Genomic DNA, 72,089 nt, shown 5'->3' on the forward strand with positions numbered 1-72,089 from the left:
CCCAGGCCCTATCCCCATCTATTTACCCTAGCTAGTCCCCCTGACATTAAGGGGAAATTTTAGCATGGCCAATCCACCTAATCCACTCATCTTTGGGAGGAAACCGGAGCATCCACAGGAAACCCACACAGACACAGGGAGAATGTGCAAACTCCATACAGACAGTGAATCAAGCCAGGAATTGAACCCGGGTCTCTAGCACTGTGGGGCAGCAATGCTAACCACTGTGCCAGCGTGCCACCATGGTAGGGATTCTATGATTCAATTCTAATGCAACACCAGCCTCTCTGGCAGCAAGGGGTCACTTCACTTGTCCTAACTTCTGCTGAAGTCTGAGTGAAACTATACTTAGGTACAAGGTTTTCTTCTTGAAAGCCGAAATAAGGTAAAACCTAATTACAAAACTGTTCTGGGTGATATGAGGATGTGAAGTGTTGCGTCAGTGGATTGCCCCCTTGCAGAGGAAATGGGGGACCGAACACCAGCCTCATTGCAAATTCCTTCTGCTCTTTTCCCAGCGCCTCTGCTCACCTTTTCTCCTCACTTTCTGGCAAGACGGAGAGTCTTAACTCGAGGTGGTTTCAACTTTGAGCGTTCCTGCACATTGAATAGTTCACCAGGTGGCTGGAGGTGCGAACGCAAAGAACCCATTGGTGCGCGTGATTTTAATAACTCAACTGCGCCTCAGGACAAATGGAAAATTGAAGAGTTGTACTTCAAAAAAGAATCTTCATCAATCATTTCGCTCTTGTTACTTCCTTCAGACGGATGCTCCAAGCTGCCTGGTTACCATGGAAACCTCAGTAGGCCACACCGTTTATCGAGTGCATGCCCACGAAAACAAAGAGCCCAGTGTTCAAAATAGAACAGAATTAGTTCCAAAAATAAAAGTGAGGTAGTTTTTCACTTAGGAAGATGGGTGACATGATGGCGCAGTGATTAGCACTGCTACCTCCCAGCGCTAGGGATCTAGATTCGATTCCTGGCTTGGGTCACTGTCTGGGTGGAGTTTGCACATTCTTCCCATGTCTGTGTGAGTTTCCTCTGGGTATTCCAGTTTCCTCCCACGATCCGAAAGACGCGCTGATTAGATGGATTGGCCATGCTAAAATGGCCCCTATTTGTGAGAGGGACTGGCTAGGGTAAATGCTTTGGGTTGTGGGGACAGGGCCGGAGTGGTGTTGTAGTTGGCACAGACTCGATGGGCTGAATGGCTCCTTCTGCACTGTAGGGATTCTATTCTATGTTTTATGAACACAGGCCTTCGGACAGGAGCAGGCCCTCCAAGCCTGCTCTGCCATTCAATAAGATTACAGCAGTGGTCTCAACTCCACTTTCCTGTCCGTCCCCCTTGGCTCCCTCATCCATCAAAACTCTGCCTAACTGTACCTTGGACAAAGTCAATGCCTTACTCGCGCTCTGAGGACGAGAATTCCACGACCCTCTGAAGGAAAACAATTCTGTTCATCTCATTTTAAGAATGACTCCTTACTCTTAAACTGTGTTCCCCTAGTTCTAGGCACCTCCTTAGAGGAGTGGAAACATTTCCCAAGTACTCACCCTATCAAGTCCCCTCAGGATTCTATATCTTCTATTAAATATACGCTTCTCACTCCCAAATTAAAGTCTACCATTCCCCTTTGTTGTTGGAAGATTATCAATCATCACCTTTTGAGTCAGAGGGTTGTAGTAAAAAATAAAAGCAAGTTACTGCTGGAATCTGAAACCAAAAGAGAAAATGCTGGAAAATCTTAGCAGGTCTGGCAGCATCTGTAAGGAAAGAAAAGAGCTGACGTTTCGAGTCCAGATGACCCTTTGTCAAAGCTAAGAGGCATAGAAAGTGGGAGATATTTATACTGTAGTGTGAGGGAATGAAAGATGAGTCCTGGCTACAGAAACCAGGGGGAAAAGTTAAGAGGTGCTAATGGCAGCTAATAGAGAGAATAAAAGGTGTGAACGGCCAAACAGTAGAGAAGCTGAAATCCGAGGGTAAGTTCCAGGGGCAGATGGGTGGGAGAGAGATAAAATTGAGAAAAAGGGGGGAAAAGGAAGCAAAGGGGGAGAAAAGGTGAGAAAAGAGGGGATAAAAAGGGGGGAACAGTGGAGGGGGAAAGGGTTGATGGAAAAGAGATTCATTGTCCCACACAAAATCTGGTCTATCTCTCCGCTGTAGACTACAACACTGGCAAAGGAGCTGTCATTCCAGTGATCGAGACCCTGCCTGCCCACTGCGTTGGAGGTTGATGCCACTCAGAGGAGCAGGGGAGTGTTCCCTTGTCTCTTGGCCACTGTTTCTTCCTCGCCCAGCATCATTAAAACAGATTAACTGGACTTTTATCTCACTGCTGTTTGTGGGACCTCGCTGGGTATAAATTAACTATCGCATTTACTTATATTGCAACTGAGACAATGGACCCGAACGGGGAGATTATTGGTCAACTACAAAGGTCATAGACAGAATACATAACGCACTGACAGTACTACTAGTAAAGAGTTAAATGATTCTTGAAACAAAGCTAATAAACTAATAAGACAAATGGTTTACACGTATAAATGTTGTAACAGAAACAAACAAGTAATTATTATTTTAAACTATTACTGATTTTTAAAATGTATTTGAAATATTGTATGAATCATTGTTCACTCCAGCAAAGAGCGGGTTACCGTAAGGGATGATGGTAAATGTGAAGAGTTCAGAGCCAAAGACCTGGGCAGAATTCTTACCAGAAGTTCCTGGTGAGGGGACATATTTTGCAACTTTATGAATAGGGACATTAATTGTCCAGACATAGAATAGATATGCACCTGGATGCAGGGGTGACATGTCTACTCCACTTGGCAGTGTGCTGGTGGGAATGTTCACTTTGACCTTTGTGATGAGTGTCTATAGTTGCTTAGCAACAAGGAAATGAATTCAGCCAAGGTAGGAGCTAATGTCCGGGCTGAATGGACAAATGAAATAGCATTATACTGAATGGTAAAATGCAATTAACTCAGGGATATGTCAGAGATTATTATTGATGTATGTGTACTGAATGTAATTTATTTTAAACCAATGTGAGGTGGGGATGATTGATAAGAAAATCTATAATTGATCGGTTTTGATTGTATATGTTAGATTCATCAGAGAGGTTCTGTCGCTCTATTCCAGAGCTACTCAACCCTTTTGGTTATCTTTGAGCAGTTGCTTGTTGTGTTTTTGTTTTAAATAAATGTTAGATCTTTATGCAGAGATATTTGCCTCATGAGTTTTGCATTGTTTAAAACATAATTGGCCATCTCAAATTACCCCTCCAATGGCATAGTTTTCTGAGTGGAGGTTGTTCACCATTGGCAACCAGTGGGATCTTCTTGTCCCATCAAAGTTCACAATGTTCACAAGAATCAACCAGTGGGGAACCTGACACGGGAGTGTGGTCACCGTTGGCAGGTCTGGAAGATCCTGCCAGTGGGAAGGGCTGGAAAATCCCACCCTATACTTCAAAAATTATATGGGCAAGAGTCTCCGGCTTCCCAGAGAATTCCCATTGACATCCTCCCACATCAGCGGGAAATCCACGGGCGGGGGTGCACTACCGCCAGGACTGGAGAATCCTGCCGGCGTGAATGACTGGAGAATTCTAGTCTACATCTTTGGCTGTAAATCACTTGAGGACATGCTGAGACTGTGAAAAGTACTATTCTTTCTACTCTCCAGAATTGTGTGTCCATTCTTTGGAAGCAGCGAATCTCAGTGTGCACAGCCCTCAATCCTGCCTAAAGCTTCCAGCTCCTCTTGTGTTTTCCTCTATCGCTCAGTGTTTTTATGTTGTGCTGTTTGTCACGGAATAATCCAAAAGTCTGAATGTGACAATGCTGCACTCCACCAGTGGTGCACACCCTGAGGTTCATAACATAGAACCCATACAGTGAAGAGAGATTATTCAAACCTGGACCGACAACCCTCCCACCCAGACTGTCTCCAGGTAACCCCACCTATTCACCCTGCTAACACCCTCTGAAATTATGGGGCAATTTTAAATTTTAGCATGGCCAATCAATCTAACCCACACATCTTTGGAGGAAACCGGAGCACCGAGAGGAAACCCACACAGACACGGGAAGAACATGTAGACACTGCACAGATAGTGGCACAAGCCAGGAATCGAACCTGGGACCCTGATGCTCTGCGGCAGCAGTGCTAACCACTATGCCAGTGAGCGTAGGACTGTTACCTGACTAGATACTTGGTGTGAGTTGGGACATGGGGAATAGAATTTTGGATGACAAGTTTACAGTGGGTACAATGTGGGACAGCAACCAAGAATGCGTTGGGCTAGTCAAGTGTAGAGGGAATAAAGGGCTCCAGCAGCAGATGAACTGAGACAGCAGCGATTCAGACATCGAGGTCTGGCAAAGATAAGCACAGATTTGGGAGGTGACAATATATTCAAGGACTTTGCAGAAGACAGGGGATTTGGAGGTGGAGCAATAGATGGCAAGGACAGTGGAACCAAGGTTATTTTACTGGGGAGAAGGTTGATGATGGCAGTGGTAAGAGAGAGATGGACAGCACCTGATGAGAGAACCATGAACAATATCAGCTGACACCAGGGAGGGAAGATGGGTTGTCAGCCGTTTAGTGTGAATATAATTGAGAGAGGAGGAGTCTCCTGATTGCAAAGAGGGTATGAGGCAAGAGAGGAGAGAAATTCAAGAAAGGTGCACATTCCGGGCTAGGGCAAAGAGGCGGAAGGGACATTTAGAGGAAGTTTGACCTAATTAACTAGGGAGGCAGTTAATTCCAATTTAAAATTCTCTTCCCACACTTCGTGATGCACTAAAGCAGACTTCTGTGTTTCCATAGCTAAAAATTCCCTCGAAACAGGTTACTGTTGCCAGGGGCGTATAGCTTGAGTGGCACAATTCCACATCAAACATGGCTAATCAGGAGTCTCTCCCAATCTTACTGCCAGTCATTAGCGTGTTTGGAAGGATTTTGAGGTTGACACTCAACCTGTTGGACCACATTATGAACGCAGCTTCCTTGGTCATCAAATCCTAGGGTGGGACTCAAACTTGGAGCTTTCAGCTTAGAGGCAGGGACACTAACTCACTGCGCCACAAAACTCCCTAGTTAATTGATTGAATGATATCAATCTTAGTGGCAAAGACATCCATAAAATCCTCGCACTTATTGTTGAAGGTGAGGGTGGAGGAGACAGAGGAGAAAGGTTTGAGAAGATGATAAAGGAACTTGAGTTTCTAAAGCTAGTGTTGGTACAAGGGCAAATTAGGTCCTAGGGGACTGGACAAATACAATTAAGATCTATCTCAAAACTACCTCATAGTAACGCTCAAACTGCACATTTTCAGGCATGGTCTCTGGAAATTGTTCCTTAAAGTGGTCACACTTACTTCTCTCAGTAAGATTGGACTTCAAGAATCATCCATCAGATAAAATATTAGCAATTCACATATTACAGGAACCAGTCATACCCTCAAGCAATTAGATTCTGGCTGATCTGTATCTTAGTTAGATCCATAATAAACTCCATCTGCCACCATTTTATCTGCCCATTTAATCTATTGATGTCCCTTTGCAACCTTCTATTCCCATTTAGATTATTTACTGTGCCAACTAAATTGATGCTGTCAGGAAACCTGGATATACAGCTCTCTGTTCCTTCATCACGCTGTTACCAACTGTTGATGACTTGAGAAATAGACGTAGGCATAAGGTTAATGGAATAAATTTATTTAAATGGAATAAGTTTATTTATTATTGTCACAAGCAGGCTTACATTAACACTGCAATGAAGTTACTGTGAAAATCCCCTAGTCGACACACTCCGGTGCCTGGTCGGGTACACTAAGGGAGAATTTAACATGGCCAATGCACCTAACCAGCACACCTTTCAGACTGTGGGAGGAAACCAGAGCACCCAGAGGAAACCCACACAGACATGGGGAGAATGTACAGACTCCGCACAGTGACCCAAGCCAGGAATTGAACCCGGGTCCCTGGCACGGTGAGGCAGTAGTGCTAACCATTGTGCCACCGTGCTGCCCACAGAGAGCAGCTAGGGGCTTTTTTTTAACATGGTGGGTTTTAAAATTGTGGATGCATTACTGGTGTAAAAGTCAACATTTATCAATAGGATAGGTGGTGGGAGTAAAAGAGGATAAAATGATATAGTAACAGAGTGGCTTATGGGATTAGGATTACTGCTCATGTGAAGTGTAACCACCAACACAGGCTGGGTGGGTTGAAAGGTCTTCTTCCGTGTTATACATTTCTTCTTTCTAACCAATATTTTGGAGAAACTCTGGATCATATTTCCTCCTGTTTTAACCACCTTAGAATAATTCCCCAGGTTTCCTCATTAATGCTCCTCCTGTAGACATTATGGGCCGAATTTTATGGCCTCATTTGTCCTAAAGCTGTAAAATCCCACCCAAGGTCAACAGATCACCCCATGTTTCACCCCTCGCCCGCTCCCATTCCCATGGTGGGAGGAGCAGTAAAATTCCAGCCAATGGGTAGACTTTAAGGATGGCGGATGATTGGCACTTGCCATTGTGAGAGCCTAACAAGCTACCATTGACCCTTGAAATCCCACTGCCATTTAATACCATCTTGACAGCTAGCGGGCAGGATTTCCATCCTTGGAATGAAGTCCTGCCTAGGAGAGCTGTCGACCAATAGACTGGGTACAGTGCTACAGTGGCCAGAAGTGGTACTGCAGCACTCTGCCTGGAACAAATTCCCGGAACTGTTGCAAAGCTAAGTCCTGGGGGAGGGAAGGCAGAGGACGCCTAGAGAAGGTCAGCCAGTCCAGAGCTCTAAGGTCCTGAGGGGAGGGCATCCTATCTCTAAAGGGGCCTTCACATTGAGGCCTGTCCCCAACCCACACGAGATGGAGAAAATAACTTTTGTCAGTTTTCCACCCTCCCCACCCGCTCAAGGATAAGCAGGAAAAGGCCCTTCCGTGGACATTAAGTGGCTACTTACAGGTCTTAATGGGTGGAAGGGTAGGTTTCCTGCCTGAGCCCCTGTCCGCCCAAGTGTGAAATTGCATCTGGGTTAAGCTGGGCAGTTTACATAGAAACTAGTAGCAAGAGTAGGCTATTCGGCCCTTCAAGCTGCTCCGCCATTCATTTTGATCATGGCTGATCATCAAATTCAATATCCCGATCCCCCCTTCCCCTCCTATCCCTTTAGCCCCAGGTTTCCAGATGAAAAAAACATCCATTCAATTCTATACTCACCTCTGGCACAGAAAGCACCTTGGGTGGAGCATAAAATTCTGGCATATATGTTAGGTGTCCTTTAGTGAAGGCAATCTGCCCTCTGCCTGGTCCACTTGTGACTCAAAAACCTGGGCCAATACAGCTGACACTTAACAAGCTCTCTGAAACTGTTTCTTAGTTGCGTCAAACCCTTAATTTTCAGTCTGAAGTCTGCTGTCCATGCAACAGAAATTCCATTAACTGGAAGTATTTACAGAGGCAAAATGAGTGACTTTATTATCTGGCAACAAAATAAGAAATGCGGATGGTGAATATGAATGCAAATCATTGAACATGTGCTAATTCAAAGATACTACGCAGGTTTAGTATTAAAGTAAGACAAGTTAGTCTCAGTGGCGGTGCGCAGTAAACCTTTGTCAGAGAGACCCATCTGGTTCACTAATTCGGGAAGGAAATCTGCCGTCCTTATCTGGTCTGGCCTTCATGTGACTCCAGAGCCACAGCAATGTGGTTGAATCTCAACTGCCCTCTGAAATGGCCTAGCAAGCCACTCAGTTGAAGCATAATTGGTTTAAAGTTTGAAGTTTATTTATTCGTATCACAAGTAGGCTTACAATAACACAGTAATGAAATTACTGTGAAAATAACCTAGTTTCCACACTCCGGTGCCTGTTTGGGTACACTGAGGGAGAATTTAGCACAGCCAACACACCTAACCAGCATGTCTTTCGACTGTGGGAGGAAACTGGAGCACCTGGAGGAAACCCACACAGGCACTGGGAGAATGTGCAGACTCCACACAGACAGTGACTCAAGTTGGGAATCGAACCCAGGTCTCTGGCGCTGTGAGGCAGCAGTGTTAACCACTGCGCTGCCTTAGTTAGGCATTGCCAGCAATGCCTGTTCCTCATGAAAGAATAAAAACAAACTCATTTAGTGTGAAAAACATTAGTATTAGAACGCAACTGGTGATAACATTGGATCTGTTGTAATGTGACCAATGGTAACAAGCTGTAAGGGTCAGCTGACCCAGTAAACCATGTAACCAGTGACAGAATGATGTGATGATCAGCTGAACAATTAGGTCCCCTTTTAAAAATCAGCCTCGGAGTGATGGTGATCATTGAAATTATTTTGGACTTTGCTTCTTGTTGTGACTCAGGAGAATGCAATGCTAAGTTTGTAAAAATTAAAGCTCAAATTGAGCTGCTTAGGAACTTGTTTTGTCCAAATTCTGTATCCAACAACTGGATGATTGAGACTGTAGAGGAAGAGGACAACTCACTTTCAATCTCTTGAGTTAAAGTTTCAGCTGTGTGGGGGGTGGGAAGGGATATAATCGAGAGTTTTAAATTTGATTAAGATATTCCAAATTAAGACTTATAAGACTAGGGATATGCAAATAGTGCACAGTTAGATGATCAAGACTTTTCTTCTCCAGATATTTGTAGAATCATACAGTGCAGAAGGAGACCATTCGCCCATCGATTCTGCACTGACCACAATTCCACCCAGGCCCTATCCCCATAACCCCATGCACTTACCCAAGTTGGTTCCCCTGACACTAAGGGGCAATTTAGCATGGCCAATCCATCTAACCTGCACATCTTTGGACAGTGGGTGGAAACCGGAGCACCCAGGGGAAACCCACACAGATATAGGGAGAATGTGCAAACTCCATGCAGAAAGTGAACTGAGCCAGGAAGTGAACCTGGGTCCCTGGCACTGTAAGGCAACAATGCTAACCACTGTGCCACCATGCCTCCCCAAATAAATCACTAGTGGTAACGCTAATATTCTTTAAAATTGAACTTATCATTTCTGGAGGGAACAGGACATTGCTGTTCAAATTGAATTGATCTAGAATGTTTGAATTGGTTTGTTTTGCTTGTAAATACATAACGATCATAGTTTCCTGATGCTGGTTCGATGTCTTAGGTTGTCAGTTGTGAATCTCCCAGCATTTTCTCCTGAAATTGGTTATAGAGCACTTTTCCCCCTCTCTGTTTGCTTGCCTCCCCTGGACACTGGGGTGCAAACAGTCAGTGAGGATGATGCATTCGTTCTGAGGACTGTGTGGTGCAGTGGCGGGTCCAGGAATCTTCTCATAACTGCATAACTTCACAACATCTTCAGGACAAGTGCTTTGGACAAACAATGAAACCAAATGGCGCAGGAGAGGTGAATCAACACAAATCGTTGAACTAAAATATGACCACATTGGTTTGATTATGGTATTTCAAATGACATTGATCCCTCACACACTCCGCAGAGCTCAGTAACTGGCTGCTACCCGGTGAAGTCACTTACAGTCCCCATTACAATAAAGAACAGCTGAACAAATTTAAGAATGATATTAAAGTGAATCCCAACTCTTTGGAATTTTTTGAAAAATTGATCTCAACAGCGAGACTCACAATTTGAAAGATGACTGAATAGTTAATAATTCTTCATTAACAAATTAGTGGTTAATTATTGTCATTTCAGAGAGCAGAGCCCTTTCCAGTGTCAGTTCCGTTGGGGGGAGGGCACACGTCGGGGAGCGGGAGATCAGTATGGATATGGTACAATTCCCAGCCTGTAAGAGATGATAGAAGAACTTGAGCAGGAGGAAGCCAGTCGATCCCTGAACCCAGATTCTCATTCAGCACTTGCCTTCTTATTGTACAAATTCAGGGTCAAAATGAAACATTCATTTTACTTTTTAAAAAATTTATCTTAATTTCTTCTATTCACGTTTGAACTTTTAAAATCTCATTTTACCTCTCTTTACCCCTATTACTGTCTCCTCTCTTCTTCACCCCATCCATTACATGCCTCAGATTGTCCTGTTCATTTTTGTTCTGCCATTCACACATTCTGGTCTCTTAATGGCTGCTATTGGTACCATTCTTAGCCATGATCACTACCATTTACTCTCCCTTTGTCTTTTTGTCTGCGACATCTTTGTCAATTTCCAGGATGTACTCAGTTAGTAGTAGGGCGTTGAGGAGAGTTATAGAACAGATCTAGGGGTACAGCTTCATAGCTCTTTGAAAGTGGAGTGACAGGTGACAGAGTGGTGAGGAAAGCATTCAGCATGCTTAGTTTCATTGGTCAGAATGCTGAATACAGGAGCTGGAATATCTTGTTGAAGTTGTACAAGACGTTGGTAAGGCCATACTTGGAATACTGTATACAGTTCTGGTCGCCCTATGATAGAAAGGATATTATTAAACTAGAAGGAGTGCAGAAAAAAAAATTACCTGGATGCTATCAGGACTTGATGGTTGTGTTATAAGGAGAGGCTGGATGGGCTGGGTACTTTATTCCCTGGAGTGTAGAAGGCTTAGGGCTGATTTTATAGAGGTCTATAAAGTAATAAGGGGCATTGATAAAGTAGATAATCAACATCTTTTCCCAAAAGTAGGGGAGTCTAAAACCAGAGGGCATAGGTTTAAGGTGAGAGGGGAGAGATACAAAGGGTCCAGAAGGGCAACTGTTTCACATAGAGGCTGGTGAGTGTCTGGAATAAGCTGCCAGAGGAGTAGTAGAGATGAGTACAGTTTTATTTTTTAAAAAGCATTTAGACAGTTACATGGGTAAGATGGCTATAGAGGGATATGGGCCAAACGCGGGCAATTGGGACTAGCTTAGTGGTAAAAACTGGGCAGCATGGGCAAGTTGGTTATGATCTGGTCACTCTTCCCACGTTGATTCTGCACATGGTAACTCATTTACCAATTTACTGTCATGAGTGAAGCCATTTTGAAACCTTAAAGAATCCTGTGGTGCCCAAAGATCAGGTGCTACAGAGCCCACTTTCTTCCCCCTCAGTCATCGTGAGAGGACACAAATCAGTGCTGCCATGATACTCTATGTTTGACAAATATTGCACCTTGGGCTGTTCTGTTGGTGGTCATGGAGAAACTAGCAAAATTTTCCACTGTGCTCAGGACCTATCCTCCTTTGGCCATGACCTTACCTTTTGGCCCTGCCGGTCAAGGGGTGGCTCAAGCAGGTAAAAGAACTGAGAAATCAGAAAAGGACACAAGACTGATTGTAATATTTAAATTCTATTTTTACATGGATGGAATTGTTCAGGCTCACTTGCCTTTGTGGTCTTGCTAGTGAAGATTCTCACAGAACACAGAGAGCACATGCACAATGGCACCCTCTGCTGCTATCTGCTGGCTTTCCGGGGAGCTAGGCCACACCCCCTCCCCCTGCTGGCGAGAAACAATGTTTGGCCTAATTTTTTTGACAAAGTCAAAGGTAAGATTTTCGCCCCCAAAAAAATGCTTGATTTTCATGCTCATTTGCCACTTAGAACTTTTTTTTGGTAAGATCGTCCCCTTTGTGCTGGGATGGGGTTATGTTATGTTACTGCTCATACTCCTATAGCCATACACTTTCCTAAACCAAGGTGTTTGGTGATGCTTTCAATGGAAAAGTCTCTAAACAACCCTGAAATTCCTCTGATTTTCCTATGTTTTACATACAATGTAATCAAATGATTGAGGCTCAGCTACCTATCTGGCTGCTGTTCGTCTGGTATAACCAAGTCCTTCTTCTAAAACTTGATTGATTGTTTCTTAGACTGTGGCTTTTGATGAGATGAGACACTTGATTCCCCCTCACTTTCTTCCACAGGGTGGAACTTTAAACGTTGTTCCTATGGAATGGGGGAAGGAACGGGGATTAATAAGACAACTGAGTTCAAAGAAAAGTGTGAAATGATATGAGTGTACATGGTGCTGTCAAGATCAATATTTGTTATCATAAATATTCTCAGATGGTTAGCACTGCTGTCCCACAGCGCCAGGGACATGGGTTCAATTCTGGCCTCGGGTCACTGTCTGTGTGGAGTTTGCACATTCTCCTCATGTCTGTGTGGGTTTCCTCGGGTGCTCTGGTTTCTTCCCACAGTCAAAAGATATGTGGGTTAGGTTGATTGGCCATGTTAAATTGACCCTAGTGTCAGGGGAATTAGTGGGTTCATATGTGGGGTTATGGTAATAGGGTCTGAGTGGGATAGTTGTTGGTGCAAACTCGATGGGCCAAATGGCCTCCTTCTACACTGTAGGGATTCTATGATTCATGCCGAGTTCATATGAGAAAGACCTTCCTCTCGTTGACTGTTTCCGCAGCCTTGCTGAGGCACTTTGGAGGAATGTAAGGGCTCAATCTCCATTTTCATCAGCTTTATAGAAGTTTTGCTCTCTCTGCAGCCTGTCTGATCATTCCTCCATGGAAATCTATGGGATGAAAATTAGGCGGATTCTACAAAGATCAGGCTGTCTGCCCCATCTGAGTATTTCCCGGTTGGTTAAAAATTACCCTTGACCTCAATTTCAAAATTCTCAGCCTAGTTTTACAATCTGTCCATGGGATTGTAACCCCAGCTCCATCACAACGTGGTCTAGATCCATGACTGTGCCCATACTCTATGGCCAGGAATTTCCATTGACAGCAGCGGGGCCAGAGAATCCCACCACTGGCCAGCAGTGCACCACCTCCTGCTAGTGGGACACACATGGCTGGGAAGCTGGAGAACCTCACCCTATACACTGGAACAGTGAACAAAGAAATACGACTAAAATGGCACAATTTTAAACGGAATAGAAGAGTAAATGGCCCCTGACACACAGAAATGCAGGTAATTAAAACAGCCAGCCTGAACTGATAAGACAACAAAAAGGCTTTTAAGTTCATTTACTAATGTCACAAGTAGTAGTACATTAACACCACAGTGAGCTTACTGTGAAAATCCCCTAGTTGCCACAATCCGGTACCTGTTCGGGTACACTGAGGGAGAATTTAGCACAGCTAATGCACCTAACTAGCACGTCTTTTAGACTGTGGGAGGAAACTGGAGCACCCGGAGGAAACCTAGGCTGAGAACATGCAGACTCTGCACAGGTGGTGACCCAAGCTGGGAAACAGTTTCAGCGAGTACATTCCTGCTCTTGGTCAGAAAGTGTGGAGGGATCTTTTCCAACCCCCTGAGAGGGCAGAAGGGCAAAGAGGCAATGCTAAATTTGTACGCAGTTGAAGGATGTCACCATGAACGGCACAGCAGCACAGTGAAATAATGTGGAGATTCCAGCATTGGACTGGGATGGACACAGCAATAAGTATCACAACACCAGGTTAGTTTGGTGCCACAATGCCACTCACCTGATGAAGGAGCAGCGCTCCGGAAGCTTGGGATTCAAAATAAACCTGTTGGACTTTAACTTGGTGTTATGAGACCTTTTACTGTGCCCTCTGAAATGGCCGAGCAAGACACTCAGTTCAAGGGCATCTAGGGATGGATAATAAATGCTGACCCAGCCAGCAACACGCCGGTCCCACAAATGAATAAGAAAAAGATGCAATGGTCAATTTGTGCACAGCAAGCTCCTACAAACAGCAATGTGATAATTTTTTGTTGTATGGATTTGAGGGATAAATATTGGTCAGGACATGAACTAGTGCTGTAGAATCTCTGACATCCGCTTGGGAGGACAGACTGGGCCTCACTGTCAGCCGACAGTGCAGTACTCCTTCAGTATTGCAATGTTTGTGCTCAGGTCTCAGAGCGCCAATTGGACCAGCATTGGACCAGCAATCTTCTGATGCAGAGGAAGGAGTGCTGCCAACTGAACCATGGCTCATTCCGCACAAACAATGTGCTGAGGTTCTTCCTTCAGGCCGGTGTTGGATAGGGAGTATTGTGTCAGGAAGAGTCAAATAAACCTCTATTGCGATTGAGAACTTACCAACTTCAGTTCTTGAGCAATGTGCTTCAGTTTGTCTTTTGTTTCCTCACTGATCTCAATCTCTGTCTGAATTACCCACTTTCCACCACAGAATCGAACTGGCATGGAGAAGACGAGGCCCGGTGGAATATCAAATTCACCTGGAGCACCAGATCAAAATATAGTGCATCTGAAATATTTAAGCTCTTGCTTTGTAACAACTGACCATGATGTAGTCATAATTCTCAGTAACCCGGGGTGCAGGAGGAGCGAGTTAATGTCCTCTCATGGTGCATTATTTAACACATTGGGTGGCACGGTGGTTCACACTGCTGCTTCACAGAACCAGGAACTCAGGTTCAATTCTGGCCTTGATTGTCTGTGTGGACTTTGCATGTTTTCCCCATGTCTCCTTCTCCTTCGGGTTTCCTCCGAGTACCCCGATTTTCTCCCACACTCCAAAGATGTGCGGGTTAGATGGATTGGCCATGCTAAATTGCCCCTCAGTATCAGGGAGATTAGAAAGGTCAATATGTGGGGTTAGAGGAGTCGTGCCTGGGTGGGATTGTTATCGGTGCAGGCTTAATGGGCCGAATGGCCTCCTCCTGCACTGTAGGGATTCTATGATTCTATTCTATGACATTTGAAAGAAAGACTCGGAACAAGATTTTCCAGTACAGTCCGCCCACGAGATTGGAAATTCCCACCTAAATCAATGGACCTTTCAATGGCCTGTCAACTTTTCTGTCCCATCATCTAGTCACCCTCATAGACCATAGTCTTTCACTTCAGTTGTGCAATGAAAATGAACCTGTTTGCAAAGTCAGGGATAGTGCTGGTTCCATGTAGTCCCCGGGGATAATGGGCCATAATTCCCTCAGAGTAGGAATCAGCATCCAGTTGCTACACCACATCTACTTACATGCGCCAAGTTTCTTCTGTCTTGCCCAATCTTCTAACTCAGGCTGGGAGACATCCAGGCAACACAGCGCATCCCGGGAGTCCAGCGCCAAAGTCTGACAGTCGGAGTGAAGGAGGATATGCATCCTTTTTACTGCACTAGCTATTGTACAGTTCAATGGTTCCATTGAAATTAATAGACCAGGGAAAAGGTAAGCATTTGGGTAAGTGGATAGAATTTTGGAGATGATGGGATCTGAGGTGTGTGGGGGAGAAGGAGGTGGGGGAATTGGACATGGAGGAGGGGTCAGGCATGGAGGGGTCAGATATGAAGGTGGTTGGACTCTTGTGGGGGACAGATGGACATCTGATGGAGGAGAGGAGTCCATCTGGGTTGGGGAATCGGGTCGTAGGAGGGCTGGTCCAGCCGGGATGGGAAGTTGAATCAGCGGAGGTGTGGTCTGGTCAGGTTGGGAATGTTTGATCCAGCCTGGGTGAGGGTTAAGGAATGGAGTGGAAAGTGTCAGATGAAAGTCAGGCCTGAATTTGAATTCATTAACAAATATTTTGGATTAAGAATCTACTGATGACCATTGTTGATGGTCAAAAAACCCATCTGGTTCACTAATGGGCAGCACAGTGGCACACAGTGCCAGGGATCCGGGTTCAATTCCCGGCTTGGGTCACTGTCCATGTGGAGTTTGTACATTCTCCCTGTGTCTGCATGGGTTTCCTCCAGGTGCTCCAGTTTTCTCCCACAGTCCAAAGATGTGTCAGTTAGGTGGATTGGCCATGCTAAATTGACCCTTAGTATCAGGGGAATAGCAGGGTAAATATCTGGAGCTACGATAATAGGGCCTGGGTGGAATTGTGGTTGGTGCAGACTCGGTGGGCCAAATGGCCTCTTTCTGCACGGTAGGAATTTCTATGATTCTATAATGTCTTTCAGGGAAGGGAATCTGCCATCCTTACCTGGTCTGGCCTTTGTGTGACTGCAGAGCCACAACAATGTGGTTGACTCTCAACTGCCCTCGGGCTACTAGGGATGGGCAATAAATGCTGGCCCAGCCAGTGACGCCCATGTCCTACAAATAATAAAGACATTTTGGATAGTTCACAGAGCAGCACAATTACCCAAAAGAGGTTAGAGACTCTGAACAGTTGCTGTTCAAATGTTTACCTGGGAAGTACATCTTTGGCATTACCCCCCTAATCCAGCCCCAAGTCCGACGTTAGGCAGCCTGGAATGGCAACATATGCGCTATCCTGCAGGATGGCCAGAAATATACTGGTGCCTGTATTTTTCCCACAATCATATTGCTTGTTCATGTTGAAATTGTGCGGCAACAGAATATATGCTTGAAATCGGTAATCCCGGATTATTGCAAGACTATAAAGGCTGGTTCACATTGGATGTTGTGTCTTTACTCTGTAGTGTTGGAATTAAACTTGGCTTAAGGAAAAGACTGGCTTCAGGTTGATCCTCCCCTCGATACGTGATTAGAATCATACAATCCCTACAGTGCAGAAGGAGGCCATTCGGCCCATTGAGTCTGCACCAGCCACAATCTCATCCAAGCCCTATCCCCACATATTTACCCTGCTAATCCCCCTGATACTAAGGTCAATTTATTAAGGGCAATCAATCTAACCCACATATCTTTGGATTCTGGGAGGAAACTGGAGCACCCGGAGGAAACCCGTGCAGACAAGGGGAGAATGTGCAAACTCCATGCAGACAGTGACCCAAGGCTGGAATTGAACCCAGGTCCCTGGCGCTGTCAGGCAGCAGTGCTAACTGCTGTGTCACCGTGCTAATTGCTGGGATTAAACTTGATAGCAGAGAATGAACATAGCACTCTGGTGACTGGATGTTGACTAAGAAGTTCTTTGTCTCTATCAGGAAGGATGTTCCCGATAGTGCGAGTCTAGAACCAGGGGTCACAGTCTGAGGATTCGGGATAGATTTAGGACGGAGCTGAGGAGACATTTCTTCACCCAAAGAGTGGTGAGCCTGTGAAATTCATTACCACAGGAAATAGTTGATGCCAAAACACTGAATATATTCAAGAGGCAGCTGGATCTAGCACTTGGGGCAAACAGGATCAAAGGTTGTGGGGAGAAAGCAGGATTAGGCAATTGAGTTGGATGATCAGCAGAGTGGTGTGTCACAGGGCTCCGTACTGGGACCTCTGCTATTTGTGACATACATAAATGACTTGGAAGAGGTGGTGTGATCAGCAAGTTTGCAGATGACACGAAGATGGCTGGACTTGCTAACAGTGAGGAGCAGTGTCAGGCAATACAGCAGGATATAGATAGGTGGTATATTGGGCAGAGAAATGGCAGATGGAATTTAATCCAGGTAAATGCGAGGCGATGCATTTTGGAAGAAATAATGTAGGGGGGAGCTACACGATAAATGGTAGGCCTACTAAGAATATAGAAACGCAGAGGGACCTGGGGGTGCAAGTACATATGTCCTTGAAGGTGGCAGTACAGGTGGAGAAGGTGGCGAAGAAGGCCTATGGTATGCTTGCCTTTATAGGGAGGGGTATAGAGTATAAAAGCTGACATCTAATGTTCCAGTTGTATAGAACATTGTTCGCTCGCATTTGGAGTCCTGCGTCCAGTTCTGGTCGCCTCACTACTGGAAGGACGTTGTGACCCTGGAGAGAGTGCAGAGGAGGTTTACCAGGATGCTGCCTGGTATGGAAGGACTGAGCTATGAGGAGAGATTGGGCAAGTTGGGGCTGTTCTCCTTAAAAGGTGGAGAATAAGGGGAGATCTAATAGAGGTGTATAACATTATGAAAGGTATAGATAGAGTGAATAGTGGGAAGCTTTTTCCTAGGTTGGATACAAAAATTACGAGGGGCCACGGGCTTAGGGTGAGGGGGGGGGCAAGGTATAATTCGGATGTTAGAGAGAAGTTTTTCACACAGAGGGTGAGGGCCTGGAGGCAGGCACGCTAGAGTTGTTTAAGGTTTACTTAGATAGGCACATGAGTGGACTGGAGATGGAGGGATACAGGAGACTGTTCTAAATAAAGATCAAAAGCCTTGGGGCGTCCCTGGGAATCAATTGATTCCTATGGACCTTCCAACATATTTCATGGCTCACTTGTCTTACTTCTGAGCTTCTGGGGATTCTGTAAATGTCTGTATAAGTTGTGCATGTTTATTGATGTCTTTTCTTTTACTTCACAGGTGATTCGGTCCGCCTTGTTGTCCAACAAGGGGCATACACGCAGTGGGTCGTGTGAGGGCTACTCTTGGATGTTGCTTCGAGAGTTGCCTAGTGCTTCAAGTCGTTAGTGTACGCTTAAACTGGACCATCTGACGGGCAACATGACAGCTCAGTGACTATCACTGTTTGCTGTGCAGATACATTGATTTGGGCCATTGTCTGCGGGAGTTTGTACATTCTCCCCGTGGTTGTGTGGGTTTTCTCTGGATGCTCCGGTTTCCTCCCACACCCCAAAGACGTGCTCATAGGCTGATTGGTGTAACAAATTGTCGCTAAATTAGTCTTCCCTCAATCTTCCCCAATAGGCGTAGACAAAGGTCATAGGTAGAGGAGGGCACTCACAATGTTAAAATGGCGGCACGGGCTCATTGGGCCGAAGGGCCTGTTTCCCGTGCTGTGTTGTTCTTTGTTCTATCAGCCATGATTATGATGAATAGCGGAGCAGGTTTGAAGGGCCAAATGGCTTCCTCCTGCTTCTATCTTCTAACTTTCTATCTTTTGAGAAAAAGTAACATGCTACAACTTCAGGTATAGAACAGCTGAAGGCCGATGCAAATTTCAAGCTTTGACGATCCAGCAGTTTTTATCAGAGTCTGAACCACACGAGGAATGGAAAAATGAAATAGAAACTTGGACACAGGTTACTGCGATTCCTGGAGGAAGCAAGGCACGGCTTCAGCTGTGTCCTCACCAGTAAAATGTAAAATTAAGAGTAAAGTATTCTTGGAATTAGATGTGGCTGATTTGGACATAATTTATGAATAAGTCAGTCATTCCATGTTACAGTTGTGCCTCTGCTGTCACTAGTTATGCAGCTGAGATACTGCAGCAAGAAACCAATATATAAGAATTTCAGGAATAACTTTATGAATAGGAGCCATTCCCAACCATGACATAGAACTTCAGGCAGTGGTCAGAAAACCATGGGCAATGTGTTAAGAGTGTGAGGCTTTATCAGATGGTCATGTTTTAAACTGTCTTTTTTAATTCAAAATAAATTGGAACTGGAGACTCTGCGCAGATGCTGCCAGCCCTACTGAGTTTTTCCAGCACTCTTTTATTTGAGCAGTGTTCCTTGCTTACATCTATGTCACAAGGAAGGGGTGCAGGCAAATGGCAGCTTGCGAGGAAGCTCAATACTAACAAGGGTGAGTTAGTGATGGGGGGTTGGGGATAGCCATTGTGGACAGAGAAAGAATGGCTACAACAATAATTTAATAACAATAATGGCTATAGTAGCTTTAAAATGGCTAGAGAACTAAGTAAGCTGGGGTTTTTGGCCAATTTATAGATTAACGCCAGATGCAGGTCGTAAAGTTGCTCTGGTCTGGGAGCTGTGATCCGAAGCTTCCCAGATAAGGGAAGTTGTTTACATTAACCCAGACACTGTGTGTCTGGTTTATATGGCTGCTATGTATGGGTCATGTCACATGAACTAAGTATAGTGGCATCATTCAAAAGTAAATTTCATTGGATGTTTGAGCCATGTGATCGATTTCTGGTAACACAATTGGCTGGATGATAGAGAATCTTCTGGAAGCAAGTGGAGAATTGTGGATAAAAAGACATGTGAGCCTTTGTCAGTGATAACTCAAACAGACCAAGCATCACAAAAAGTGTGCCCTGAAGGATACTTCAGAGAAGGATAAGATAGATTCTACATCGAGGAGATTTCTTGCCCAAGGTTTTCCTAAACTCGATAGTATCTAAAGTTGATGTACGGTTAAAGTTAACATTCAGTTAAAATTCAGTAAAGAATTAATGAGTTACAATTGTTTATGTTTGAGTTGGTACTAGAAGTGTTAAATAAAGAAATAATTGAATTATTGTTCTTGTTTGTCTCATTAAACTGGAATGCTTGGAAGGTGTTTCAATTAAAGATGTATAACACCATGGTTTGTAGGGAGGTTGACAACATGGAGGATTGGAAATAGGATCCAAGGGTGGGGGTCGGGGACATGGAGGAGTGAAATGGGAAGTGTGTGGCATCCTGGGTGTGGATTGGGGGGAGGGGGCACTGGGTTAGGACACTTTGTCAAGTTAAGAAAATGAGGAGGCTATTGGGTGGTGCAAGTGCTGTCCGTTCGTCAATCTTAGGGTGTTGGCTGGCAGAGTCTTTACTTGCAACTGAGAGGGGTCTTAAGTAATATCCTTACGATGCACAGAAATGAGGCCAATTGTGTCTGCAACTTCAGCCACATCCCACAGAGCGATGAGTGCAACACAGGACAATAAAATGGACATTCAATAAAGAGTAAACAAAAAGACACCCCATTGTTTCTTTCACAACAGAGGAAAAGTCCCCAACTGCCCTGTGACCATCAATGGGTGCCAGCTATGAGGCGTGCCTGTACATTACACTCTCTGACTAAGTTAGTCTCAGCTAATAACAATGCTGCACACGTAAAGGAAGTGGAATCCAAATCATACAAAATATTGACACCTTCCTGCTCTCAATTCTTATGTTAATAGCGCTAGAGCTGCTTGGGAAAGGTTGGGTGGATTTCACCGCTGAATAGCTTCCAGGAGATTGCAGCTCTCTCCTCTGCCCATCCCAACACGTTGTTTTCTTTGGATAGGAAGCCAGAGGGTGGTGAATTCATTGCCACAGTGGGCTGTGAAGGCCAGGTCATTGAGTGTATTTAAGATAGAGATAGATAGGTTCTTGATTAATAAGGAGATCAAAGGTTATAGGGCAAAGGTGGGAGAATGGAGTTGAGAAAGCTATCAGCCGTGACTGAATAGCACAGCAGACTCAATGGGCCAAATGGCCTAATTCTGCTCTACAAATTCTGGTCTTATGATAACAGGATAAGGCAGGAGAGTGGAGTTGATGAGCATTTCCGGTTATACAGTCAGGAGCACTGTGTTGTTGACAAGCCCTCCCCTCCGAGATTTCCAAAAGAGCAAATGGCTCACCTCGACTGATGACTCCAAGAGATACAATCTCCCCCGGGGGTGAGTCGAAGTACCACCAACGTAAGACGTTCTCTATCGCAGCAGCAAGGGAGAAACCCAGCTCCTGTCCCAATGCGGCTCGGATCTTTGGTCGGTGGGAATATACTTCTTCCAGGAACTCTTCCTCTACCCAATTTCTGTGAACAAGAGATCAAAGCAAAAATATTTAATGATGCTCAGTACCAAACCCATGTTGCTTATTGATAATTATTCATAGTGAGTGATGCTGGATGTGTCACAGGTAATAACTTGCAATTATATAGTGAGTTTAATATGACAAATGGCCCCAAGTGGTTTATATGGGGAGGTATGACAGATACCAGACAGAGACAGTGAGAGGTTATCAAATCACAATCATTCAGCGATCCAGATCCCAGCAAACACATTGTCCTCTTTTGGCAATTAGTTTAAACCTGTGTGCTCTAGTTATCCACCCACCTGCCAGCAAAAGCAATGTCTCCCTAACTACTTCGTCAAAACTCTTTATTAATTTGAACACCTTGATTAAATCTCCCCATAACCTTCTCTGATCGAATTGGAGAACAATCTCACAGCACAGTGGCACAGTGGTTAGCACTGCTGCCTCACAGCAGCAAGGACCCGGACTCAATTTCTGGCTTGGGTGTCTCTGTGGAGTTTGAACATTCTCCCGTGTTTGCGTGGGTTTCCTCTGGGTGCTCCAGTTTCCTCTCACAGTCCAAAAAATGTGCAGGTTACGCTGATTTGCCCTGCTAAATTGTCCCTTTGTGCCCTAAGACATGTAAGTTTGGGGAATTGGGGGACTAAATATGTGGGATTACAGGGATAGGGCTTGGGTAAGATGCTCTGTTGGAGGGTCGATGCAGACACAATGGGCCAAATGGCCTCCTTCTGCACTGCAGGGATCCTTTGATTCTGAGATTCTCCGGTCTCTCCATTTAAGCTCCTCATCCTAAAACTGGTCTGAGAACTTTTGGGGTGGGGGTGGGCCTTTCTTGGTGGAAAAAGGAACAGTGACGTTAGAGGTGATTTCTAAACTCGGGGTGTGCCCGCTGAAGATCCTTGCTGCTTGTAAAGTGGGTGGATTTAGAATACATGGAGGACGGAAAGTGAGACGTAGAGCTGCAGATCGCTTCAGAAACCATGTCTGGGTTTGTGGACTGAAAATATCTGAAGAGCTTAGGTCTGAACTGTTGGTTGTGGAATCACTTGGTTCTGTCTATAAACTTACTGCTTGTGCTGTTTGGCATGTCATTAGTCCAATGTTGTAGCTTCATCAGGTTGACAGGGTTGATTCTCCTGGTTTGGTGGTTATAGTAGAGTGGCTGAACCATGAGGTTACAGATTGTGGTTGAGTACAATTCCACAATATAAATTTATAAACAGCTCTGATTCTGAAACAAATATCCATTTTTGCAAGGTAAAAAAACATCTAAAAACCTGCTCCCCTCTATTTGTTGATAAGCAATCTGCTTTGAAAGGGAGAGGGCACAATCTGTTCTTTCAATTTCAGGGTCTTGTAATGATGATGGTTTGTTTTGATAGCTGTGACCATTATGAATGCTTGGATGAGTTCCAAGAAAATGTACTACTCAGTTCTATTGACATGCCTGTTGAGGGTAATGAATAACAGTTTTATGAGGTTGTAGCAACACCCTCTACCATTGATATGGTTTCAGAACACATGGTTCATAGAAATCACAGAAACTGTACGGCGCAGAAGGAGGCCATTTGGCCCATCGAGTCGGCATCAACAACAAACCCGCATTGGTCCTAGCCCCGAAATCCCACATATTTACCCTATTAATTCTCTGCCCGTTGAGGTGGTGGAGGCTGCCTTGCTAAATATTTTTAAGACATGGGTTGATGGGTTTTTGATTAGCGCGGGGATTAAGGGTTATGGGGAGAGGGTGGGAATGTGGAACTGAGACACGACAGATCAGCCATGATCTTATTGAATGGCGGGGCAGGCTCGAAGGGCTGGATGGCCTACTCCTGCTCCTATTTCTTATGTTCTTATGTTCTAATCCATCTAACATTGACGTCTCAGACACTAAGGGGCAATCTGGCATGGCCAATCAACCTAACCTGCATACCCTCGGACTGTGGGAGGAAACCGCAGCACACCAGAGGAAACCCACACAGTTACAGGGAGAATGTGCAAACTCCACAAGTTTACACTTGTTTGTTTACACAACTTTGTTTTGATGGGTAACAATTTTTTGCAGTATCAATGACAAACATTTGAATAAGAATGTTATTGCATTGTAACAGGTTTAATTTTTATCATCCTCATTTGAAATAATTCCCATTGTTATCACATGGCTCCTAAGAACTGTGCACAGTGGATATTGGGTGAGTGATACAGAGGGTGCATGAGGGTCAAGGAAATCTGAGGGAAAATAGAGTTAGCATGGAAATTCTGAATGGGCATGTCTGAGACATGGGGAAGTATAGGGATCTGAAGGAGTATGGAAGTGGCTTTGGGGATCCTGAGCAGCATGGAGATGCCAAGGGTGAAGTGAGGGGACTTGAGCTGGGGGCGGGGGGGGGTGAGAGATGTGGTTTAGTGGACCTTTAAACAGGTCTTCTAACTAATATGTCTCTGAATATGCACTCTTCCCACCCTTGATTTCAGCTTTCAAACTGCACTGTGAACTATCTGAGCAAAAAAAAGTTTGGGGCAGTCACACATGGGTCAGATGTGCAGTTTGGAAATGTGCAAATAGTGTTTTCCCAAACTTACATGGGCCAAAATGCAGCAGAAATGACCTCCAATGTGTTGGAAATCACCTCCAAAGCAGTGAAAGCACACTATTGAAGCCCGTTCTATGAGAAAAAGCCCTTTACTTGGGCGAAGAAGCAACAGTCACAGCTCTTTATTTAAAAGCTTTACTGCCTGTAAATTTCCTAGTCTATATCAATCTTGCTGCATTCTTGCCTTGATAACCTTGGTGAGTTTCAGACAGTTTGGGAAACCTCTGCATTGGCATTATTAAAGCCAGAAAGCAGGGTTCAAACTTCAGTCAATTGCTATTTTGCATATTATAATCATCTACCCACTTGTCCCTGAGATCATTGGATTCTAAGTTTATTTTAAGTTTATTGATTAGTGTCACAAGTACGCTTACATTAACACTGCAATGCGGGAATCCCCTAGTCGCCACATTTTGGTGCCTGTTCGGGTACACTGAGAGAGAATTTAGCATGGCTGATGCATCTAACCAGCACATCTTTTTTTCAGACTGTGGGAGGAAACTGGAGCACCCAGAGGAAACCCACGCGGACATCTGCACATCCCAGACAGCATTTGTATTCGACACTGAGTTAGGCGGGCTTTTGATCTACAAGTTAATCAAGGGTTTTGGGGAAAGTAGGAAAAAGGAGTTGAAGTCACAATCAGGTCAGCCATGATCTTACTGAATGGCAGAGTAGGTTGGAATGGCTGAATGGCCTAGTCCAGCCCCTAATTCTTCTGTTTCTCACATATCTTGAAACCCAACAGTTCAATGGGAAAATCAGCAGTTCCTGTTGGGTTTGCAATGCTTTCATCCTCAGCATGCACCAAAATTCACTTCCCGTACCCTTCAAGAGACTAAAATCCCTTCAGGTTGGTAACCGTACATCTGAACTGGGAGATAATAGAGATGAACACCTTGAGTGAGACAAGTATACAATCAGAGAAAACAGGGAGTAGGTAAAGAGCCACGGAGCAGATTGGAGATAGGGTGGCGAGCACGAGTAATGGAAAGGGTTTGGAAATGATGATGCAAGGAGAATGGAAGTCAGAGTAGGGACAAATGATGGGTCCAGAGGAGTTGTAAATGGGGAAAGCAGAATAGTGAGGTTCCCATGACCTGTGAAAGTAATAATATGACCGGCACGGAGGCACAGTGGTTAGCACTGCTGCCTCACAGCACTAGGGACCGGGATTCAATTCCTGGCTTTGATCCCTGGCTTGGGTGACTGTGCAGAGTTTGCACGTTCTTCCCAGCCAGAATTTTACCGCTCCGCCCATCATGGGAATCAGAGCGGGCGAGGGACAGACAAGGGAAAGGTCCATGGACCTCAGGCAGGATCTTACGATTTCAGGACAAGCAAGATCATAAATTCCTCACCTTCCTCCCCATGTCTACATGGGTTTCCTCTGGGTGCTCCAGTTTCTTCCGCAGTCCAAAGATGTGTGGAATAGGTGGTCTGGCTACGCTAAATTGCCCTTTAGCGTCACAAGATGTGTAGGTTAGATGGGATTAGTCATGGTAAATGTGTGGGGTTATGAGGATGGGGGGGAGGGAGAGGGCCTGGGTAAGATACTCTGTCAGAGGATCAGTGTAGACTTGATGGACCAAATAGCCTCTTCTACACTATAGGGATGCTGTGATGTTCCTGGGTCACCCCACCAGCTATGTTCCAATGCAAAGTCCCTTACCCCAGCCCATACCTCCTGTAACTTAATAGCTCTGTTCCACCTACTCTCTGAGAAAATGGGAGTGTTGATTAAGGTATAAATACATCACTTCCAATGTATTCTTTACAGCAACACTTCATTCCCAATGACACAAGTCTAATTGTATAATTCTAAGCGTCAGAGCTGCTGAATTAGAGCAGCAGGAAAAGCTTCAGTGCAGCACAACGTCCAGACTCTCCCTCTGGCACAAGGTCTTTCCCTTACCTATCCTGCAGCACCTCATAGACAGGGCGCGAGAAATCGGGTGGTCCCCAGATGGCGCTCTCATAACGACTGACACGTGCGAGATGCAGATCAATATAAACACTTCTGCCGAGATTTCCCCACAGAATCACATCTCTTACATCTGCAGGGAGAGTGTAGAAAAGGGACAGCACTTATAATAACCAACAAGCCATCTGTGGATAAGTAACACATCAAAATAAATGTAGTGACAACAGAGGTGAAATTCAGAAGCAACAGCCCGATCTTTGTAATGCACAGAGAACAAGGAATTTCCTGACGGTTTATTTCATAGAATCATAGAATCCTTACAGTGCAGAAGGTCCATCGAGCATACACCGACGAGAATCCCACCCAGGCCCTATCCCCATAACCTCATGCATTTATCCTGCTAGTGCCCTGACACTCAGGCAATTTAGCATGGTCAATCCACCTAACCCACACATCTTCGCAGTGTGGAAGGAAACCAGAGGAAACCCACGCAGACATGGGGAGAACATGCAAACTCCACACAGTTAGTGACCCAAGCAGGGAATCGAACCCGGGTCCCTGGCATTGTGAGGTAGCAGTGCTAGCCACTGTGCCAATGTGCTGCCCAAATTTGGCTGATATTTTGGTTCATTGGCGTCTCTGCTTTAGTAGACCACTTTGAAGCATTTCATGTAGCCCTTTGGGCCACAGGCAACAAGGAATTGTCAAGGTCTTGAACTCCGTAGGGTGCCCTCCATGTCGTCAGCATAAGGATCAGGGTAAAGGGCCTGGTATCTACCTCTTCAGCTCTGCTGCAGGATTTGCAGGTTTTTCTCTGCATGGTGTTTTTGGAGCTTGGGCTAACAGATCTGCTTTAGTGAGCAGGTGGGGCCATTCTTGACTTCTCAGCTCATTTTCCTGAGAGCAGGGACATGCAGAAAATATGATCAAGACCGGATTGTGGCTCCAGCAAACTGGGGGAATGTGGGCAGACTGAAAGAACAGGCAGGCGGGTGAAGCACGCTCCAGTTGCATTGCTCCTGTTTTGGCAAATCATGGGGCAAATCAGCGCTGGAAAATGAGTGTTCCTGGTAATTTGCTTGTGTTAGAACCATGATTAGTAACATTGTCAAAGATGGTTGAGTTGATAAAGGCAAAATACTGCGGATACTGGAATCTGAAACAGAAAATGCTGGAAAAACTCAGCAGGTCTGACAACATCTGTGGAGAGAGAACAGAGCCAATGTTTCGAGAGTGGATGACCTATTCTCTGTCCATAGATGCTATCAGGTCTGTTAGGTTCCTCAGCATTTCCTGTTGTGGCTCTGTTGATTCCACTTTCACCTCTGAGTGCAAAGATTGTTGGTTCATGTCTCACACAATCCATTTGAACGCACAATCCAGTCTGACACACTGGTGCAATACTGAGGGATCCCTGCAATGTCAGGGGTGAGGGATTTTGGGTGAGATATTAAACCGTAGCCTCGTCTGCACACTCAGTTGGTGTGAAAGATTCCGAGGGTCTATCTGGAGGAGAGCAGATGAATTCCCCTCAGTGGCCTGACCAATATTTATCAGCCAATGAACATCACTAAAATGGCCATTTACTTCAGTGCGGTTTGTGGGAGCTTGCTGTGTGCCAACTGGCCACTGTGGTTTCTACATTACAACAGCGACAACACATTAATAAATGATTGTAAAATGCTTTGGGAAATCATGAAAGGGACATTGTTAAACATAAAGATAAGACTTTTTTTTAATCCAATTTAAGACTTATTCGCCACCGAGACAACAACATTAAGAGCAGCACTTTCCAAACTTCCAGCCCTTTCCAAACTGCCATTCCCCTGAAATTTCAACCAAAAAACCTGAAAGAAATAAGTTAGATATAAAACTGATCTTGCAAGTTTCAAATGACCCATGGGCTGTGCAATAGCACCACCTTATGGCCATTTGTGTATTTTATGTATGCAAATCAAACTAGAATGAGAGATCTATGTATGTTTAGCCCTGTTTGCTTCAGTCTATACAAAGACTTCATTTTAAGATAGTTCTGCCTATGCAAATTACATTTAAATGCTAGATTGTAGGGGTTAACTAACACTGCTAAATTGACGACATTTTAAAACTCAGAAGGCATGCTGAGTTAGCCAGAAATTGACTGCATTCCTAAAGGGTACACAATGCAACAAAACAAGCTTTTCATAACTGTAGTTGCAAGGATTGCTTTTGCAGACAGAGGCAGTATGTGAAAAACACTTCCGCTAATGAGATAAAGATTGAAATATATTTTCATTTCAGTACACGTTCAGTTCAGTTCTCGGGTTTTGCTCATCTCAGTACACGCTTTTGTCCAGGTCTTGGCTGTGAAGCCAGTCTCCAAGTTTGCTCTCTTCTCGCTTCTGTCATGTTTGATTAATTGTTTTTTTAAGTTTTGTTCAATAAAAGAAAACCATCTTAAACTTTGTGCCAAGTGCTATCCCCTTGTCTGTTCAAATGCATAAATGGACCCTACATAGAATAAACCAGTTCAGTTTTTATATTAAAACTCGATGGACGGGATTTTATGGCCTCGCTCATCCTGAAACTGTAAAATCCCGCCCGAGGTCAACAAACCTTTCCATTATCCACCCCTTGCACACTCCAATTCCCATGGACGGCGAGATGGTAGAATTCCAGCCTATCTGTGTGTTGCAATGTTTCTGCCATGTAAAGATATCATAGACTATAGTTAGAATATCCCTGGTCTAGTGGATCCATTGTTGTGTGTTGATGGATCATAGTACCAAATGGCATCTTCCACAATAACCATGACTGCATCAAAACCCCAAATTTAATAAAATCATCTCGTACAATCAGAATCAAAAGAAAAGATATCAAGGCTGTTATCTAATCATAGAATCCTACAGTGCAGAAGGAAAACCATTCAGCCCATTGAATCTGCACTGACCACAATCCCACCCAAGCCCAATCCCCATAACCCCATGCATTTATCCTAGCTAGTCCCCTGACACTAAGAGGCAATTTAGCATAGCCAATCCACCTAACCCATACATCTTTGGAGGAACTGGAGCACCCAGAAGAAACCCATGCAGATACTGGGAGAATGTGCAGACTCCACCCAGACAGTGACCCAAACTGGGAATCGAACCCGGGTCCATGGTGCTGTGAGGCAGCAATGCTGACCACTATACCACCGGTGCCACCCGTGCCTCCCAGTTTCTCCATCTCCATCACATTTGTAATAACAACAGAAAATGCTGGAAAGATTCAGTAGGTCTGGCAGCATCTGGGGAGAGAGAAACAGATGTTTCAAATCTGTATGATTCTTCTTCAGACCCAAAGGAAGAGTTATATTTACTCGAAATGTTAATTCTGTTCCTCCCTCCGCAGATGCTGCCAGGCCTGCTGAGTCTTTCCAGCATTTTCTGTTTTTATGTCAGATTGCCAGCATCTGCAATATTTTGCTTTTATCCATCACATTTCCAGCCCAATCATCATCACATCAGTGCTTCCAGCCCCTTTTCTCAACTGAGAATTCCCCTCCACTGTGGTTGGTGTAATAAGTCTTTGGAGGCAGAAATCCCTTCACTAAAATCCCTTTATTTACAATTCGAGCAGTGGTACACAGAATGCTAGCAGTCCACTATCTACCTTTGGGAGTGCTAGAGGAACTGACACTCCCGGTTAAATACCAGGAAGAGATTCCCTGATTGGCCCATCAAATGACTCCTTAATCAGGGAGTACATATTCCAATAGGCCAGCGTCAATGGCCCCCTGATTGAAGGTATTACAATTGGCAGAACCTTTATCTGTGTTTGTCCTATTTCCCACGTGTTTGCTCTCACTCCTTTCCCTCCCTTCCACCCTAACATTTACAGATAATTCTGTCATTTCCATCATCTGTACCACGATGCAACTACTGACTACATCCTCTCCTCACTTTTTCCCTTCTGTATTCCCAAGGGATTGTTCCCTCCATCACAGCCTGGCTCACCTTTCCATCACCCCCCTTCCTAAAACATGTTCCTGAATCTCCTTGCTTCATACCATCCACAGCCCCCATACACTCTTTATAGGGTAAACAGCATTTTCGTTCAAGTGTACACTCTGCTCAAGATGCAGCCTCCTTTACAAAAGTAGATTGGGTCACTTTGTGAACATCTCCATTCAGCCTGGAAGTATAATGCTGAACTTTAGCTGGCCTGCAATTTTAATTTTCCATCCAACTCCCACACTGCCCTTTCTGTCCTTGGCTTCCCAGGCTGTTTCAATGAAACTCACAGACTCAAGGAATGGTGCCTTGACTGAGCACGTTACAACCCTCTGGACCCAACACTGAGTTCAGAAATTTCACATCGTAACCACAGTCCCCATTTTATTGGACAGTAGGCACAGTTCTGCTGTGGCTATTTCAGCTCCTCTGGATCATGATTTGTTCTTTTAATCATCATATTACCACACCATGTACCTTATGCCAACATTCCTTTTATCATTTAGTCACTCTTTACTTCCACCTTATCACATACTGCACCTCCTCCCCACTAACTTGGCCTGGCACGGTGGCACCATGATTAGCACAGCTGCCGCACAGGTACCCAGGTTCGATTCCCAGCTTGGGTCACTGTCTGCGTGGAGTTTGCATGTTCTCCCCATGTCTGCGTGGGTTTCCCCTGGGTGCTCCAGTTTCCTCCCACAGTCCAAAGATTTGCAGGTTAAGTGGACTGGCCATGCTAAACTGTCCCTCAGTGTCCAAAGATGGGTAGGTTAGGTAATTGGCCATGGTAAATTGCTTCTTAGTATCAACAGGACCAGTTAGGGTAAATGCATGGTGTTATGGGGACAGGGCCTGGGTGGGATTGTGGTTGGTGCAGAGGCCAAATGGCCTCCTTCTGCAATGTAGGATTCTACGATTCTACCACTGTCTGAACCTCATTACCTAGTTATAATGTGTAGCAACTCTAACCTTTTCATATTGTGATGGAGGGTTATTAAGTTTAAGTTTATTTACTAGGCTCACAAGTAGGTTTACATTAACACTGCAGTGAAGTTACAGTGAAAATTCTCTAGTCGCCACACGCTAGCGCCTATTCAGGTACACTGAGGGAGAATTTAGCAAGGCCAATGTACCTAGCCAGCATGTCTTATGGACTGTGGGAGGAAACTGGGAACCCGGAGGAAACAGAAATGCAGACACAAGGAGAATGTACAAACTCCACACAAACAGGGACCCTAGCCGGGAATCGAACGTGGGTCCCTGGCGCTTCAAGGCAGCAATGCTAACCATTATGCCACTGTGCCACCACATCTAAAATTAATCTAAATTAAAATGAATTTAAAATGTTAACTCTGTTTCTCTGTCCGATCTGTTAAGTACTTACAATTTTTTCTTAATTTCAGCAGTAATTTGCTTCTGTTTGTTAATCTCTCCATTCCTAGACAGGAAGGTGGTTGTGATCTACAACTCCATTCAGGGGTTAAGATAACAGATTATGCTGCTCCTTCCTTTGAGCGGGCTTCAAGGAAACATGTCTCCTGCTGGTTACAAGCTGAAGAGAGGCCATTCTGACTCATGGGCATGAGAAAACAGGCCCCTTTTGTATTAGTTTGAAAGAGACTGTGACCTGTGAATGTTGGATGTTGGCCTTTGGGATATTATATTATGTGAACGGCAAGATACAAACACAAGTTGGTGTGATATTCAACAAACTTGATTGTCTGGCTTGAATACCTGGCTTCAATGTCTGCCTTGCGTGACCTTCCTTTAAAAGAAATCCCCATTTTAACATTGCAACATTCAAAGACTGTAACTTGAGTTGGGAATGTGTTCTGCACACGAGAATAAATATTTGAGAGTATGGTTTAGTGGATTACAATGTAACACCTAATATCAGGATTTTGAGTATGTTTTACACAGGATGGTAAATGGATGGGACAATCGTAGAAGCACAACAGTGCAGAAGCAGGCCCATCGTGTCCGCATCGAAAATTACCCAGGTTTAGCATAAATATTTACTCCGCTAATCCCCCTAATCTTGGGACACTAAAGGGCAATTTAGCATGGCCAATCAACCTAAACTGCACATCTTTGGAGTGTGGGAGGAAACTGAAGCACCCAGAGAAAACCCCCATGGACACAGGGAGAATGTGCAGATTCTACATGGACCCCAGGCTGGAATTGAACGAGGGTCCCTGGCACTGTGAGGCAGAAGTGCTAACCACTGTGCCACCCACAATGATGTAGGACAGGTTGGGAGAATGTTATTCCAGGATAATCAGAGATTGGGATTTGTTCTATGAAGTTAAGTAAATAGTTGTGTAAAGCATATTAGGGAATTATACTTGCGCTGTGGAATAGAGAACAAAGGTTTAGGAGTATTTTCTATAACACATAACAGAAAGTTGTCAAACTGTCTATTGGGAATTTTACAAATTTGGAAGATTTTATTGGTTACAGAATCTCAATTTGCCAAAAGGGTCCAAGCTATTTGTGTCAGGTATCTGCACTGCCCGTTTAAGACAAAGATGAGAAGAAATTTCTTCTCAAAGGACTATTAATCTTTGGCATTTTCTTCCACAGAGAGAAGAGGGTCATTAGGGGCTGGGTCATTGAATATATTCATGCTGAATTGGATAGGTTTTTAATCAACAAGGGAGCCAAGGGTTATGTGGGAAGAGCACAAAAGTGGAGTTAAGACCAAAATCAGACCCACCATGACTACTCCCGGGTCAATGTGGTGGGCTCAAGTCAGAGGTGAGTGGGTGGAAGGGAAATAATGGAGAAGCCCTGGTCACCCACTCATAACGGCCAGGGAGTAGGTATTTGGCAGCAAGGACAGGGCAGGGTGGCTCTTAGCAGGTCCCCTAGCACCCTCTCCTTCCTCTGTTACTGTGCCCCTTAATCAGGCACTGATTTAATCATTTAATCAGCCAAGCACCCACTCGCCTGATTAAACGCACCCCCTATTCCAAACTCACCTCGACAAAGGGCATTAAATTCCATCTATTATTGTGGTTCACTGGTGTACTGGAAGAGACAATCCGTTATAAAGTCAGTGTCATAGAAGCTTGCATCATGGAAACAGCCCCTTCAGCCCAAATTGTCCAAGCAGCCCAGTTTTTACCACTAAGCTAGTCCCAATTTCCTGCATTTGGCCCAGATTCTTCAATACCCATCTTACCCATGTAACTGTCTAAATGCTTTTTAAAAGGCAAAATTGTTCCACCTCTTTTACTGCCTCTGGCAGCTTGTACACATTTATAAAGGTCCCAAATCCGTTATATAGAGGAATATGTTTGAAAAATGTGGCTAATATCCCATGGGTAGGCTGACTTGATCTTTCATAAGTTCCAGAGTCATGGATGCCCAATTAATATTGCAGAAGTTTTCAACATTGACTAACGAAGTGACGTATTCATAGAATCCCTACAGTGCAGAAACAGGCCATTCGGCCATTTGAGTCTGCACTGACAACAATCCCACCCAAGCGCTGTCCCTGTAACCCCATCCTGCTAATCTCTCTGACACTAAGGGTCAATTTAGCATGGTCAATCCATCAAATCTGCACATCCTTGGAGTGTGGGAGGAAGCCGGAGCACCCAGAGGAAACCCACACAGACACGGTGTGAACATGCAGACTCTGCATAGACAGTCACCCGAGGCCGGAATCAAACCTGGGTCCACAGCATTGTGAGGCAGCTGATAAAACCACTGTGCCACTGTCCTGTCACCTATGTTGCTAGCCATGGATATAGTTCTGTAGAGTCCAGCATCTGCATGAGGGAGAGGAGAGACTTTGGAAAGAGAGAGTAAAAAGTGCTCACCTTCTGTTTTCACGCTCAACTTCTTAGCCAGCAGTGCTTTGGCTTCTACTTCTAACTGAGTCGATACGGCTACAAAATTACAATGATCGATGGAATACGCATCATTCAAGAGGAAGTATGTTTTCAAGTTCAAGATGTGATCACCAGCCACAATCACACGGGCACTGGGCTTTGCAAAGGTGTCAATCCTCATGGCAAGTTCTTGGTAGAAACTAGCTATTTCTTCATAGCAATCTTCAATCGATCGATCCTCCTCTGGGGTGAAATCGTCCAGGACAATGATGACCTCAGCGTCCATGAAGGCCCTCCTGAGGTTATTCTGCACAGTTACTTGCAGCAGCTGAGGGTATGCCATATCTTCAACATCCAATTGTAAGTCTTCCAATATAGCTAAGGGGGTGTTGATGTCCAACAGGTGTAAACTGATAGCTCTATCTTGACCAAATAGTTCTCCGTTTACCAAGGTAGGGATGAGGTTCATACAGACACGGCTTGATGCTCTAAAATAAGAAGCAAATCAAGCAAGTTCCACCATTCAATCAAACAAACATGCAATTGTGCACACTCATAAAGGTAAAGTCGCTCTAGTCCCAGATGACCATAGGCTGCTCTCCCTTTTGAGAGGGAGGGCCGACTGGTGGTGATATAACCTGAAGATCATCACATCGCAGGTCAGAGCAAAGGTTGAGAAGGCAGAGTAAAGTTTTTTTTAAGTTTATTTATTAGTCACAAGTAGGCTTACATGAACACTGCAATGAAGTTACTGTGAAATACCCTGAGTGGTCACACTCCAGCCATCTATTCGGGTACACTGTGTGGCAACTAGGGGATTTTCACAATAATGTCAATGCAGTGTTAATGTAAGCCTACTTGTGACACTAATAAATAAATTTAAAATTAATGACCTTCCATTAGTATGTGAAAAGGTTAGAGATGCTACACATTATAAGCAGATAAAGAGATTCAGGCAGAGATAAAATCATAGGATCCTTCAGTGCAGAAAGAGGCCATTCGGCCCATGGGGTCTGCACCGACTACAATCCCACCCAACCTCTATCCCCAAAACCCCATGCATTTACCCTATTTAGTCCCCTTGACACTAAGGTACAATTTAGCATGCCAATCCACTTACCTGCATATCTTTGGACAGTGGGAGGAAATTGGAGTACCCGGGAGAAACCATGCATACATGGGGACAATGTTCAAACACCACGCAGACAGCGACCCAAGTCCAGAATTGAACGCTGGTGCTGTGAGGCAGCAGTGCTAACCACTGTGGCACCATACAGCCTGCGCAGGCAGGAATACTGCCTGTTCGGCTGTATACATGAAAATGGCCTCTTGAGCAACTCAGGGGCAGGGGGAACAAGTAAATGCAGCCCATACATGAGAGAAGTGTGTGGTACTGGTAGTATGATGTACTTGTAGACTTTGCTTCCAAAACACCAGAACAGCATTACAATATCGTCAAGATTCTAGAACGAAAGTGGCAGCTCAGAAATGTACTCACTGGTGTTATATAAGCTTTGCTGTTCCGTGCAGTGAATTTGATCTTAAACATCAATAACCCACAAACTTCAGAACATTGTTCCTGTCATTTTAAGATTGTTAAAGGATTACATGAGAAAATGGAGAAAACTGGTTTATAAGGCAGCCTCATGACAAATGGGTAGTGCCTCAACAACCTGTCCTGACTCCTCCACGCTGATGTGATAGTTAAGAAAGCCCACCAATGCTCCTACTTTCTCAGAAGGATAAGGAAATCCGGCATGTCATCTACGACTCAGACTAATTTTTACAGATGCACCACAGAAAACATCCTTTCTGGATGCATCACAGTTTGGTATGCCACAAGAAACTACAAAAGGTAGCCCAGTCCGTCACACAAACCAGCCTCCCATCCATTAACTCCGGCTACACTTCCTGCTGCCTTGATAAAGCAGCCAGTATAACCAAGGACCCCATGCACCCCGGACATACTCTCTTCCACCTTCTTCCATTGGGATGCAATACTCTTCAGTCTTTCCCAATACATGTGACAATAATAGATCAAATCAAATCGACACAAGGAGCTTCGACCCAGCGGTACAGGCGCTACCCATTTGGCACGAGGCCTCCTTAGAGAATGATAGTGATGTTGGTAAAACAAAATAGCTTCCACTTACCCACTAATCCAGATGGGCATTGGTTTAATCAGAGTCTTATAGAACATATCTTCTTCCTGTTCAATTTCGATGGCCCTCAGATTCTCCCTTGCAATCTTTAGCATGAGTGCAGTCATCATATCGTAAGTAAACCCATAATATTCCTAACATTGAAACAAACACAGCAATTGCCTTACGCCAGTTTCACTGCAGGAATAATTTATTGGCCTATTTCCCATTTTTCAGGTATTCACAATGTCTTTTTCCGATTGATAATGATTTTGTAATATCTCAGGCATACTGAATTTCTGAGGGTTTAATTCCGTTTGGCAATGAATACTGCCATTACAAGCTTGGAATGGAATGGGCCATCTTTGGCTGAGTGGTTAGCACTTTCATCCCCAGTCAGGGACACCAGACTTTGATAAGATGCTAAATCAAGCCCCTGTCTTCCTTCCCAAATGAACTTAAAGGATCCCATGACATTATAGGTGGTATGGCAGCACAGTAATTAGGATTGCTGCTTCACAGTGCCAGGGACCAGGGATCGATTCCAGCCTCGGGTGACTGCAGATTTTGCACATTCTCTCTTTGTCTGCATGGGTTTCCTTCAGGTGCTCCGGTTTCCATCCACATTCCAAAGATGTGCAGGTTAGGTTGATAGACCATGTTAAATTGCCCCTTAGTATCAGGGAGATTAACAGGGTAAATATGTGGGATTACGGGGATAGGTGCTGGGTGGGATTGTGATTAGATTTGATGGGCTGAATGGCCTCCTTCTACACTATAGGGACTCTATGATTCTATCTTACAGACATGCAACGGAATTATCTCTGTGTCCTGACCAATGGTGATCGGTGGCACAGTGGTTAGGGCTGCTGCCTCACAGCGCTAGGAACCTGTCTATGTCGTATCTGCATGGGTTTCCTCCGATGCTTCAGTTTCCTCCCACAGTCCAAAGATGTTTGGGTTAGGTGGATTGGCTATGTTAAATTGCCTCTAGGTGTCAGGGAGACTGGCTAGGGTAAATATGGGGGATTATGGGTGGGACTGTGGCCGGTGCAGACTCAATGGGCTGAATTACCTCCTTACGCACTGTAGGATTCTATGATCAATGATTAATATTACTAACACAGATTATCTGATCATTAGCACACAACTGCTAGTGAGACCTCCCTTTGTGTAAATTGGGTGCTAATTTTCTTGCAATAACACAGTCACTACAGTTCCAAAGCACTTAATTGTTGTAAAGTTATTTGGGATGCCATGAAGAATGTGCAAGGCACTATACAGATGCAAGTCTTTCTTTCAATGTTTTTCTGTTCAATGCTGTTAAAATAGCACACCAACGAATGTGATAAGAAAATGTTAAGCAATCCACTACGAGAAGAAGTGATGCCTCAGGACAATAAGAACTTTGTAGTAGAAGCATCCTTGCTACTTTAACCCCACAGACAAAGTAATTTTTTAAAAATTCATTCGTGGGTTATGGGCGTCGCTGGTTGGCCAGCATTTATTTCCCATCCCTGGTCACCCTTGAAACTGAGTGTCTCACTCAGTCATTTCAGAGGGCAGCTGAGAGTCAACCACATTGCTGTGGTTCTGGAGCCACATATAGGCTAGACCGGGTAAGCATAGCAGATTTCCTTCCCTAAAGGACAGCAGTGACCCGGTTGGGTTTTTCCGACAATGGTTTCATGGTAATCGGTAGATTCTTAATTCTGGACAGTTTTTGTTGAATTCAAATTCCACCATTTGCCATGGCAGGGTTCGAACCCAGGTCCCCAGAACATTAGCTGGGTTTCTGGATTCATAGCCTGGTGATAATACCACTAGGTCATCGCCCAATTGGTCTATGCTGATGTTAATGCTCCACACAAGCCTCTTCCCATCTTATTTCATTGAATCCCAAGCACCAGGGACCCAGATTCGATTCTGGGCTGGGGTCACTGCCTGTGGTGTTTGCACATTTTCCCTGTGTCTGCATGGGTTTCCTCTGGGTGCTCTGGTTTCCTCGCACAGTTCAAAAAATGTGCTGGTTAGGGTGCATTGGCCATGCTAAATTCTCCCTCAGTGTACTCAAACAGGTGCCGGAGTGTGGCAACTAGGGGATTTTCAAAGTAACTTAATTGCAGTGTTAATGTAAGCCTACTTGTAACACTAATAAACGAACTATAACTTCAAACTCTATCCTTTTATTCCTTCCTACTTAACGCACTTATCCAGTTTTTCCTTACACCCATGTATGCTACGCTCTTCAACATGCTAAATCAAATTCCACATATTTGAGTACAGATGTTCCTCTGAATTCCTTATTCAATTTATCAGTGATTATCTTAAATTTATGACCCATAGTTTTGCACCCTCGCACAAATAAAAACGTCTTCACCATACCTACCACATCAAAACTAGCGAAGAAGGTTCACCAGGACGTCGACTGGTCTCGAGAAGTTGGCTATGAGGAGAGGTTGAATAAACTAGGATTGTTTTCCCTGGAAAGACGGAGGCTGAGGGCAGACCTGATAGAGGTTTACAAAATTATGGGAGGCGTAAACTGGGTAGATCGTCAGAGGCTTTTTCTCAGGGCGCAAGTGTCAATTACAAGGGAGCACAGGTTCAAGGTGAGAGGGAAAAAGTCTAAGGGAGATGTACGGGGAAGTTTTTCACCCAGAGAGTGGTGGGTGCCTGGAACGTGCTGCCAGAGGAAATAGTGGAAGCAGGCACATTAGCAACATTTAAGAAGCATTTGAATGGATCCATGAATAGGGAGGGAATAGAGGGATACGGTCTGAGTATGCCTCACCATATCCCTCTAAATCCAAAGATGTGCAGGTTAGGTGGATTGGCCATGCTAAATTGCCCCTTAGTGTCAGGGGGATTAGCTAGGGTAAATGCAAGGAGTTATGGGGATAGGGCCTGGGTGGGATTGTGGTCGGTGCAGACTCAATGGGCCGAATGACCTCCTTCTGCCTAATAGGGATTCTATGATTCTATGAGTAAGGGCAAAGATTTTATTCAGTTTAGCTAAGGCATCAGGCTTGACACAGGCTTGGAGGGCCAAAGGGCCTGTTTCTGTGCTGTACACTGTTCTTGTTCTTTGAATGTGGCCTCTTTATATTCAGAAACATCTAAGACAAAAAAAAGGCAGTTCCCAGCACATTTTCATTGTGCAAATGGAATTGGGATGCCAGAACATTTATAACTCTTACCTTTGCATACTCCAAGAAATCATTGAATCCACCCAGCAGTAATCCCTTTCCGCCACGGTCCACAAGTTCTCGCCAGATAATCGGGGAATTATGATGCTCCCAGTTATTTGCTTTGCACACCGCTTGAAGCCATTTCTGGAGAAAGACAAGCATTAAGACAGGAAATACGTTTGCTATCCTGCCCTCCCGGAGCCAAAGATAATCATTTAAGGAGGAAATAGATACATTTCTAGACACATTGGGTGGAATTTTATGACCTCATCGTGCCTGGTTTGCGGGAAAATGTCATAAAATCAAGCATGATTTAGCAGGAATGGTGCCCATTTTTGCACCCATTCCCATTTTACCACACAAAAAAACTCGATATGATCTGGGCCCTACCCAAAACAGGCAAAACGTCAATTTACATTCTTTTGCATTCATTACAATGTCATTAGTGAGCTTCACTCCCAATCGTCCCAGCTCACCTGCCTTAACCATCTCGTTCACTGCAGCTGGATTGTTCAGGAAAACAACTCAAATATCCAAGTTGTTTCCAGGTGCTTGAGCAGAAAGCATAGTGAGGAGGTAAGTCTCAGCTTTTAAACTGCTCCGTGCTGTTCATGGGGGGGTTGTTTCATGGCGGCCATGTTACATTTTGTGTCGGAAGGGGACTGCATGTGTTCGGTGGGGGGGGGATGTTGCTGCTCACAGAGTCCAACCTTGGACTCTCAGCACGGACCTGGGTCAGAGCGCTGACCTTGGGTCTTAGCGCTGACTCTGGGTCCTAGTGCTGGCAGTAGCAAGCACTGTTGCTGGTGGGGGATGGGCTGGAAACTCTCTGAAGTGGCAGTGCTGCAGCCTCATAACTTGAAATGCAGCACTGTCTGTGGCTATTACTGCATGGGTTCTGGGTGTGTGTTTGTGAGTGGGGTGGGAATGGGGGGAGGTGTTTTGTTGACATTCTGGGGGCTGTGGAAGGGTATGGGGAGTCTGTGTTGCTGGGGGTGTATGGGGGGCTTAAGGGGAGAGTGTGTTGCTGGGGGCCTGTTGGGGGATATGGGGAGTGTTTGTTGCTGAGGGTCTGTGGTATATATGGGGACTGTGTATTACCGTAGGTCTGTGGAGGGGCATGGGGAGTGTGTATTGCTGGGGGGCTGTGTGGGAAGGGTATGGGGAGTGTTTTGCTGGGGGTGTGTTCCTGGGGATCTGTGGGGGGGGTATGGGGAGTATGTGTTGCTGGGGTCTGTGGGGGGGAGGGATATGAGGAGTGTGTGTTATTGGGGGTGTGTGTGTGGGAAGGTACGGAGAGCATGTATTGCTGTGGTTCCGTTTGGGAGGGTAAAATCATAGAATCATAGAACCCTACAGTGCAGAAAGAGGCCCTTTGGCCCATCGAGTCTGCATCGACCACAATCCCACCCAGGGCCTACCCCCATATCTCTACATATTTTACCCGCTAATCCCTCTAACCTATGCATCCCTAGACACTAAGGGGCAATTTTAGCATGGCCAATCAACCTAACCCGCACGTCTTTGGACTGTGGGAGGAAACCGGAGCACCCAGAGGAAACCCACGCAGACATGAGGAGAATGTGCAACATAAGGTTTCTTGATGCTTTGGCAACAAGAAAGCAATCTATGCCAAAATGTGGACTTCTGCTGATCAGAAAGAACATTATTTAAGGTGGCAGATTGTAATTGATTTAAAATATTGTCATGATTAGACTAACTTTTTGAATAATGAATGAAATTATACTGAGCTAATATTGGGCTGAACTATTGATAAAAAAGTCTATAATTGACTAACCTTTTGGCACGAAAGATGAGATCCTCTGAGAAAGCTCTGTGGTACTATGGTGCTATCAGGCACATCTGAGGTCTCTCCTTGGCTAAAGTTATTGTTTTGTCTTTTGTATATCGTGTTTGATTTTTTTCATATTTTAAGAAATCTAGTTTTAAATAAATTTTATTAGGCTTTTAAACTGAGTCATTTTACCTTTACAAAGATTTGCATTTTCCGTTATCCTTTAGACTTTCTGAAGAAATCTGGCCACCGAATCAAAATTCCCCATACCTTGATTGATATATGTTAATTACTTCTAATCAAATTTGAAACTATAACTGCTAGTGCATTTCTGAATTCTGTACTCTGATCTTAAAGACTGGATCAGGCTCTTGTAGCGCTACAGTCAATAAATCATCTTGAATCCCCTCCGTGGGCGGGATTTTCTGGCCACCCCATTGCTGAAAATTTCCACCCATGGTCAACGGACCTTGTGTGGTCCGCCCCCACCTGCCATGATTCCCACACGGAATGGAAAAATTTCACCCGTGGCTTTGTAGCCCTATTATTAATGATCTGGATGAGGGTATAGTTGGGTGGATTAGTAAATTTGCTGATGACACCAAAGTTGGAGGTGTGGTAGATTGTGAGGAAGGGTGTCATAGTCTGCAGGGAGACTTAGATAGGTTGCAGAGCTGGGCCGAGAGGTGGCGGATGGAATTTAATGCGGAGAAGTGTGAGGTAATTCACTTTGGTAGGAGCAACAGATGTGTCGAGTATAGGGCTAACGGGAGGACTTTGAATAGTGTGGATGAACAGAGGGATCTAGGTGTGTGTGTACATAGATCCCTGAAAGTTGGGAATCAAGTAGATAAGGTTGTCAAGAAGGCGTACGGTGTCTTGGCGTTTATTGGTAGGGGGATTGAATTTAGGAGTCGCAGTGTAATGTTGCAACTGTACACTACTCTAGTGCGGCCGCACTTGGAGTACTGTGTGCAGTTCTGGTCCCCGCATTACAAGAAGGATGTGGAGGCGTTGGAGAGGGTGCAGAGGAGGTTTACTAGGATGTTGCCTGGTATGGTGGGGAGGTCCTATGAGGAGAGACTGAGGGATTTAGGGTTGTTTTCGTTGGAAAGAAGGCGGCTAAGAGGGGATCTTATTGAAACATATAAGATGATTAGAGGTTTAGATAGGGTGGATAGTGATAGCCTTTTTCCTCAGATGGAGAAAGCTAGCACGAGGGGGCATGGCTTTAAATTAAGGGGGGGTAGCTACAGGACGGATGTCAGGGGTAGGTTCTTTACCCAGCGGGTGGTGAGGGATTGGAATGCCCTGCCTGCTGCAGTTGTAAATGCGTCTAGTTTGGGGGCGTTTAAGAGATCTCTGGATAGGTTTATGGACGAAAAGGGATTGGTATAGGCTAGTGGGTCATTGTTTTTGTAACTGGTCGGCGCAACATCGTGGGCCGAAGGGCCTGTTCTGCGCTGTAGTGTTCTATGTTCTATGTTCTATGTACTTGAGGGGAACAGTAGTTTTAACTACAACAGCAGATAAAATATCGTGACAGCCCCATAATGGTTGATTTTAACTTCTTTATTTGTAAAAAAAAAAGTTGTTTTTTTTCTACTTTCAGTAGCACACAATGACTGACCTGCCAATCCTCAGGTGTTTTGACAATTTTATGGACCTTGAAGTCTGGCACATTCTTCTGAAGATAATCTGCCAGAAGTTCCACCCTGGCGTAATAAGGACAGTTTGCTCTACCTGCAGAGCCAAAATAAATGAACAATCGTCACCAATCTGTAAGAACATCCCCAAAAGAGCAGGAAACGATCACTGCGCTGGTGGCTGTCTGTTTTTCGCAGATAAACCTCCCCAGCTCTTCATCTTGCTCAATATTCCACAAACTGTTTCTGAATCCATAAAATTGCTCCTTGAAATCCAGGTTATTTCCCTCCTCACACTTGCAGATGGAAAAATTAGATGCCACGTTTCCTAAATGAGTGGCCATACTTCACAAGTATTTATAAAATCATAGAATTCCTACAGTACAGAAGAAGGCCATTTGGCCCATCAAGCCTGCACCAACAACGATCCCACCTAGGCCCTATCCCCATAATTCTATGTAGCTAGTCCCCCTGACACTAAGGGCCAATTTAGCATGGCCAATCAACCTAACCCACAGCTCAAGTTTTCAACTTTTTAGGTGTCCAGATCACCAATACTGTGTCCTGGTACCCCATGCTGACACTATAGTTAAGAAAGCTCACCAACGCCTCTACTCTCTTAGGAGACTAAGGAAATTTGGCACGTAGGCTACAACTCTCACCAAGTTCCACAGATGCACCACAGAAAGTATTCTTTCTGGTTGTATCACAGCTTGGTATGGCTCCTGCTCTGCCCAAGACTGTAAGAAACTACAAAGCGTCGTGAATGAAGCCGAGTCCATTACTCAAACCAGCCTCCCATCCATTGACTCCATCTACACTTCCTGCTGCCTCGACAAAGCACCAGCAAAATTAAGAGACCCACACACCCCTGACATTCTCTCTTCCACCTTCTTCTGTCAGGAAAAAGATACAAAAGTCTGAGGTCACGTATCAACCGAATCAAGTACAGTTTCTTCCCTGTTGCCATCAGACTTTTGAATGGACCTACTTTGCATTAAATTGATCTTTCTCTACACCCTAGCTATGACTGTAATACTACATTCTGCACTCTCTCCTTTCCTTCCCTATGTACGGTATTGTAGATAAAATAATACCTCAGAGTCAAATTACAGTGGTTTTTATTTCAAAACTCTGGCGTTTATTCCACAGCTTTGGGAGAACTGGTTCCTCAAAATGGACTACCAGACTTCTCCTAGAACACAAACACAAATGGGCATTTATACATTATAAGCTCCAGCTGTAATCACGACTCAAAGTTCCAATTCCAGCCAGACCTCCAGGTCTTCCCTCCCTGATCATGATTTAGCTTCAGAGTTGACCAGAGATTACTATCCAGCAGGCAGCTGCAGTCATGACACATGCTTAATCCAGTCACGATTCAAAACCCTCTGCAGCAGTACCGGCATCTCTGTCTTTGAAGTTACTTGTGTGATCAAGGCTGCCCCAGCAGGACTCTGCCTGTATCACGAACTGCCATCAGCAGCTGTCAAAAGCTGGTATCATAAACTACCATCTGTGTAACGATGTCCAACTAAGACAAATAGGTAAAATTTGCAAAATCTACAAAATAACAGCCACATTAAACTATCTGTCTATATAAAAATGAGAGTTAAAGCATGTAAGACATGAACAAATAACTTATATTACTGCCAGGAGCAGTATAAGCTTGAGAAGATCAGTCATGATGAAGGGTTATGTTTGTGATATATTCTAGATACAAAATCCATTAACCCTTTCCCTGCTTCATATGGTATGCTTTGCCTGTATAGCGCACAAGAAACAATATTTTTGCATATACTAATATACATGACAATAATAAATCAAATCAAATCTTTGGAGTGTAGGAGCAACCACAGAACCCAGAGGAAACCCCCGGAGACACTGAGAGAATGTGGAAATTCCATACGGACAGTCACCTGAGGCCGGAATCGAACCCAGGTCCCTTGTGCTGTGAGGCAGCAATGCTAACAACTGTGCTGCCCATTTCATTAGTGCTAAGTGTCTTGGGTGATCTTGAGGATGTGAAAAGTGTTACAAAAATGCAAGTCTTTCTTTCTTTATCTTTGGCCAGATTTTAAATGGGATAGTCCTCTTCACTGGATCACACTTGCTAAAATACAGTTATCATAAGAGTCGTAGAGGTTTACAGTATGGAAACAGGCCCTTTGGCCCAACTTGTCCATGCCACATAAAATATAGTTGCATTGGAAGCATGCCTCCTCAGAATCCTGGCTCAACAGTCAGCTATTCATGAGTGATAGAACTCTTGCCTTGGAGTTGGACATTTGAGCCCCACTCCCAGTGTCTTGCGTATATATTCTGGCTGATACCTCAGTGCAGCACAGAAAGAATGCTGCAGTGTCGAACGTGCCACCTTTCTGACAATATATTAAATCAACATTAAATGACACATTAAAATTCTCTCACAGATGGATGTAAATCCATCTCCCCTCTCAGGCGTATACAAAGATAAGCAGGGGATTTCTCCTGTCATATCTAGCAAGTAGTTATCTCTTCACAAATACCACTAGGAAAACAACACATTATTCGGTCAGCTCACAGCACGAGACATCCGGGTTTGATTTCAGCCTTGGGTAACTGTGTGGAGTTTGCATGTTCTCCCCGTGACTGCGTGAGTTCTCTCGGGTTCTCAGGGTGGATTGGCCATGCTAAATTGTCCCTTGGGATGGGATGTTCCAGCCACACTCACCCCAAAACCAGAAAACCCTGCCCGAGGTCAACGGAGCTTTCCGTGGTTGGCACCACCCCCACTACAATTCCTGAAGTGGGCAGAGAGGAAAATTTCTCCTTTTAGCGTCAAAAATGTATCTGTTAGGGGTTTAGTGAGGTAAATTTGTGCGGTTACAGAGTTGGAGCCCGGGGGTGGATGCTCCGTAAGGGTGTCGATGCAGACTCAATGGGCTGAATGACCTCAGTCTGCATTAGCGATTCTACGATTCTTCATTTGCAGCAGTAAAATGGCACAGTGGTTCGCACTGCTGCCTCACAGCACCAGGGACCCAGGTTCAGTTCCTGGCTTATTCATGTCTGTGCAGAATCTGCACATTCTCCCCGTGTCCTCGTGGGTTTCTTCTGGATACCCCAGTTTCCTCCCACAGTCCGAAGGATATGCTGGTTAGGTACACTGGCCATGCTAAATTCTCCCTCAGTGTACCTGAACAGGTGCCAGAGTGTGGCGACTAGGGAATTTTTACAGTAACTTAATTACAGTGTTAACGTAAGCTACAAAAACAGAAAGTGCTGAAAAATCTCAGCAGGTCTGGCAACATCTGGTGGAAAAGAATAGACCTAGTTTCTTGTTGTCATCACCCTTAATCAGGTTGATCTGATGCTCAGCACAGAGGGCTTCTACCAAATTAACATACTGTTACTCGTCACAATTGCCTGCCAGGACGCACAAATGAGCCTGTCGTTTTGTCCAGAAATTTGACAGCTTCCCGGAGAGCACAACACAAGCCATAGTGGATGTATGCAGTTTTAAGCACTTCCTGAATTGCAGTATTAACATCCATGACACCGCCTGCAGTTATGCATTCCTCGGCCATCGTGCTGCTTCTTGTCCCGGAAAGGGCGGTTTGCTGCATGAGCCCGGAACCGCTCCACGGACAAGACGGCGGAGAGAGAATAGAGCCAACATTTCAAGTCTAAATGACCTTTCATCAGAGCTGAGAGCAAAGAGGGTCAGCAGAGATTTATCCTCTGAGGGTGGGTGATGGAATGGGACAAAGGGAATGTAAATGAGGATACAAAAGGCTGAGAAGGTGCTAAAATTGTCCACTAAATTATCAGAATGTGTGAATGGTAGAACAGAGGTACAGATTGTTAAAGGACTGCCTGAGGAAAGTGGCACTTGCCCTGAAAGTGGGGGTGAAGGGAACAAGGAGAGCTGAAATGGAGAAGTGGAGAACTGGAAGTGAGAAAGAGGGAAGATAAAATTGAAGAATGAGATGACAGGAAATGAAATAAAATAAATGGAAATGGGGTGAAGGGGGAGGGCAGAGTTTATGCTCTGAAGTTGTTGAACTCAATGTGCAGTCAGAAGGCTGTAAAGTACCCAATCGGAAGATAAGGTGCAGTTCCTCCACTTTGCGTTGGGGTCCGCTGGAACATTGCAAAAGGCCAAGGACAGACAGATGGACAGGAGAGCAGGGCAGTGTGTTGAAGTGGCAAGCAACAGGAAGGTCTAGGTCCTGCCTGCGGACAGACAGAAGGTGTTCAGCACAGTGACCACTCAGTCTGCGTTTGGTCTCTCTGATGTAGAGTAGACTATTGGGAGCAGTGAACGCAATAGAGCAGATTGAAGAAGGTGCACCCCTTCACCTGAAAGGGGTGTTTAGGACCAGGGACAGTAAGCAGGGAGGAGGTAAAGGGGCAGGAAGGATCTGAAGGGTCATCTAGACTCAAAACATTGACTCTATTCTCTCTCCACAGATGTTGTCAGACCTACTGAAAATCTAAGATTTTCCTGCATTTTCTGTTTTTGTTTCAGATTCTTGCATCCGCAGAATTTTGCCTTTATCTTAATGAAAGCCTACTTGTGACAATAATAAATTATATAGAAACCCTACAGTGCAGAAGGAGGCTATCTGACCCATCGAGCCTGCACTGACAATTCCACCCAGACCCTAACCCGTAACCCCACATATTTACCCCGCTAATCTTTCTAAACTACGATCCTGGGACGTTAAGTGAGAATTTAGTGTGGCCAATCCACCTAACCCGCACATCTTTGGACTGTGGGAGGAAACCAGGGCACCCGGAGGAAACCCACGCAGACACGGTGGGGGGGGGGGAACATGCAGACTGCACACAGACAGTGAACCAAGGCCAGAATCGAACCCAGGACCCTGGCACTGTGAGTGCTGACCGCTGTGCCATCCCAGACAGTGACTTAAGGCACGAATCAAGCCCGGGTCCCTGGCACTGTGAGTCAGCAGTGCTAACCACTGTGTCACCCCACTTTAAACTTTAAATTTAAACTTAAGTTTTTTTAAAAATTAACAAGTGAAACTTAATGCAAGTTAATTCCCTATTTTTAAACTGATCAATTATCCATTGATCATTGGTTGGGGAGCTGGGGCAGGACCCCATTAACCTCCCCCTTGGGTGTGGGGTCCTGAGGCCAATGGTCACTGCCCCCACCCCCTCTGTAAGATTAATAATGTTATTCTGCTACATTTCCCCAGTTATTAAATCTATAACCCGAGTAAAAAACTTCCCCTAATCGCCGGGGCTGCTGCTCCCTTTTCTGCTTTGACTCTTTTGCTTCATGTGAAGCCGCCCAGACCCACCTGCCACCACGAACTTGGCCATCTTGTTTGGGGCCGTTGCCAGGCAACAGGAGCGGCCGGACCCAGATGGCGGCTGCGCCCGCGCCGCCCGCCCCCTCTCTCTTCCCCCCGGCTGCAGCAGCCGCGGCCACAAGGTTCCGCCGCCGCTCGGGTTCCGCCCTCCTGCCACTTACAGTCATTGCCAGCTAAAGGTAGAACAAAATAATCAAATCCTCCTACAAAATCTCCAGGCATTTCTTTATTTGTTTACCAACATTGCACCTGGCTGTTTTAAAGGAGAAAGGACAGGTCAAATTAAGTCAGGAGACTTAATTTGATTGGAATATTGCTCTAGTCAAAGATGCTGATTTTCTGAACAAAAGCAAATTACTGCGGCTGGAATCAGAAGTCAAAGGAGAAAATGCTGGTGAAAGGGTCGTTTTACACGCGTTGACAAAGGGTCATCTGGACTCGAACGTCAGTTCTTTCCTCTCCTTCCAGATGCTGCCAGACCTGCCGAGATTTTCCAGCACTGTCTCTTTTGGACACCGATTTTCCAGCCATGCCCGTTCCAGAAAATCACACCCGTGGTCAACAGACCTTTGCATGGTCCGTCCCCCCACCCCCTGCCTGCTACAATTCCCATGGTGGACGGGGACAGGAAAACTCCCCTCAACCCTATTTCTGGCTTTCCAGGCTCGCCGTGCTGTACCGTCGAGTCTGAAGGTTTGATTTGATTTATTAGTGTCACATGTATTAATGTATACAGTGAAAAGTATTGTTTCTTGTGCGTTCTACAGACAAAGCTTACCGTTCATAGAGTACATAAAGGAGATGGAAAGGACAGGGTGTAGCGTTACAGTGATAGCTAGGGTGCAGAGAAAGATCAGCTTAATACGTGGTAGATCCATTTAGAAGTCTGACAGGGAAGAAGCTGTTCTTGAGTTGGTTGGTACGTGACCTCAGACTTTTGCATCTTTTTCCTGACAGAAAAAGGTGGAAGAGAGAGGTGCGTGAGGTCCTTGATTTTACTGACTGCTTTTCCAAGGCAGCGGAAAGTGTCAAAGGATGGGAGGTTGGTTTGCATTATGGACTGGGCTACATTCACAACACTCTGTGGTTTCTTGTGGTCTTGGTCAGAGCAGGAGCCATACCAAGCTGTGATACATCTGGAAAGGATGCTTTATATGTTCCATGCAGAGAAGGTGGGTCACACATATACACATCATCAATGATAATAGCTAAGGATTAGATTCAGATCGACCCCCAGGTTCCAGCCTTCCTGGAGACAATGATCAAACTAAATGGCATGTTAGTTAGACCATAGAATCCTACAGTGCAGAAGGAGGCCATTTGACCCTTCATGTCTGCACTGACCACAAGCCCACCCATGCCCTATCCAATCACCCCATGCATTTATCCTAGCCAGACCCCTGACACGATGGAGCAATTTAGCATGGCAGGCTCGAAGGGCTAGATGGCCTACTCCTGCTCCTATTTCTTATGTTCTTATGTTCTTAATCCACCTAACCTGCACAACTTTGGACTATGGACAGAAGCAGGAGCACCCAGAGGAAACTCACGCAGACACGGGAGAACATGCAAACCTCACACAGGCAGTGACCCGAGCCGGGAATCGAACCCGGGTCCCTGGCGCTGTGAGGCAGCAGTGCTAACCACTGTGCCACCGTGTCGCCCATGCCCTGTACATGTGGGAGTTGGTATAGCTCAGTTAGCTGGATGGCTGGTTTGTGATACAGGGTGATGCCAACAGCATAGGTTAAATTCCGTACCAGTTGAGGTGATCCATGAGCCTTCTCACCCTACCCCTCGCCTGAGGATCTGTGGCTAAATTCAGGGAACGCTTCCAAAATCCAGTAATTCTGAAAAAAGAAAACCTGCTTCTCGAAGTCTCCGAATATTCTTTGAGAAGCTGAAACATCTTGAAGGACCCCAAGAGTCCATGGATTCCAAGTTGAGAAACTGTGATGTTAAAGATCTCCTGGGAGATAGTGGGGGAGAGGTTCCGCTGGTGTTCTGATGAATATCAGACTTTTAAATAGTCCTTTCATTTATTTAGCTGATCCTTCACTACACCGTAGCTATGATTGTAACACTATATTCTGCATCTTCCTTTTGGGCAGCACAGTGATTAGCACTGCTGCCTCCCAGTGCCAGGGATCCGGGTTCAATTCCCGGCTTGGGTCACTGTCTGTGTGGAGTTTGCATGTTCTCCCTGTGTCTGCGTGGGCTTCTCCCGGGTGCTCCGGTTTCCTCCCACAGTCTAAAGATGTGTGGCTTAAATTGATTGGCCACGCTACATTGCCCCTTAATGTCAAAGGATTAGCAGGGTAAATGTGCGCAGTTACAGGAATAGAGCCTGAGTGGGATTGTGGTTGGTGCAGGTTCAATGGGCTGAATGGCCTTTTCCTGCATTGTAGGGATTCTATGTACTCTATGAACAGTATGCTTTGTCTGTATAGCGTGCAAGAAACAATGCTTTTCACTGTATCCCAATACATGTGATAATAGTAAATCAAATCAAGTTGAATATTTCACCCTCCAACACCATCACTGAAACAAATTAACCAATCATTGTGATCTTGACATTAAAGTTTAAAGTTTATTTATTATTGTCACAAGTAGGCTTACATTAACACTGCAATGAAGTTACTGTGAAAGTCCCCCAGTCACCACACTCTGACACCTGTTCGGGTATACTGAGGGAGAATTTAGCATGGCCAATGCACGTAACCAGCACGTCTTTGGAGGAAACTGGGGCACCCAGAGGAAACCCACGCAGACATGGGCAGAATGTGCAGACTCCGCACAGAAAATTACCCAAGCTGAGTATCGAACCCTGGCGCTGAGAGATAACAGTTCTAACCACTGTGTCGCCAAAAGAGAGAGAGTACACTTTAAACACTTCAGTGGATGTAAATGGCTTTGCAGCAGCCTGAGGTTGTGAAAGGTGCTATCGAAATGCAGTTGCTTCAATTCTTCAGTTTTCCTTTCACTTGGTAATGCTCTGGATGGCCATGAGGGGGAGCCCCAGGCCAGGCTTCTGGCTGCACCATATTGACTCAAACTGACCCTGGAATTAATAGTGACTCACTGAAATATCTGACAGCAAAGCACAGACTTCATACAGCACAACAGCAGCATAATTAAGGACCCCACACACCTCAGACATTCTCTCTTCCACCTTCTTCCTTCGGAAAAAAAGATACAAGAGCCTGAGGTCACGTACCAATTGACTCAAGAGCAGCTTCTTCCCTGCTGCTGTTTGAAAGGTTTAAAAGTGAGGTTTACTGTACTGTCTGGAGACAATACACATCTCTTTAAACTGTGATCAGTGCTCCTTCCACTCACATTATCAGCCACTTCAGGTCTTGAACAGCAGGTTAGGTGTAAGGATTCGCATTCTAATCAGTAATCTCTAAACTGTCTGTGCTTTATATGCTCTGTCTGAGGCCAGAACTCTCCATTCACCTGACGAAGGGACTAACCCGAAAGCTTGCGAGTATATTATCAAATAAATAGGTTGGACTAAAACCTGGTGTTGTCAGACTTTTCGCTGTTTAAAAGGACCCTGCCTCACATTAAGTTGTTCTTTCTCTGCACCCTAACCTTCTCTGCCTCTCGATCTCACTTTCTCCATATAACCTACCTCTCTGACTCAGCGTTTTGGTGGTCTCTCCTAGTATCTCCTTATGTGTTTTGGTTTTGGGTGGGGTTTTCCAATCTGGTCCGGGCCCACCCTGCTCTAAGCGAGAACATAGAATTTGGCGTTCTATCCAAAAGTCCATTTACTGTCAGCGGCACTGGACAACCCCAGCTACCAATGAGGATGGAGGTTTTCAGCTTTTTATAATCCCCCCGGCACGGTAGCACAGTGGTTAGCACTGCTACCTTACAGTGCCAGGGATCCAGGTTCGATTCTGGCCTTGGGTCGCTGTCTGTGTGGGGTTTACTCGTTCTCCCTTGTGTCTGTGTGGGTTTCCTCTGGGTGCTCCGGTTTCCTCCCACACTCCAAAGATGTGTGAGTTAGGTGGATTGGCCATGCTAAATTGCCCCTTTGTATCCAAAGATGTGCAGGTTAGGTGGATTGGCCAGGGTAAATTGCCCCTTAGTGTCCAAAGATGTGTAGGTTAGGTGGATTGGCCATGCTAAATTGTCCCTTAGTGTCCAAAGATGTGCAGGTTAGGTGGATTGACCAGGGTAAATTGCCCCTTAGTGTCCAAAGATGTGCAGGTTAGGTGGATTGACCATGCTAAATTGCCCCTTAGTGTCCAAAGATGTGCAGGTTAGGTGGACTGACCAGGGTAAATTGCCCCTTAACATAACATAACATAAGAAATAGGAGCAGGAGTAGGCCATCTAGCCCTTCGAGCCTGCCCCGCCATTCAATAAGATCATGGCTGATCTGTCCAAAGATGTGCAGGTTCGGTGGATTGGCCATGCTAAATTGTCCCATAGTGTCCAAAGATGTGCAGATTCGGTGGATTGGCCAGGGTAAATATGCGGATGGATGGTGAGTGAGCTCTCTAAAAAGTTGGTGCAGATTCGATAGGCGGAAAGGCTCCCTTCTGCACTGTGGGGATTCAATGGTTCTAGGGAACATTTCATTATATGGTGCTATAAAAATAGATGGTTGTTATATATTTAATTATCTCCCTGAGAGCTGAGAGGTTTCCTGTCATAACTTCCCAGTCAGACAGTGAGGAATTTCTGTTTCCTTTCAATAGGAGTGGTAATTCTCCCTCACAATTTCACACCAGCAGCGTGTGAGAGACTATCCTGATTGAAGCTTTGGATGTGTGAATGTAACACTGTGTGTAGTAATCAGCAGATCAGTAATTGACTTTAGAACAACTAAGCAAACTCCACAAGCAGCCAAACTTCTCTCGGGCCATCAGTTCAAATGTATGTTCACTATAACTTCTTGAACAAAAATGCTGCAGTGCTTTCTGCGACTGAGGTTGTACCTTAGCTGGCCTTGGAGAGGGTCCAGGGGAGGTTCACGAGAATGACCCCGGGAATGAAAATCTTGACAGATGATTTTGATTTGATTTGATATGATGTATTATTATCACATGTATTAGTATACAGTGAAAAGTATTTGTTTCTTGCGCGCTGTACAGACAAAGTATACCATACATAGGAAAGGAAAGGAGAGAGTGCAGAATGTAGTATTACAGCAAGGGTGTAGAGAAAGATCAGCTTAGTGCAAGGTAGGTCCATTCAAAAGCCTGATGGCAGCAGGGAAGAAGCTGTTCTTGAGTCAATTGGCACGTGACCTCAGACTTTTGTATCTTTTTCCCGATGGAAGAAGGTGGAAGAGAGAGTGTTTGGGGTGTGTGGGACCCTTAATTATGCTTTTCCAAGGTGGCGGGAAGTGTAGACAGTGTCAATGGGTGGGAGGCTGGTTTGCCTGATGGACTGGGCTTTGTTCACAACTCTTTGTAGATTCTTGATGTCTTGGCCAGTCTGAAGGAGCGTATGAGGACTCTGGGCCTGTAATCAATGGTGTTTAGAAGGATGAGGGGGCCTCTCATTGAAACTTACAGAATACTGAAAGGCCTGGATGGAAGACGTTTCCATTAGTAGAGTGGAGGCAGTGGCTTAGTGGTATTACCGTGAGACTATTAATCCAGAAACTCAGCTAATGCTCTGGGGACCCGAATTCGAATCCCGCCCACGGCAGATGGTGGAATTTGAATTCAATAAAAAATATCAGGAATTAAGAATCTACTGATGACCATGGAAACCATTGTCGGAAAAACCCATCTGGATCGCTGATGTCATTTAAGGAAGGAAATCTACCATCCTTACCTGGTCTGGCCTACATGTGACTCCAGTGCTACAGAAATGTGGTTGACCCTTAACTGCCCTCTGAACAAGGGCAACTAGGAATGAGTAATAAATGCTGGCCAGCTAGCAATGCCCATGTCCCACGAATGAATAGCAAAAGTTAGCATGAGAGGATAAGATCTGAGGGCACAGCTTCAGAGAAAAGAGGCAACCCTTTAGAACCAGGCGGCACGGTGGCACAGTGGTTAGCATTGCTGCTTTACAGCTCCAGGGACCTGGGTTCGATTCCCAACTTGGGTCACTGTCTGTGTGGAGATTGCACATTCTCCTTGTGTCTGCGTGGGTCTCCTTCGGGTGGTCTGGTTTCCTCCCACAGTCCAAAGACGTGCGGGTTAGGTGAATTGGCCACGCTAAAAAAAAATGCCCTTAGTGTCCTGAGATGTGTAGGTTAAAGGGATTAGTGGGCAAATATATGGGGGTAGGGTCTGGGTGGGATTGTGGTCAGTGCAGACTCGATGGACCAAATGGCCTCCTTCTGCATTGTAGGAATTCTATGATTCTAATCAGGATGCGGACGAATTTTTTCAGCCAGAGGGTAGCGAATCTATGGAATTCATTGCCACAGAAGGCTGTGGAGGCCAGGTCATTGAGTGTATTTAATGCAGAGATAGAATCATAGAAATCCTACAACCCTACAGAAGGCTCCAGAGAAGATGCCATAGCTTCTCCGCTCCAGGGAAGTACTGGAGGGTACTCTGTCCACCATGTCCCGTGTTCCGACGCGCCACAGCAAAAAAGCCTCACCGACCTCCTCAGAAGACAAACACGGGACACAGTGGATGTTTTACTTTTCGTTTTTAATTCCATATTTTAAAATCAAATTCAAATTTCACCATCGAACCTGGGTCCCCAGAGCTGGGTCGCAGGATTACTAGCCCAGTCACAATATTACTACGTCACTGCCCCTTTCTAAGTTACTCCAATCACCAAAGCCACAATCTGAAAATTCTTAGCCTTGTTTTCAAATCTCTCCCCAGGCTCACCCATCCCTATCTCTGCAATCTCATCATGTTCTACAAAGCTTCCAGACCTCAGCATTCCTCTCATTCTGGCCTCTTCAGCGTCTAATCGCTCTAGTCTAATCACTTTAGCCGCCTGGACCCCATGTCCCGGAGTTCCCTCCCTACTCCTCACCATCTCTCTACCTCATCTTCCTCCTTCAATGTGCTCCCTAGTACCTATCTCTTTGACCAAGCTTGATGTTGCTGGCCCAATATCTCCATATGTGGTTCCATGTCACAGAATCCCTACAGTGACACATCTGGTCTACACCAATTCTTCGACAAAGTATCTTACCCAGGCCCTGACCCTGTAACCCCATGCATTTACCCCATTAATCCCCCTAACCTACACATCTTTGGACACTAAAGGACAATTTAGCATGGCCAATCCTCTTAACCTGCACATCTTCAGACACCAAGGGGTAATTTCGCATGGCCAATCACCATAACCTACACTTCTTGGCACACTGAGGGGCATTTTATCATGACTAATCCACCTATCCTGCACATCTTCGGACACCAAGGGGCAATTTAGCACGGCCAATCACTCTAACCTACACATCTTGGAACACTAAGGGGTAACTTAGCATGGCCAATCCAACTAACCTGCACATCTTCGGACACCAAAGGGCAATTTAGCATGGCCAATCACCCTAACCTACACATCTTGGGACGCTAAGGGGTAACTTAGCATGGCCAATCCCCCTAACCTGCACATCTTTGGACTGTGGGAGAAAGCCAGAGAAACCGGAGAAAACCCACGTGGACACGAGGAGAACTTGCAAACTCCACACAGGCAGTGACCTGAAGCTGGGCCCTTGGCACTGAGAGGCAGCAGTGCCAACCACTGTGCCACCCAAAGTCATCTGCATTTTGTGAAGCTCTTACATTTGATGGAAAATGGGATATAAATGTCACACACTTAGCCAAATCCCTGACAGCTGAAAGGTTTCCTGTCATGACTGCCTGGTCAGGAAGCGAGGAGTTTCCACGCCTCCCTTCAACAGGAGTGACAGTTATGAGTGGAGTGGTAGGTGTGTAGGCAGTTGATGGAGAATAGATTGGAGAACCATTCAGGTAATTGAGTACCGAGGTGGCAAGGGTTGCAACGTGCGTTCTCAGTAACGCAGTGGGAGGGATCTCCAAGTTTAGATCTAATGGAATAACTTCACCAATTGCTGTGTAAATGGAGGGCAGAATGAGTAATAGGACATAAAGAGTGACTCATTGGGTTTAATTCCCAATCAGTTGCATGGAACAGCAAACAATGCAGTGTTACGAAGCAAGCAATCCACCACTGAGGTTTAGTTCCATTTTAATCCATGGCTGATAAACACAATTAAATTAAATTGCTGTGTTTGCTTTACTTTGCCTTGAAGAGGAAAGGGAGTAATTATTACCATGGGGAGCTTGCTAATTGGACTTTGAGTCAAAGCTGTCTTATTAAAAATCATCAGACTGCACTGTTATAGAATTCCCACAGTGCAGGAGAGGCCATTCAGCCCATCAAGTTTGTACTTACTCTCTGACAGAACACCTAACCCAGGTCAACTCCTCCACCTATCCTCGTAACACAACATATTCACCATGCCCAATCCACCTAACCTGCACATCTTTGGACACTAAGGGACAATTTAGCATGGCCAATCCACCTAACTTACACACCTTTGGACACTAAGGGGCAATTTAGTATGGCCAATCCGCCTAACCTGCACATCTTTGGACACTAAGGGGCAATTTAGTATGGCCAATCCACCTAACCTACACATCTTTGAACATTAAGAGACAATTTAGTATGGTCAATCCACCTAACCTACACATCTTTGGACACTAAGGGGTAATTTAGTATGGCCAATCCACCTAACCTACACATCTTTGAACATTAAGAGACAATTTAGCATGGTCAATCCACTTAACCTACACATCCTTGGACACTAAGGGACAATTTAGTATGGCCAATCCACCTAACCTGCACATCTTTGGACACTAAGGAATAATTTACCATGCCCAATCCACCTAACCCCCTCATCTTTGGACACTAAAGGGACAATTTAGCATGGCCATTCCACCTAATCTTCACTTCTTCTTAAGACACCAAGGAGCAATTTAGCATGGCCAGTGCACTCACCCAGCACATCTTTTGGACTGTGGGAGGAAACCAGAGCACCCAGAGGAAATCCACCCAGACGTGGGGGGAGAACATGCAGACTCCACACAGACAGTGACCCAAGCTGGGAATTGAACTCGGGTCCCTGGCACGGTGAGGCAGCATTCTAACCATTGTACCTATAAGCCCAAACTGTCTAATCTCTCCTCGTACATAAGCCTTTTCATCTCACCACGATTGAGATCAACATTATCACTTGACGCGTAAGCAAGTGAGGGCATCTTTAAGTTGGAATGTTTGACTGAGTGAAAGTAAACTGGAATAAACCAGAAATGTTTATCGATGTCTTCGCCTTGTGTTTCTGTGAATCAGTGAGGTGACTCGTAATTATAAGGTGCAATCTCAGTCACGCTACACATCGTAGTATATCTGTTCAAAAAGTCATTCTGAACATATCTTTAAAGTGATTGCCCTGATGAAAGATTTGTCGCTTTTGTACTTTGTTTCTAAAGTCAATTGTTGACCTGTTGATCGCTACACTCCATTCATCATCTGAAATTTTAATCAGGATTGTCTCACACTTACCCCACTGCGCGCTGGAAAATGTAAGGGCAAAGATATTAAAACAAAACAAGTTGTATAACAAGATGCTTCAAACTCAGACCACACAGCGCCAGGGACCCAGGTTCAGTTTCCAGCAGGTAAGTCAGCCCTGCAGTACCGTATAAAGATGCCTCTTGAACTCCTTTCGCTAAAAGACCCCAAATGATTCCGAATTTCCAGGTTCTGCGCGGTGCAATGGCACAGTGGTTAACACTGTTACCTCGCCAGCACCGGAGACCCTGGTTCAATTCTGGCCTCAGGTGACTGCCTGCATGCTCCTGTTTCCTCCCACAGTCCGAAAGATGTACAAGTTAGGTGGATTGGCCATGTTAAATTGCCTCCTAGTGTCCAAAAATGTGCAGGTTAGGTGGAATGGCCATGCTAAATTACCCTTACTGTCCAAAGATGTGCAGGTTAGGGAGTTTGGCCATGCTAAATTGCCTCTTAGTTATCAAAAATGTGCAGGTTAGGGAGTTTGGCCATGCTAAATTGCCCCTTAGTGTCCCAAAGCATTTGGGCCATTTAAAAGTCAACCACATTGCTGTGGCTCTGGAGTCACATGTAGGCCAGACCAGGTAAAGACGGCAGATTTCCTTCCTTCAAGGGCACCAGTGAACCAGATGGGTTTTCCTGACAATGATCTCACGGTCAGCTTTCCACTTTTAATTCCAGACTTTTACTCAAATTCCAGATTTGAATTCAGATTTCACCATCTGCTGTGCCAGGTCTCAAATCAGCTCCGTAGAGCGTTACCGTGACTCTCTGGATTACGAGTCCAGCAGCAATACCACAATGTCACCGCACCCCTCCCCACCCGCCACCAAGGGAGGGGTGGGGAGGGCATTGTTATTAAAGCAGAATGAACACACACTTGGTCAAAAAGGAAAGGTTTTTAAGGAGTGTCTGAAAGGAGGGGAGAGACACAGAGGGATTTAGGGTACAGCACAGGTACAGCAGCATGTTTGTCTTACTCGTTCATGGGTTGTGGGCCTGAATTTATTGCTTATCCATGAGGGCTTTTAAAAGTCAACACATTGCTGTGGCTCTGGAGTCACGTGTAGGCCAGACAAGGTAAGGATGGCAGATTTCCCTTTCTGAAGTGTATTAGTGAACTAGATGGATTTTTACGACAATGATTTCATAGTCATCATTAGACTTTTTAACTCCAGATTTTTATTGAATTCAAATTTCACCATCTGCTGTGGTGGGATTCGAACTCAGGTCCCCAGAACATAACTCTGGATTACTGATTTAACAATAATCTCACTACGCCACTGCCTCTCACTTTCTATAATAGTTCAGTAGCTCCTGCTTCCCCTGTGAGTGAAGCTTTGGGTGTAGGCATTGGTGACATCGCTGTGGTGTTTTAAGATGTGGAGATGCCGGCTTCAGATTGGGGTGGGCACTGTAAAAGTCTCTCAACACCAGGTTGAAGTTCAACAGGTTTATTTGGAATCACGAGCTTTCAGAGCACTGCTCCTTCATCAGTTGAATCATTTTATCTTGTTTTCCAGGTTGCGGTGTCTGCTGCAGAGTTGGTGTACGAGTTGGTTGAGGAGTGTGAGAGAGGTGTGACAGCAGAGCCTCTCAGCCTAGTTTGTGTTGTGGGTCAACTTGAGTGGGTTTGTGATCCATAGTCTTTTCAGGATCTTGTCCGCTTTCTTTGTAGAAACTTGATGTCTGTGTCGATATGCACAATCCTCTTGGAGATCCTCTCCACTTTGAGCCGGTGGTTTATGGTGTCGGTGGTAGCCATAATGTGGAGATATTGGCATTGGACTGGGGTGGGCACAGTATGAAGTCTCTCAACACCAGACTCACCTGATGAAGATGAAATGCTCCAAAAGTTTGTGATCCCAAATAAACCTGTTGGACTTTAACTTGATTTTTTAAGGGTTGTTTCCCACATTTAAGCGCAACTTTATCATGCTTCCCTTCTGCCCCTTTGGACTGGCCTCCCATCCGCTCTTAAAGGTACCCCTGTGGCTGAGATATGGGGCCACAGGTGAAAGACTTGCTTCAGTCCTATGCAGATACAGAACAAACATGAGGGGGGAGAGGGTTGGCAGCGGCATGGAGGGTTAGATTCAGAGAAATCTTAGGGAGCAGTGACCACAATACGACGGAATTTGCCCTGCAGTTTGAGAGGGAGAAGCTAGAATGTAACAGTATTACAATTAAAGAAAGGTAACTACAAAGACATGAGGGAGGAGCTGGCCAGAGTTGATTGGAAAGGGAGGACAGTGGAACAGCAATGGTAGGAGTTTTTAAGAGTTATTTAGGAGGCACAACAGAAATTCATCCCAAGGAGGAGGAAACATGTTAAAGGAAGGACGAGGCATCCATGGCTGATGAGGGAGGTCAAGGACAGCATAAAAGCAAAAGAGAAAGCATACAAAGTGGAAAAGATTAGCGGGAGGCCAGAGGATTGGGAAGCCTTTAAAAGCGAGCAGAACAACTAAAAAAGCAATTAGATGAGAGAAGGTGAAGTATGTGTAAGCTAGCTAGTAATATAAAAGAAGATAGCAAGAGCTTTTTTCCAATATATAAAAGGTAAGAGAGAGGCAAAAACGGCCATTGGACCACTGGAAAATGAGGCTGGAGAAGTAATAATCGGAAACAAAGCAATGCCTGAGGAACTGGGTTATTACTCTGCATCAGTCTTCATGGTGGAAGACACCAGTGGGATGCCAGAGCTCCAGGAGAGTCAGGGGCACAGATAAGTGCAGTGGTCATCACTAAGGAGAAGGTTCTGGGGAAACTGAAAGGTCTGAAGATGGATAAATCACCAGTTTGGGCCCTATATCTAAGGAAGGATGTGCTGGCCTTGGAAAGGGTCCAGAGGAGGTTCACAAGAATGATCCCTGGAATGAAGAGCTTGTTGTATGAGGAATGGTTGAGGACTTTGGGTGTGTACTCATTGGAGTTTAGAAGGATGAGTGGGGATCTTATTGAAACTTACAGGATACTGCGAGGCCTGGATAGAGTGGATGTGGAGATGATGTTTCCACTAGTAGGAAAAACTAGAAGCAGAGGGCACAACCTCAGGCTAAAGGGACGCTCCTTTAAAACAGAGATGAGGAGGAATTTCTTCAGCCAGAGAGTGGTGAATCTTTGGAACTCATTGTCATACAAGGCTGTGGGGGTCAGGCCATCTGGTGTCTTTAAGGCAGAAATAGATAGGTTCTTGATTAATAAGGAGAACAGGGGTTATGGGGAAAAGGCAGGAGAATGGGGATGAGAAAAGCATCAGCCATGATTGAATGGTGGAGCAGACTCGATGGGCCGAGTGGCCTAATTCTGCTCCTCTGTCTTTTGGTCTAAAACTGGAGCACCCAGAGAAAACCCACTCAGACATGGGGAGAATGTTCAAATTCCACACAGACAGTGATCCGAGGCCGGAATTGAACCTGGGTCCCTGACGCTGTGAGGCAGCCGTGCTAACCACTGTGCCACTGCGCTGCCTCTTTTTCCTTTAAAAGTATCTGGATGAGCACTTGGCATCTTATAACATTCAGGAATGTGGGCCAAGTGATGGTAAGTGGGATTAGGTGGGAGTCCAGGAGTTTCTTGCTTGCTGATGCAGACTCAATGGACTAAAGAGCCTCTTCTTCACTGTATATATTCACCATTCTACAAATAATAAAAAAAATGCAGTGCTCTCACTACGTGGTCTCATGCTCCTGACACAGTCTATCACCTTTGATTAAATCATTGTTTTTGACTCTATCCATAACACTCGGTTTGATGCACTTGGTGACATCTCAAACTTGAGCCTTCTCTACACCTTAGCTACATTCATAGAAATCATAGAAACCCTCCAGTGAAGAAGGAGGCCATTTAGCCCATCGAGTCTGCACCTACAACAATTCCACCTAGACCTTATGCCAGTAACCCCACATATTTACCCTGCTAATCCCTCCAACCTATATATCCTGGGACACTAAGGAGCAATTTAGCATGGCCAATCCACCTAACATGCACATTTTTGGACTGTGGGAGGAAATCGGAGCACTGGGAAGAAACCCATGCAGACACGAGAGGAACGTGCAAACACCATACAGACAGTGACCCAAGGCAGGAGTCAAACACAGGTTTTGACTTTAATTTGATTTGATTTGATTTATTATTGTCACATGTATTAGTATACAGTGAAAAGTATTGTTTCTTGCGTGCTATGCAGACAAAGCATACCGTTCATAGAGAAGGAGAGAGTGCAGAATGTAGTGTTACAGTCATACCTAGGGTGTAGAAAAAGATCAACTGAGTGGAGGTAGATCCATTCAAAAGTCTAATGGCAGCAGGGAGGAAGCTGTTCTTGAGTTAGCTGGTACGTGACCTCAGACTTTTGTATCTTTTTCCCGACGGAAGAAGGCGGGAAGAAGGAAGATCCCTGGAACTGTAAGGAAGCAGTGCTAACCACGGTGCCACCATGCTGCACACTTACTCCTTTCCTTCTCTCTGAATGGTATGCTTTGTCTGTAGAGCATGCAAGAAACAATAATTTTCACTGTATCCTGATACATGTGACAATAATAAATCAAATCAAAAAAATTGCATGGAAAGGTTAGTAATTACCAGAAACACTTGATTCATAGAAATCCTACAGTGCAGAAAGAGGCCACTCAGCCCATCAAGTTTCTACCAACCACAATCGCACCCAGGCCCTATCCCCATATCCCTACACCTTTACCCACTAATCCCTCTAACCTAAACATCTTAGAACACTAAGGAGCAATTTTAGCATGGCCAATCAACCTAACCTGCACATCTTTGGACTGTGGGAGGAAACCGGAGCACCCGGAGGAAACCCACGCAGACATGAGGAGGATGTACAAACTCCACACAGACAGTGACCCCAGCTGGGAATTGAACCCAGGCCGCTGGAGCTGTGAAGCAGCAGTGCTAACCACTGTTACTGTGCCGCTTTGTGAAAGGGCCACTGAAGCTCCAACGTGGACATTCAGCCTGTTCTCCGTTGGGGGCACTCCCCTGCGGAGCACTGTCTGTGTGACTGCATATCTACAATTAGCCATCTATTTAATACAGGGAGATGACAAACTAGCAGTCTGATATGAGGAAGTGATAATAGAGTTTATCACAGGGAATGCAAGGCACTCAGGACTAATGTGTCAAATGTAAATCTTAGATGAGCCAGCGATGTGAGCCATCTGTTTTCAGTTTTAAATTGGTGCAGCCACAGCTGATGACAATTAAATACACGGCAGGCTCCGATTATTATCCCGAACCCCCTTCGCCTTTCAAAACCATTCCCCATTCACTCAGATCTCCAAAGATCCCTGAATCTAACCGGTGAAATTAGTACCTTCATTGCTGCAATCCCACAAAGCGTACAAAATCACCAGGGACCTAGATAGGAAGACACTTTTCCCTTTAGTAGAGAGGTCAATAACCAGGGGGAGGTGGTGGGGGTGGGGGGCGTAGATTTAAGGGGAGGAGCAGGAAATTTGAAGGGGGCTTTAATTAAAAACCCTTTTGCCCAGAGGGAATCTGGCCTGAAAGGATGGCAGATACGAGAGCTCTTACAACATTTAAGAAACATTGAGATGAGCACTTGAAACACCATGGCACACAAGGCTACAGACCCAGTGCTGGAATATGGGATGAGGTGCTTGATGGCAGGCATGGATACGATGGGCCGAAGGGCCTCTTTCTGTGCTTTAAAGCTCGATGACTCTATGAGTATTTCTTTAAATCATAGAATCATGGGAGCACAGCGGCACTGTGGTTAGCACCGCTGCCTCGCAGTGCCATGGACTTGGGTTCAATTCCCGGTTTGGGTCTGTGCGGAGTCTGTACGTTCTCTCCACGTCTGTGTGTGTTTCCTCCGGGTGCTTTGGTTCCCTCCTGCAGTCTGAGAGACATGCTGGTTAGGAGCATTGGCCGGGCTAAATTCTCCCTCTGTGTACCCAAACAGGTGCCGGAGTGTGGCGACTGGGGGATTTTCACAGTAACCTCATTGCAGTGTTAATATAGCCTACACTAACAAAATAAATAAAACCTTCTGAGTCAGAGTAGAAAGTGTGCGAGGCTCTGTGCATCTGTGTGAATAATAAACCTTAAACTTAAAGGTAAATCTCGGACTGCTGGCTGTGTCTTGAATTTAAGAATTTGGAAACTAACTCTAGATCTGTTACAAAGGCAAAATAGTGCAGATGCTGGAATCGGAATCTCAGCAGGTCTGCCAGCATCTGTAGAGGGAGAATAGAGCCAAAGTTTTGAGTCTGGGTGACCCTTTGTCAAAGAAAATAGGACGAAATTCTTACTGTAAGAGTGGGGGAAGGGGGTGGGTTGTGTAATTGACTGAGGACAGAGGGAATGTAAATGGTGCTGATAAAGGCTGAGAATGATGCTAATAGTGTCCACTAAGAGATTAGAATGTGTAAATGGTGGAACAAAGTATAAGTTTGTTTATCGATGTCACAAGTGGGCTTACATTAACACTGCAATGAAGCTACTGCAAAAATCCTCCAGTCGCCACACTCGGGCGCCTGTTCCGGTACACTGAGGGAGAATTTAGCTCGGCCAATGCTCCCAACCAGTAGGCCTTTCAGGCTGTGAGAAGAAACCAGAGCACCCGGAGGAAACCCACGCAGACACAGGGAGAACGTGCAAACTCCGCGTAAACAATGACCCCAGCTGGGAATCGAACCTGGGTCCCTGGTTCCGTGAGGCAGCAATGCTAACCGCTGTAGCATCAAAGGACAACTTGAGGAATGAAGCAGATTGCCCTAGTGAGGTGGATGGCAGGGGGCGGTGGGGCAGGATGATAAGTGAGATTTAGAAGTAGACAAATGGAATGACGGAAGAAATTAAAATTTAAAATATAAAGTCATGGTTTAATAAGACAAGAAGAAATGAAATAATAAATGGAAATGGGGTGAGGGTGGAGGGGAGAGTTGTTGAACTCAATGTTCAGTCTGGAAGGTTGGAAAGTGCCCAATGGGAAGATGAGGTGCTGTCCCACCAGTTGGCGTTGGGCTTCCTTTTTTGGTGTGAAGTCGATCCCATCGGCAAAACGGCGCCGGTAACATTGGATGCAGTGTGAAACCAGGCGCCAACACAGTTTCTGGCTTCACAAAAATGCTGTGCCATGCCTCCAAGACTGAAGGTTGTTGGTTCACGTCCCCAAGAGAGGCTTTGGTACATGATAAAGACCAGACTCCAGTGTGATGCTGCCTCTCTAAGGCATAGCATGACTCAAACTCAAATACTGATATAATGCAGAGCTTATCTCACTTCTAGTGTGTGGTACATCTGATGTTCTGCGCAACGGAAGTACATATAAAGATACACAGCACGGAAACTGATCCTTCGGCCCAACTCATCCCTGCCAACCAGGTTTCCTAAACTGAACTAGTCCCGTTTGCCTGCGTTTGGCCAACATCCCTCTAAACCTTTCCCATCCATGTATCTGTCCAAATGTCCTTTAAATGTTGTAATTGTATCTGCCTCTACCACCTCCTCTGGCAGCTCATTCCATATACCTGCCACCCTCTGTGTGAAAAAGTTGCCTTTCACGTCCCTTTTAAATCTTTCCCCTCTCACCTTCAACCTATACCCCCTAGTTTTGGACTCCCCTACCCTGGGGAAAAGACATTGACTGTTCACCTTATTAATGCCCTTCATAGTTTTATAAACCTCTATAAGGTCACCTCTCATCCTCCTACACTCCAGGAAAAAAAGTCCCAGCCTACCCAACCTCTCCTTATAATTCAAATCTTCCAGTCCCAGTTACATTTTTGGAGCAAATTTTCCTGTCCCGTCTGCCACGGGAAATGTAATGGGAGTGGGCCGGACCATGGAAAGGTCCATTCACCTGACTGATCATCCAACTCAATAGCCTAATCCTGCTTTTTCTCTATAACCTTTGATCCCATTTGCCCCAAGTGCTACATCCAGCCACCTCTGAATACATTCAATGTTTTGGCACCAACTACTTCTTGTGGTAATGAATTCCACTAGCTCACCGCTCTTTGGATGAGGAAATGTCTCCTCCTCTCCATCCTAAATGGTCTACCCCGAATCCTCAGGCTGTGAACCCTGGTTCTGGGCTTCCCCACCATCAGGAACATCCTCCCTGCGTCTATCTTGTCTAGTCCTGTTAGAATTTTAGAAGTTTCTATGAGATGCCCCGTCTGAACTCCAGCAAAAACAATCCTAACCTAGTCAATCTCTCCTCCTACATCAGTCCCACCATCCCCGGGATCAGCCTTCGCTGCACTCCCTCGAGAGCAAGAACATCCTTCCTCAGAAAAGGAGACCAAAACTGCACCCAATGCTCTAGGTGTGGCCTCACCAAGGCCCTGTATAATTGCAACAACACATCCCTGCGCCTGTACTCAAAACCTCTCACAATGGAGGCCAACATACCATTGCCTTCTTTACCACCTGCTGCACATGCATGCCCCATCGCTCATGCACATATTAGATCTGCAGACCTCGTAATTATCCAACTCTTAACATTAGTGGATGGACGCGCGAATTGGACCCAATTCCAAAGTTCCCAACCTACTGCCCAAACTCATGAATCCCTTCACTCAAGCACTGAAGGCATACATTATGTTCCACGAAATAGCATCATATTTGGAACCTTTCTCATGCCACACATTCTGAGGGTTTGGAGGATACCTGGAAGCCACACTTGAATCTCTGAGCGACAGTTCATCCTCACCGCAGCCTCTCCCATTGGTTTATTCTCCACCTGAACGGTAGTCCTGGTTACTGTTGCCATGCACACGCAGTTAGTGGAGACAGAAAGTGGCCAGTGTTTCTTTTTAGCGAGGCCCTCCCTTATTCTGTTATTTGTTTGGGGAAGAGGAAATCCATTCAATTCAGTGCAAATTGCCGTCTGCTGATAATTAGTTTAGATTAATTAGCGAGGCGGCGGGCAATAAAGGATAAAGGACAGCGCCACTCTGCATATTGACAGAAATATAGGATGAGTTATGTCGTTTAATTTGTCCCAGCTGACTCACTCCAGCTCCCCCCCCCATTTTTCAGACAGAGATGAATGCTTTTAGAATTCTCCAGAAAACAAGGACTGAAAATTCATAGTTTCAGCTCGTGCCGCCTCGGAGAAGGTCCTGCCAACCTTCCATTTGTGAAAGATGATGGGCAGGCGGCAAAAAAAATCCGCCTCAAGGTGAGTGGTCTTCACTTGGTGCACCTTTGCTGGTGGCTAAAGGAGCCGGTCCTTGATAGGCACAAGTCCGTCACACACCCATCATCGTGGGTCACTATTGTGGGCGTTGGTGGCTATATTGCCAAGCCACTGTGGCTACCAGTCATAAATTTCAAAGCATCAAGTGGCCATAGAATGCAGAAGGAGGCCATTCGGCCCATTGAGTCTGCACTGACCACAATCCCACCCAGGCCCTATCCCCATAACCCCCTGCATTTACCCTGGCTAGTCCCCCTGACACTTTAGCACGGTCAATCAACCCAAGCCGCATACCTTTGGAGAATGTGGGAGGAAACCGGAGCACCCGGAAGAAACCCCTCGCAGACACGGGGAGAATGTGCAGACTCCACACAGACAGTGACCCAAGCCGGGAATCGAACCTGGGCCTCTGGCGTTGTGAAGCAGCAGTGCTAACCACTGTGCCACCGTTCCTCTCTTATAGAACATAGAAGCCCGACAGCACATACGAGGCCATTTGGCCCATCAAGTCTGCACTGACTCTCTGACACGGTGGGCGGGATTTTCCAGCCATGCTTGTCCCGAAACCAGAAAATTCCGCCCGTGGTCAATGGAGCTTTGCACAGACCACCCCTCGCTTGGTCTGATTCCCGTGATGGGTGAAATGGGACAATTCATCCCAGCATCTTACCCAGATCCTTTCCCCACCCGTAATACTGCACATTTACCATGGTTAATCTATCTACAGGAGGTGTTACCATTTCCTGCTGTCTCAGATTCAATAATCGATGTCTAATTCCTAGCTGTCACGCTTAGCAAGAATAGTAAATCAATAAAGTAACACTAACATTTACATAACAACTTACTGCATCAAAATACAATAACAGCTTATGTAGCACCTTCAACATCATGAAATGGCCCAAGGCGCTTTGAAGAAAGACTTGCATCATGACATGATGGCACAGGGCTACCTCACAGTAACAGGGACCCAAGTTCGATTCTGGCCTCAGGTAAATATCCGTGTGGGGTTTGCACATTCTCCCCGTATCTGCGTGGGTTTCCTCCGCGTGCTCCGGTTTCCTCCCACAGTCCAAAGACGTGCAGGTTAGCTGGATTGCCATGCTGAATTGTCCCTTAGTGTCCAAAGATGTATAGGTTAGGTGGATTAGCCATGGGGAATGCGTAGAGTCGCAGGAGGGAGGGCCTGTGTAAGATAATCTGTCAAAGAGTTGGTGCAGACTCGATGGGCCGAGTGGCCTCCTTTTGCACTGTAGGTGGTAGCGTAACGGTATTATCACCGAACTACTTAATCCCCAGGCCCAGGGTAATGTTCTGGGGACTGGCGTTCAAATCCCACCATGGCAGATGGTAAAATTTGAACTCAGTAAAATTATAGAATTTAAGGTTTACTGATGACCATGAAACCGTTGTCGATTATCATAAAAACCCATCTGGTTCACTCATGTTCTTTAGGGAAGGAAATCAGCTGTCCTTACCTGGTCTGGCCTACATGTCACTCCAGAGCCCACAGCAATGTGCATGACTCTTAAAATGGCCTCAGGAATGGGCAATAAACATTGGCCCAGTCAGTGACTCCCACATCCCATAAACAAATAAAAAATATATATGACATTGAATCATACAATTCCTACAGTGCTGAATGAGGCTATTCGGCCCATTGAATATACACCGACCACAACCAAACCCAGGCCCCATTCCCATCACTCCAAATATTTACCCTGTTAATCCCACTGACAGAAGGATCAATTTAGCATGGCCAATCAACCTAACCCGCACATCTTTGGACACTTAATGCCCAGTGGTTAGCACTGCTGCCTCACAGCGCCAGGGACCCAGGTTTGATTCCCAGCTTGTGTCAATGTCTATGTGGAGTTTGCACAGTTCTCCCTGTATCTCTGTGGGTTTCCTCCGGATGCTCCAGTATCCTCCCGCAGTCCGAAAGATATGCTGATTAGGTGCATTGGCTGTGCTAAATTCTCACTCATTGTACCTGAAGAGGTGCTGGACTGTGGTGACTGTGGGATTTTCACAGTAACTTCATTGCAGTGTTAATGTAAGTCTACTTGTGATACTAATAAGCAAGTATTGACTTCTAAAGTACTTTTGGAAATGTAGTCACTGTTGTAATGTAGGAAATGAGGCAGCCTATTTTCACACAGCAAGATCCCACAACCAGCAATGTGACAGTGAACAGATAATTTGAAGAATGAGTATTGTCCAGGTCACTCCCCTGTTCTCCTGTAGTACAGGGATCCTTCTATCTCTTTGTGAGGGCAGGCGAGGCCTCAGGTTAACAGCTTAGCCATCGGGTGGCGCCTCCCACAACTCATGCTCAGGTATGGGCCTGCAAGTGTCAGCCTAGATTTCCTGCTCAAGTCTTGAGGGTGGAACATGAACCCTTACCTTCTGAGTTCACTGGGGTCAAAGGGCATCTAAATTGTGCCCCGGAGTGAGGTGTGTTTGAACTGTGGTGAGACTGCTTTACAAGGACAAGCTCAGTAATTATTTTCCCTCAGCCACATGCCACGAAAATGGCCCAAACCAACTTTTACAGATGCATGATGGAAAACATTCTTTCTGGTTGTATCACAGCTTGGTATGGTTCCTGCTCTGCCCAAGACCACAAGAAACTACAAAGGGTTGTGAATGTAACCCAATCCATCACACAAACCAAGCTCCCATCCATTGACTGTCTACACTTCCCATTGTCCCAGCAAAGCAGCCAGCATAATTAAGGATCCCACGCACCCCGGATATTCTCTCTTCCACCTTCTTCCTTCTGGAAAGCAATACAAAAGTCTGAGGTCACGACTCAAGAGCAGCTTCTTCCCGGCTGCCATCAGGCTTTTTAATGGACCTACCTCGCACTAAATTGATCTTTCTCTACACCCTAGCAATGACTGTAACACTACATTCTGCACTCTCTCCTTTCCTTCTCTATGAACGCACAAGAAACAGTATTTTTCACTGTATACTAATACATGTGACAGTAATAAATCAAATCAAATCAAAAGTGGAATAACTGACTAATCTATCTTTGCTAATTCCCAGCTGAGACAGCCAGTGCTAAATTATGTAGGGAAGGAAGATCGTAGAATCAATGAATTTCCTTCTGATGGAGGGGGTTGGATAAAGATTTTACCACAGTGACACACATCAGAGAAAGACTGGCTTTAGCCAGATGTGGCCCCTTCCATCCATAGTATGAATTCAATGGGCTGAATGGCCTCCTTCTGAATCTCAACGACTCTCAGACTTTAGTGATATAGGAATTGCCAGAGGGAAAAAGACCAATGGACATTCAGTTTGCGATTTGTGAGGAAGCGATGGCCTAGTAGTATTATCTCTAGACTATTAACTCAGAAACTTAGCGAATGTTCTGGGGAACTGGGTTCAAATCCCGCCAAAGTGGATGGTGGAATTTGAATTCAATTAAAAAATATCTGGAATTAAGAATCTGCTGATGGCCATGAAACCATTGTCGATTGTGGGAAAAATCCATCTGGTTTACTAATGTCCTTTATTGCCTAGTCTGGCCTACATGTGACTCCAGAACCACAGCAATGTGGTTGACTCTCAACTGCCCTCGGGCAACTAGGGATAGGCAATAAATACTGGCCCAGCCGGTGATGGCCATGTCCCACAAATGAATTCTTAAAAATCCTGTTAGTTGCATGATATATTGGGAGTTTTTGGAGACTCGTATCAATCTCTGTCAATCAGCCCACAATAGGTGCTGATCTAAGTTAAGGATAATGCATCACATACCACGTGCCATGTTTTAATTGAATCATAGAATCCCTCCAATACAGAAGGTGGCCCTTCAGCCCATCGAGTCTGCACCATCAACAAGCCCACCCAGGTCCCATCCCCATAACCCCACATATTTACCCTACTATTCCCCCTGACACTGAAGGGCAATTTGGTACAGCCAATCAATCTAACCCGCACATCTTTGGACTGTGGGAGGAAACTGGAGGAAACATAGGAAACCCACGCAGATACAGGGAGGATGTGCAAACTTCACACAGACAGTGACCCGAGGCCGGGATTGAACTCGGGTCCCTGGCGCTGTGAGGCAACAGTGCTAACCACTGTGCCACCGTGCCATCTTAAATTGACAAGCCGGGTCTATTGAAAACAGAAAGTAACAGCGGCTCACCCCACAGTTGAAGCCATTGGGGTAAGTTAGACTGGGTGAGTGAGGGGCTAATAAGTGACACATGCAGTATAATGAGGACAAGTGTGAAGCTATCCACGTCAGACAGAGAAACACGATGGCAGGGTATTATTTAAATGATGAAGGATTGGGAAACGTTTATGGACAAAGGGACCTAGCTGTCCTTGTACACCAGTCACTGAAAGCAAGCTTGGTGGGTACAGCAAGGAAGTTAGGAAGGCTGATGGCACATTGGCTGTCATTGCAAGAGGACTTGAGTACAGGAGTAAGGATGCCTTACTGCGGCTGTACAGGACCTTGGTGAGACCACACCTGATGTGCTGTGTGCAGATTTGGCCTCCTTCTGTAAGATAGGATATCCTTGCCACAGAGGGGGTGCAGCGCATGTTCACCAGACTGATTCCTGTGATGGCAGGACTGTCGCATGATGAGAGATGAATAATTTAGAAGAATGAATAAAGTTGTTGGGGCAGGGGCATGTATAAAATTCTGACTGGGTGCAGGGACATTGTGGCCGGGGTGGGGGGTGGGGGTTGGTCTAGAACCAGGAGTCACAGGCCAAGATTTTACCGGCTCTCATCGATGGGAGGCACGAGCGGGAAAAATCGCGCGAGTGCCACGAAATCACGATTTTCGCTGGAAATTGGGCGAGAGGCTGAATAAGTTATGCAAATTCTAATGCTGATTTGCATATGTTTAGCGAGCCCCGCGCTCAGTTGCCCAGGGCTGCTTGCCATTGTGTCCTCGCTGGGAGAGATCCTCTGTTTATGCTTTGTTAACTGATAATTTAAGTTTATTTATTAGATAAGGAGAAACTAGATGATTGAAAGAGGGAGAAGAGAGCAGATGGCTACCATTACCTAGCAGATTTAGATAAGAGAAGATGGGTGGAGAATGAGTGAAGCATCAATATGGACTGTTTGGTCCAGCGGGGCAGTTAGTCCACATTATTTCCATTTAATCCCATGTATCTCAGTCTGGAGTGACCAATACTCATTTATAACCTGACTGCAAATTAACTCTTCCAAAGTTTTAGCTTCCGAAGTTAGGCCACGATGAGACTATTGAGTGTAGTTCTGGTCACCATGTTACAGGAAGGAAGTGATTGTGCGAGAGAGGTTGCTGAGGAGGTTCACCAGGATGTTACCAGGGCTGGAGCGTTTCAGCTACGAAGAGAGGCTGCTTAGTCTGGGATTGTTTTCTTACGAATATAAGAGCTAAGAGCAGGAGTAGGAATTCAGCCCCTCGAGGGAGAGTTCAGCGTGGCCAATGCACCTAATCAGCGCGTCTCTCAGACTGTGGGAGGTGAACCCGAGCACCCTGAGGAAACCCATGCAGTCACGGGGAGAATGTGCAAACTCCACACAGACAGCACCGGGTCCCTGGTGTTGTGAGGCAGCAGTGCTGACCACTGTGCTACTGTGCCAGCCTCGTGCCATGGAGTATAGAAGGGGCAACAGGAGAGTTATTTTGACGTAACCATGCTGTAAGTGTGAGCTGTGCAAATAAGATGTCTGTTTGAGAGTCTGGCTTTAG

At 45.4% G+C, this 72,089-nt stretch overlaps 1 protein-coding gene across 3 annotated transcripts; it reads right to left on the reverse strand.

Moving 5' to 3' along the window:
- Positions 1-7,510: 7,510 nt before the first annotated feature.
- mdh1b (malate dehydrogenase 1B, NAD (soluble)) lies at positions 7,511-47,657 on the reverse strand. 3 transcript variants are annotated; one of them, XM_080198602.1, is made up of 9 exons: positions 47,626-47,657; positions 42,295-42,407; positions 38,879-39,013; positions 35,691-35,833; positions 33,526-34,025; positions 25,713-25,854; positions 21,023-21,198; positions 13,977-14,116; positions 7,511-9,811 (listed from the first exon to the last, which is right to left on the reverse strand). In XM_080198602.1, exons 1-9 carry the CDS (start codon positions 47,645-47,647, stop codon positions 9,695-9,697), a joined length of 1,488 nt encoding a protein of 495 aa, XP_080054728.1. In that variant the 5' UTR covers positions 47,648-47,657; the 3' UTR covers positions 7,511-9,694. The 3 variants fall into 3 exon arrangements, with proteins under 3 accessions (XP_080054728.1, XP_080054729.1, XP_080054730.1); XM_080198603.1 differs by lacking the exon at positions 7,511-9,811 and adding an exon at positions 10,432-11,887; XM_080198604.1 differs by lacking the exons at positions 7,511-9,811; positions 13,977-14,116 and adding an exon at positions 15,501-15,940.
- Between the last annotated feature and the right edge of the window lie 24,432 nt (positions 47,658-72,089).

Source organism: Carcharhinus amblyrhynchos, chromosome 11 (genome assembly GCF_965287045.1).
Source record: "Carcharhinus amblyrhynchos chromosome 11, sCarAmb.v2.hapA, whole genome shotgun sequence".
NCBI lineage: Eukaryota > Metazoa > Chordata > Chondrichthyes > Carcharhiniformes > Carcharhinidae > Carcharhinus > Carcharhinus amblyrhynchos.

Excerpts from the sequence above, each read along its gene's own strand:
- mdh1b (XM_080198602.1), bottom strand. The coding sequence starts at position 47,647 with ATGGCCAAGTTCGTGGTGGCAG. Across the intron at positions 42,408-47,625 it reads GGCCAAGTTCGTGGTGGCAG|GTAGAGCAAACTGTCCTTAT; the intron begins GTGGGTCTGGGC and ends TTGGCTCTGCAG. Across the intron at positions 21,199-25,712 it reads TATGAGGTGCTGCAGGATAG|AAATTGGGTAGAGGAAGAGT; the intron begins GTAAGGGAAAGA and ends TCTTGTTCACAG.